Below are 62,857 nucleotides of genomic sequence, written 5' to 3' on the forward strand. Positions count from 1 at the left end.
CAATCTCAAAACGACGTCGTATTGGAAGTGAATACAAATAATTTATCTGCAGTAACTGCACAAATATTTTTCTGACATGCATAATAGATAATAAATATGATAACGCTCTTCTACATTCCCATAAGAAAATTACAATTTTTATATTTTATTCGTTAAAAAGTATCTTTGTACAAATCTAAATTCATTGTCGCTCTTTACTCTTTAGCCACCATTTGACAACATTATTTGGGTTAAACTTGGTTCTGTAATAGGAAAAGCAAAAGTTTTTCATGCTGATACATAATCTTCGTGCTTTCTTTTTCTTTTCTTTTTTAATAAAAATCATGTGGGTCCATCGATTTTATGTGTCAACAGGAAATGTTAGTGTTTTCCTGTAACATAATTCTTGTTTTACCCTTATTTTAATAATAATAAAAAATTGCACTAATATATGCGAGTTTTCAATATTATAATTTATCAAATGTGGGGCCATGTGAGGCCCAACTTATACTCTGTAGAATTCTATAGGCCCAAGTGGATCCAGCCCAAACTTTTTTGGGCTTGGAGATTAAAATAAATATTTTTGACCATTTCCAAATGAATCTGTTTCTCTCTCTGTGTGTTGCCCTGCTTCATAGGCTTCTTTGCAGTCTCAGAAGAAAACAAGTTCATCGAAGTACTTGATTTTGATTTAGGGATTCATTCTCCTCATCACTCGTCATGTACAGAGCAGCAGCTTCATCATTCAGGAGGAATCTCAAGGTCACTACCACTAACAATCCCCCTTTTTCATCTCAACTCTATTATTATTATTTTTGTTATTGTTAATGTTTAGGACCAGAAGGTTTTTTTTTTTTTTTTTTTTTTTTCAATTTTCGGAACCTACCCAGATAACAAAACTCTATTTTGATCGGTAAAAATTTCTTTTTTATTGGTTTTCTAGGAAATCAGATTGGTGGGGTTGGATGTTGAACCTGTTACTTTTGCTTCTTTTATGATTCATTACATGAAATAAAATCCTATGTAACCGGTTATGATGATACCTAGATTGTTTTTCATGTTACAAATTAATATTTTTATTCCTCTTGGATTTTCATTTTATATATATATATATATATATATATATATATATATATATATATATATATATATATATATATATTATTGAGGGTGGACGAGAATTTTAGCTCGTTGTGGTGCTTTTCTGACAAAGCGGTAATTGATGGAATGGAATATTCATTTTGTGTTGAATGTTTCTGTTAGTGTCATGTTGTGTGATTAAACTATGTGATTAGGGTCATGGAGGCAACTTGGGAGCCACTAGGTTTGCGACTTCAACTGCTGTAGCCTCAAGGACTTCCTCTGGTGGTTTGTTTAGCTGGCTTACTGGGGAGAGTTCTAGTTCTCTTCCTCCTCTGGACAAACCACTTGGTGGTATTGCTCTCCCAGATCCATTACCAGATTATGTTGAACCTAGCAAGACCAAGATCACAACTCTTCCCAATGGACTCAAAATAGCATCAGAGACCTCAACAGTACGTGCATGTTTCTAGTTTTCTTTGGGTTGATATGTTAAATGACAATGCTATGTAAGATTTAATAGTGCTTTTGAGGTGTTTAGCTAGCATATTGATTAGTTTTATTTTTTTATTTTCATTTTGGTTGTTAATTAGAACCCTGCAGCCTCAATTGGGTTATATCTTGATTGTGGTTCCATCTATGAGACGCCATTGTCAAGCGGCGCTTCACACTTGCTAGAACGAATGGCTTTCAAGAGCACAACAAACCGTAGTCACTTTCGAATTATAAGGGAAGTTGAAGCAATTGGTGGCAATATAGGAGCCTCAGCCTCCCGGGAGCAGATGGGCTACACATTTGATGCTTTGAAGACCTATGTTCCACAAATGGTTGAATTACTGGTTGATTGTGTAAGAAACCCAGCCTTCTTGGAATGGGAGGTCAATGAAGAGGTATTTATTTTTTAAGATTCTCTTTTCCCAAGGACTGATCTTCTAATTCTTAAGTTAGCATGCTCATACATCATTTTCTGCAGCTAATAGGCAGGTCTTTTATCTTTTTTATGGTCTGCAGTAGGATGGATAAAACAATTACATGACTTCTTTTTTTAGAGAAAAAAAGTTATGGGCCTCGTCTAGTAGGGTAATGCCTGGTTGTTATTAAAAAAATTATGAGAAAATGAAACACGAATGGTGTCTCTTTGTACAGGATATTCCTTTCTTATATGTATGGCAACACTTTAGTAACCTGCAACTAATTAAATGAAAGGGAGAAAAAGCTATTCCTTATTTTTCTTTAGATACATATTTTAGCCTTCTAACTATAGCACAACTCATATGCTGAGTGTGAGATTAAATATTCTTAGCTCAGACTTCCTTTAAGCATTATGTCTATTTTCATTTTTTCTTTTGTGTACTGAGAAGCTGATACAAACTCTGGGAGAACCATGCCACAAAAGCATAAAAGCTAGCCATTGTGTTGGGACCCAAGGCCATATAAACCCCACATCAGAATCTCATACTTCCGATATAGGAGTATGGGACTCAAGTCCATACCTTTCAATTGGATCATAACATTCCACCAAGCTCTGCAGCCCCGATGCCAATGCAGGTTGTTGGAAGGCTTTGATACCATTTGATATGAACCTTGAGAGAACCACACCATAAAAGCTAGCCATTGTGAGGGGAGATCTCGAGACCATATAAACCCTATCTCAGAATCTCATACCTTGCAATTGGATCCTAAAAGAAATACATGAGTTCTGATAAAAGCATGCCATTTGGGCAGTATAGTATTCTTTGTTGATAGCTGTTATCGCAGTCCTTCTAAACTTGTTGAACCATCTATTGGTACAGCTTCGAAAGGTGAAAGCAGAGCTTGGAGAACTCTCAAACAATCCCCAGGGTTTGCTTTTGGAAGCAATTCACTCGGCTGGTTATTCTGGTGCATTGGCTTATCCTCTTTTGGCTCCTGAATCAGCACTGAACAGATTGGATGGCCCTAATTTAGAGCAATTTGTTGCTGTAAGATCTGTTATCCTTTCTGATACTCCATGAATACAACTGGTATTAATTTATGCAACAGTTAAACTTTTGTCTTTCTGCTTTTTTTCTTGCAATCTATTTGAGAATCTAATTGTTGTTGGATGTGAAAAATCAGGAGAATTACACAGCACCTAGAATGGTACTTGCAGCATCTGGGGTTGAGCATGAAGAACTTCTATCTGTTGCTGAGCCACTTCTCTCTGATCTACCAAGTGTTCCCCGTCCCGAAGAACCTAAATCTGTCTATGTTGGGGGTGATTTTCGCCGTCAAGGTGAATCAGGGGTGCGTATAAGTTTTTATACAATACAAACTTTTGTTTGTATCTCTCTTTTCATGTACTCCCTTCAAAAAAACATATATTGTTATTATTTACCTGCTAAGATATGTTGCAAAGGCAGGGTACACATGTTGCTATTGCTTTTGAAGTGCCCGGTGGTTGGCAAAAAGAGAAAGATGCTGTAGTTTTGACTGTTCTACAGGTACCCATTTTGTATTTCTATTCTCTCTGATTTCAATAGATATTGTTCCTTTAGTTTTTGCATCTTTTCTTCTGTTCCACAAAAAAGGAGGAAAGAAATGGTTGAATGGAAGTGATAATTCTGAGTCATGCAGATGCTTATGGGAGGAGGTGGGTCATTCTCAGCAGGGGGCCCCGGTAAAGGGATGCACTCAAGGCTATGTAAGTTTTACCCTATATCTTCCTGTGTACAGTTTAGTTTGGTGGTAAATAAAGTGCTTTATCCTTGCCATTTTGTTTTATCAAGTTTTCCATTTGAGAAGAGTTGTCTTTTTACTTATCTGTCTGATATCTACTTCACTTTCTTCTGTCCTTGTATTAATATACCTTCTCCAATATTTTAACTTGTTTTGCATGTACAATTGAATCCAGATCTTCGTGTGTTGAATGAATATCAACAGATTCAATCTTTTTCTGCATTCAACAGTATCTTCAATAGTACTGGACTGTTTGGCATTTATGCAAGCACTGTAAGGAATACTTTTTGTAGTTTCTGGGCATTCATTTACATGGATAGTATTTTTCTTTTTTAATATAGAAATGGGTTTGCTTTTTTTTTTTTCTCTTCCTTTTCCCTTTTTTGCATATTTTGTTCTTTGAAAGGCTGGGTTAGTATGTCTAGGAGAACATTGATCGGACTGTATAGCTAGTTTGAGGATTCTATATAGCTTGTTAATGACCTTTCAATTGTTACAAATGAATCATGATTGTCATCATTAAACAAACTAGTTATCCTATCTTCTGCTTCCTTTTCTTTTTCCCCTTTGCTTAAGCTGTGCTGTATTTTGTAATATTATCATGGGACTGTACAAGGGAGTTTCCTTTCCAGACTTGAATGGGAATTGGGGAGCTTTGCTGTATTTCTTTTCTTACCCTCTATATAGTATGCATTTGCCCTTTCTGTTTAGGGGAATTTCTTATCCTTTTACCTGTATTTTCCTTCTTTTCTCTCAGAAGTTTTCATTTTCTATCAAAAAAAATTCCCACTTCTAATACTCCCTGTTTACTATGTTTAGCTGAGGTTGACACATTTTCTAATTTGTGGATATAGAGCCCTGATTTTGTGCCAAAAGCTGTGGATATAGCAGCCAAAGAACTATTAGCAATTGCATCGCCTGGACAAGGTTTTATTTGCATCTCTCTTTTGTTTCTGCTGTATATTAGCGAGAATCTTCATTTCTGCCAAATTAAACTAGCGCTGCTTGCAATGACAGTTTCACAGGTACAGCTTGACCGTGCCAAAAAGTCCACCAAGTCTGCAGTTCTAATGAATCTGGAATCTAGAGTATGCCCTCAACTTTTTTATTACATAAACTATGGTGTTTTAATACCGTGAACGTTCTCTTTCATTTAGACTTCCTTGTTTACTCCTCCTTTCAGGGGTACCAACTTTTACAAACTCTATTTGTCCCCCCCTCCCCCCCCCAAAAAAAAAAAACCCCTTTTTCCCGAACGTGTCCACTTCAAACACAAAATTTTTCATGTCTAGCTTAGCAACTGTCTCCTTCCTCACCCGAGCTCTTAAAAGTATGGAATTATGTATCATTGCATGCTTCTGTCCTCTTGTGGGCTTCCATTCTCTTTCTATTTTATCTTCTGTTCTAAAGGGGAAATATGTGATTGGTTAGATTTCATATGATTCTTGTATGGTTAAAAATCATCATTTTTGCAGATGATTGCTTCAGAAGATATAGGAAGGCAGATTTTGACTTACGGAGAAAGGTAAAAAAACCTATCTCAAAAATCTTAAGATTTTTCTTTTGACTTGCATCCTGTTGTTTCTTTTCTTTCCTTTTTTTTTTGGTGGGTAAGATGATACAGTAAGGATAGGTTACCTCCAATATTACCAGTCAGCACACTAGTGAAATGCCTGATCCCATAGGGACAAGGAGCCCCCTACCTACCCTTAACCCCTTAGTAAACATAATCAAGTTGAGATTTGTGAATATTCTATTCACAAGCAGTACACAAAGATTTCGTGATCCGCTGCCGAACTTATTCCAATTCAATAACGGATCTCAATATTATACCTTGAAGAGGACTCGAACCTCCACGCTCTGTAGCACGAGATTTTGAGTCTCGCGTGTCTATCATTTCACCACCAAGGCATTTTGAAAGTGAATCGTATTCTATGAATATGATATCTATCTAATGTGATGTATGGAATATATGACAATAAACATAATCAAGTTGAGATTTGTGAATATTCTATTCACAAGCAGTAGACTGTTTTAAAGCTTGCTGGTTTGTTACTTAATACTTTTAACTCTTGAATGGAAGCGTAATTCTTTGTTTGTAAATTCTAATATAAGAATTTGTCACCCATCTCAGGAAGCCTGTGGAGCAGTTCTTGAAGGATGTGGATGAAATCACTTTAAACGATATCACTAAAATTGCTCAGAAGATCATTTCCTCACCTTTGACTATGGCATCATATGGGGATGGTAATTAATAAATTTTTTCCCTTTAAAGTATTTTCTCTACTGATAATGCTAGCCTTGACCATTGATTAACGAAGCATCATTTCTTTATTTTTTTTTATTTTTTTTATGACAGTTATAAATGTGCCAAGTTATGAATCTGTGAACAGCAAGTTCCATGCAAAATGAAATTGCTTGTTCTCAACCTTTTCATCGTCATAGTTTCTGGATCACACAAATGCCAACTTCCAATTTTCAAGAGCAGTACACCCTCTCAGCAATGCTGAAAATAAATCCCAAGAGAATTTTTTTTGTGCGGATCTGAGGAGCCATTATTAAGGTTCCGTGTTTGTCTTTTTTTATAATGACTTTGCCTAATGTATCAAGGTGCATGGTCCCGTGATAATGAACACGTTAATTTTTTTATTTATGAATTAATTCTCTCTCTTTTCTTAACTTTTAAAAGAGCATAAGAGTGGTGCATTTATATAAAATACAGAAGACATGAACCCTGTTCTTTCGAAAATTAGTACCTTATTTCCATAAATACTAAAAAATTTCGACTAGGCACCTATCCCTCTCATTTTCTCCCTCTTCTCTTGTAAACAAAATGGTGTTTGATCCATTTCATTGAAATGATTATGGTGTGAATTTATATTGAATGAAATTATCATTAGTTGATTTCATAATTTAATATGCTGGAATTAAGGGAAAAGAAAAATAAAATAAAATTTAATACGAGTTAATTTGATTTTAAAATTTCTTTGATCTCAAGTGTTTTCATGTTATCTATGAATGTGTTTTTCAAATATGATATATATAGTCATCTATGCTCTAGGATAGTGATTGTGTGAACATGGTTGGTTTTTTATTTCATTTCCATTTAGCCATTCAACTTATTATTTGACATGTACTAGATATGTGCATTTTTAACAAGACATACGCAATGTTATGTATATTAAATAATGATGTAAGGGCATGTTTGGTATATAGTACAAGATAAGGTTTGGTAGTATAAGATTTGATAGTATAAGGCATGATTGTAATAGAGCTGATTAAATTTTAATACTATCCAGTATTTGGAATGATATTGTATAATAAAATATCATTCAATGTTTGATAATACACTGTGTGATACTAGATAGGTTAAAAATAATTATTTCTGTGAAAAATATTTTTTAATAATGAATTTACATAATTCTTCTAAATATATCAGATGATATTATTTTTTATATAAATATATTGATCAGTGTGTTCAAAAAATATTAATTTTTATAAAAAAAAAACCTCCAATATTTAAAAAAATTATATATTGAAAATTTATTTTTATTTTAATATACTAATATTAAAATAATATATTAATTCTTGAGAATTGCATTAGTTAATACATCAACTCCTTATCAGGCCTTATCCTATCCTCTTAGGACTAATTAAGTTATACATCATTTTAATATATAAAGGAATACTGTTGTATAAGCTTATAATATCAAATTTTATATATCACGCTAAACAGCTGATAAAATTATGAATAACCAAGAATTACTTTGCAAATAGGCACGGTGAAGCACTCAACCCGTGGCAGGGGTAGAAATCAAATCGGTTTCAGTTTCAATTACATCTTAAATTAATGAATTAACTGAACTCGATTTTATTTAAGTTAATGTTTGTTTTAAATTGGTGTGGCTCGATTATTAATATCTGTGGTGAATATTATTTTTCTAAAAATACATAAAAATGTCATTATTCTGCTTTTGGAACAAGGGGAATTAATATTTCTCTTTTTATAAAAGATAATTTTATTTTGGGTTTGTATTTTCTTATGTAGTATGAGGTATCTTCTCTCATGTGGTAGACTCAAAGGCATTGTGGGTCCCACCACAATAAATAGAAAAGAAAAAAAGAAAAGAGAAGATACGCATTTCGATGTATGTGTAGGAAAAAATTCTTTCTCTTACTGCATGAGAGACATTTTTCTTTTTATTTCTTACACAAACATAAAAATACATGATGTCCATTATCCCGTAACCCTTGATTTCAGCTTGATCAATCGCCGGGCTAAAATTTTAAACAGTGTTCTACAATAATGTTAGTGGGCTTACTGATAAGAAAATTGAAAATAATGACCTCCTTCTTCTGTTCATGCATCAGGACAAGGCAAAGTGTACCATAAAGTTTTTACTAAAAGAAAAAAAGTGTACCATAAAGTTGAAAATCGTGACAAAAACGACGTGGCGAAAGGTAGAACAATAATGCTAGTGGGCAGAGAGAGTACTCAAAAAATATCAGAAATTATGAGCGCATTTTCCTCGTGCATGAGCAGTCACTTCAATCGTACTCAATATTATTGACAGAAATCACCAGAGAAGTCTGGAGTGGTGCAGAAGAATAGATATATTTTTATTTATTTCTATTTTTAGAAAGCTTTTATATATATATATATATATATATATATATATATATATATATATATAGGGATTTATACTTCTTATGTAATATAAGAAGAGCCTTCTTATGCTACACTCACATCGTTTTGCGTGTGAATATTTTTAATTTTTTTATTTAACATTTTTCAATGGGACGCACCTGAGTTTGTGTGTGTTGCAAAAATTCTCATCTTATGTCACATAAGAAGTGTAAACCCCATATATATTAATAAGGTTATATTAAAAAAAAAAATTTACAAATTACACTATGTCTGATCGGTAATAATTAACTCAATAATGTCTTACCGATAAGACATAGTGTAATAATATAGTTTGTAAACAAAAAATTTATAAATATAACATTCTTCTATATATATATAAAAAGAGACAGAGAGAAAAGTGTATACCATTTTAAAGATGTAAAATTATTTCATTTTAAGTGAGAGAAAAAGATGGATTATGGAGAGAGAGAGGACAAAAAAAAATGCGGGTCTCATTTCTTTGTGAAAGTGAAATGAGGCAAGTTGTGTCATTTAAAAGGACAAGCACTCAATAATGTCCTTTGACACCGGTGTCAAATTTCTCATCTGAGAGCCGTTAGATTAAAAAAGATCAATGGTGTCACATGCTTACAAATCAGAGTCGTTGATCTTTTTTGATCTAACGGCTCTCAGATGTGGTGTCAAATTTCAAATTTGACACTGGTGTCAAATGATCCTATCATATATATTTAATAATATAATTTAATTTTGGAGAAATGTATATTTATTTATTTTGGAAAAGGTATATTTTGAATATTCAACAAATATTATGGAACTAAATTTAATCATTTAAAAAAAATTTGATCTGTGATCCTTTAAAATTCAAAATAGACTCGTATTAATCATTTTAAAAGAGTAATTTCGATCTTCTTTGAATTTTATAAAGACTACAATTTCGATTAACTGAATCTATTTTGAATTTCAGAAGACCACAAATCAACTTCTTTTCTAAGTGATTAAAATGAGTCTCGTAACCATAATTTTTGTTAAGGACCCACAATTACTTTATTCAATTTATTACCATCGAGAGATTAGAGAATATCTAATTAACAAAAAAATATTTAATAATTAATATATATTTAATCTTGATAATATATTTTACTTTATAAATATAATAAATATTGTATCCACCAAAAAAAATGTGTTGGTAATAATATAAAAAAACATTTTTTATTTATGGGATTGGTGTTTATCATTTTAAATGACATAAGTTATGTCATTTTAGGAGAGAGATAAACACAGAAAAATCGAAATCATAGGAGAGAGAAAGTGGGTGGTTTTTTTTCATTTAAAATGTAAATAATTTTTTTTCTGTGTTTGTCTCTCTCTTAAAAGGACAGAGTATCATGTCATTTAAAATTACAAATACTTTTCCCTTTATTTATTTCAATTTATGTTTCTGATTTATGGGTTATTATTTAAATAGGGGTAACATTATGTGTTCGATTCTTTTCGATATTATTTTTGGGAGGAATTTAAAATTTTAATTATGAGATTCTTTTCAAATCAAATTAGTTAGAAAGTAATGAGAAATAAGGAATCGATTAAATATTAAAAAAAAATACAAATGGCTCATTAATGTATTGTAGATGAGGCCACACTGCATATCTACAACATATATGCGTAGCCTTGGATTTGGGTCCGCTCTTCTTCTGTTACCGTGGTGTTTTCTTTTTTGTCCACGCCACGTTTTCATTCAAATTTGCTCAGAGAAATGTTTACGAGGAAAATAGATAGAGAATCAATTGGAAACGTGGTCGACATTTGTGCCGTATTCTGGTGACCAATTCTTTTCTGACACTTGTCAAGATATTTTGATTGCATCGGATTCTCTGAGATATGCTAGTTCTTAATTACCTAAATGACATTTTCATTATTACGAAAGTGCATTCTATTTGCTTAGTATATGATTATATTCAGATTAATCGTGTATGTCTTTCAAATTCAGAGCATGCATGTAGAATAATCGATCAAAATCAAGATTTGATAGGCGAAAAATTAACAACATCAACGAGATAAAATGTAGTTTGAACATCATCATCATCGAGAGAAAAAGATCCTATATATAAAACTTTAAAAAGTCAATAAATATAAAGTTATATTACATTTATGTAATAGAAAATATATTATATCATGTCGTAGATATAATTATATGATGAACCCTACTAATTATTAAAAAAAAACACAAAAATTAATGGATCAGTAGCAAATGACATTACTCTCGTATAATATAAAAGTAATATAAACCATACAAATGAGCTACCAGTACTTAACGTGGGTCACCCTTTTGCTATATTCTCTACCCTCAGTCCTCAATTTGTAATTTTTTCTACAATACTCTCTTTTTAAGTGAAATTTCAAAACTAACCCCATACTTTTAAGCTTTTACTTTTGAAGGGCCACGAATATAATTTAATTTGTACGATGCGACAGCTCACGCACCAACCTCTTACGTCCACAAGTTTCACGTTTCTTTTTCAAGAGATATTACATGTTTAGACAATATCATTATTTTATATATGTGTTACAGAATAATATAAGTCTTTAAAAAGTCTTTTATCTAATATCTTAAGATTTTAGATTTAAATAATTCTTTATATGGTATTAAATTTTCAGCAACATCAAGGATATATAAGTCATTAAAAAGTCCTCATTTAACACTTTAAGATTTTGGGTTGAAATGATTCTTTACACAAAGTGATCTAAATCGATTCTCTCAAAATTATTTTCTCTATTTTTTGATTCAAACTCGAAATATTTAATTAATACAAAATGATATTATGAGTAAAGTATTTTTTGAATCCTCAAATAAAATTATAGAACCCAATTTAATTCCTTAGAAGAAAAAGCAAATTGACTTATGATCTTTTTAAAATTAAAAATAGTTCAATTAGTCAAAAATGTAATTTCTCTAAAATTGAAAGAAGACTCACGTTAGTTCCTTAAAAATAATAACATAGAATTATTTTGAATTTTAAAAAAATCACGAGTCGATTTTTTTTTTTTTTAAAGATTAAATTGAACCTTGTAATTTTTTTTGTTAAGAAACGAAAAAATATTTTTTTCTAATAATATTTTGACAGTATGCTTGTAAGTAAAAACGTAAAATATACACAATATCATTAAATTCATTTTAAATTTAATTTAAAGAGATGGGGTATTCTGATGTTAATATAACATTAAGAAGTTTGACCCTTTATCTCAACCGTTCGTTTCGGTCCATGTTTATAGTTTATAGTTTATTTCGATCCTATATTAATTTAAAAAAAAAAAAGTGCAAAATTAATTTCGTTGGGCGTCTATTTAAGGAAGCAAACCCCGCTGCAAGAGTATCTTTTGCTAGCTAGAAGCAGTAGTGAATCAATCTAGTGATGAGAATGAAGCTACTTATTTTCTTCCTCGCTGCAATTTTAGCAACTTGCCATGCTGCAAACTTCCGAATTTTCCCTCTCCGATTGAAAACTGCTTTAGGTGAACACTACGCTCCTGAAGTATCGTGCGCAAGTTTTAGGGTTGGTGTGGAAGCACACAACTTCATTGACTGGAAAACTATCCCACTGGAATGTGAAGCAGATGTAGGAAAATACATGCTAAGTGACCAATATAGATCAGATTCCAAAACTGTTAACCGTGAAGGTTATTTTTATGCTAGGGACCTCGAAATCACTCCAAATGACATTTGGATTTTTGACGTAGATGAGACCACACTCTCCAATCTTCCCTATTATGCTGATCACGGATTTGGGTATGTATATATATGCTCTTTTCTTTTCATATATATATATATATGCATACTTGTTTTTCACTTTTTGGTATATGCATACTTATTTATCATCTATGTTCAACTATTTTTGGTATGTAGTCTCAAGCGGGTTAGCAATGTTTTTCAATATTTGAAATCTAACAATGCTATTTATACACTTATTATTGTGCATAATATGCTTGTCTCTCTCTCTCTCTCTGTATTATGGACCTTATACAATGTTGTTCATTATTCATAATGTATTTTATGAAAAGAAATTAACTTTATTTATTTATTTATTTTTTGTTGGTAGGGCGGAAGTATTCAACCATACGGCGTTTGATGAATGGCTCGAACTCGGCATAGCACCAGCACTGCCGGAGACTATTAAGCTGTACAATAAACTGTTGTCACTTGGTGTCAAGATTGTGTTCTTAACTGAAAGATCAGCGCGTCATGAGAAAATAACAGCCGAGAACTTGAAGAAAGTTGGATACTATACATGGGAAAAGTTAATTGTTAGGTAATAATTTTTTAAAAAAAAAACTTTTTTATCCTTATAAGATTATTTATGTACAGATCATACTTTAAGCCCATGAATAACATAACAAGAGCTAGGCATCATGTTTTGAAGGTTCAAATAAAAAAGGTTTCATAATATAAACACATACAATTTTTGGACGCAGGGATGGTACATATCCAACAAAACGTGCATACAAAGCAGAACAGAGGAAGAAGCTGGTGGAAGAAGGATACAGAATCATTGGAAATTCAGGAGACCAGTGGAGCGATCTCCTGGGAAAACACAAAGGAGATAGAAACTTTAAGCTGCCTAATCCAATGTACTACATTGCCTGATCCAATGTACTACGTACACTAGTTAAAGCTCCATAGCCTGTTTTCTTGAATAAGATATGGAGACTCTGAACCTATCGTCACTAGTTATGTTTCTTTAACCGTTGTGGTGTATGTATGAGAAGTAAAGTCACTTAAGAGAAAACACGACGTTGTTTTCTCTTTTTTGGTTTTAATAAATGGTTTATCCTTTCTCCCTTTAGAAATTCGGCCTATTAAGGTTTGTTTACTTGTGTTCTTTTTAAAAGTAAAACAATATTTTTTAAGTAAAAAATGTATAAAAAAATTACGATAATTATATCAGCTTTTCTGAAGAAAAATAATACAACTCCGTAAATGTGCCTTTCCTTTTTGGTTGTTAGAAAAAGGTCCCTTTCCGATAAAATATATTTTAATAAATAAATTATATCTAAAAAACAATTTTTTTTTAATGTAAGTATAAATTTAGGGAAAATATGTTTTTTCATGTTTCATGCAACAACTAAAAAATTGTAACTCAAAAAAAAAAAATAAGATCCCATAAAAGAAAAAAAAAGTAAGTATCACTCATTTTTATATGTTGCATAGTACAAATGAGACATACTTCCCTAAATTTAAACATCCAATTATCCATATCCCTAAGTTTTTTGGTTTTATTTTCTAATAAAAAAATTTAAAATTAATAATGAAATCTTATAAACACACGCAGTAAGAAAACATGTTTGTGCCCAATAGCCCAACCCGAATAACTCGACAATGGGTTTGGCTTTAAAATTTGAAATTGATAATTTTAACCGGACTTAATGCAGTTAAATTTACTCTAGCCCAAAACAAGATGGTCTATAAGCTCAAAATTATCTGAGTTAATTTCATTTTAAAATTAAAACTTAATACGAGATAATTTGATTTTAAAATTTCTTTCATCTCATGTGTGTTCATGTTACCTTTGAGTGGGCTTTTAAATATTATCTATAGAGGAAGGATCCGTTTACCAATTTTTTTTACAAATTACATTAAGTATGACCGGTCATACACTTTTGATTGAAGTATGATCAGTCATACACTCTTGATTGAAGTATGATCGGTCATACTTAGTGTAGTTTGTAAGAATTTGTAAATTTAATTTTTCTCTTTTACATATACAGCCATCTATGCTCTAGGATAGTGATTCTTGAACATATGGTTGGTTTTATATTTCAATTGGAAAGGAAAAATTCTTGGATAGTCATGGTTAACGATTTCACCATTTAGCCATTCAACTTATTATTTGACATGTACTAGATATGTGCATTTTTAACCAGACATACGCAATGTTAAGTATATTAGTTAAGGGTTTGATATTTATCCTTTTAAACCATATAGAATTATGTCATTTTAAGGGAGAGAAAAATACAAACAATAAAAATTATGGAAGAGAATGTGAGTGATTTTTCTTAATTTAAATTTTAAATAAAAAAATATTAATTTATGTATTTCTCTCTCCTAAAATGATATGATTTTATATCCTTTAAAAGGATAAATTTTTTAAATATTTTTTTCATTAATAATGATTTAATTACCTATAATAAATTCTGAATAACCGATAATTACTTTGCAAATTGGAATTATCATGATATGTTGGCTTATATTAATTTCACTCTTCTGGTTCTTATTCCTAAAGTCCAGAACCCTTCCCTGATTACTTAGTTTCATCCGATACCTCTTTGCCCGGTGGTCTACAAAATTATTAGCAAGATCATTGTTAATCGGCTAAAACCAATTATGACTAAAGAGGTGTCTCCAACTCAAACAAGCTTTGTTCCTCATACACATATTCAGGACAATATTATTATTGTTCAAGAGCTTGTTCACTGCATGAGGAAAATGAGGGGGGGGGGAGTTTTTTATGGCGATTAAAGTTGATCTTGAAAAGGCATATGACCGTCTAAATTGGAATTTTATTCGTTTAGGCCTGAAGGAGATTAAGATAACTGGTCATCTTATTAATATAATTATGGCAGTTGTTTCTAGTCCAAAGATCAGTGTAATTTGGAATGGTAGCTTGACAGAGGAATTTCAGCCAAGTAGAGGTATAAGACAAAGGGATCCATTGTCTCCTTAATTGTTTGTCCTAGCTATGGAGAAACTTTCTCATATTATTGATACGGCTGCCAATGGTGGAATGTGGAATCCGATTAGAGTAGGTAAATGTGGTCCAAAAATATCGCATTTGCTATTTGCAGATGATCCGATGTTGTTCTTAGAGGCAAGTGAGCAGCAGATCCATGTTCTTCTTAGATGTCTAAACTTATTCGGTGAAATATCAGGAGAAAAGGTTAGCCAGCAAAAAACAAGTGTTTATTTTTCTAAAAATACTCCCGATGACATTGCAAAAAGAATTACAGAAGTGAGTGGGTTTAAAACAGTTTTTAAAGTGGGAAGGTATTTGGGAGCAATGATAAACCATGATAAAGTAAATAAAAATCTGTTTGCTGGAATTGTTGAAAAGATGAAGGAAAGATTGAATAGTTGGCAGGTTCAACGCCTGTCTCAAGCTGGAAGAATGATCCTTGCTCAATCTGTTTTAGGTACAATACCGTATTATCATATGCAAAGCACTATGCTCCCTAAGAATATTTGTAATGAGATGGAACAGATGATGATGTCCTTTTCTGGAATGATTCAAGTAGGGTAAAACACATGCACCTCATTGGCTGGGATGTTATAACCAAGCCAAAAAGTGCAGGTGGGTTAGGACTTAGGAATCTATCTGTTACGGATGAAACTTTTATTGGAAAATTGATTTGGCCTTTTTAAAGTGCTAAAAGCTAAATATATTCATGTTGAGATTGTTTATGATGGGATCAGTTATAAGAATGGAAATTCACATCTTTGGAAGACTATTTGTGCTGTCTGGAACAAACTTCAACCAAGACTGATTTGGGATGTTGGGGATGGAACATCAATAGCTTTTTGGACAGATAAGTGGGTGAATGGTGAGTGTAATTTAGCCGACAAAGCTATTATTCCTATCCCCCAGGCTGAAATTGGCAGGAAGGCTGTGGAGTATGTCACAGGTGATGGAGAATGGGATTGTGGAAAATTATCCGATTTCCTCGCACAGGAAATTATCCAAATTATTAGAAGTCATACTCCTCCTCATGAATCAAATGGTGCTGATAGAATTGCACGGAAGTTGCCGGGTACTAGTGGGGTTACATTCAAGAATATATATAATGCTTTAATGAACCATATAGAGGAAGGTACTCAAGACAATAAAATATGGTCTATAATTTGGAAGATGAAAGTTCCTAATCAGATCAGCCTGTGTGTGTGGAAGATGACTCATCATACACTTCCAACTAGGAACCTGTTGGCTAAAATAAATATGGCTCCTCCTACCTGCCCTTTGTGTAGCTTAGAAGATGAGACTCTTTTGCATATGGCTAGAGATTGTAGTAATATCAAAAAGCTTTGGCTGGAGTTGCTTTGGCAAGATGAGGAAGATGATTTTTTCTCTGCAAATCTCAACTTTTGGCTTCTGGGGAACTTGAAGAATGACTCCCAAGTACAGTTTAATACTCCTTGGTCTCTGCTTTTTATTGTTACTATTTGGAATGCTTGGTGGTGGAGAAAGGAAATTGTACAGGGAAAGGAATTGAATTACTTTGCATACAAAACTCATTTTATTGAATCGAAAGTAAAGGAGTTCTCTGTTGCTTGGGAGAATCATCATAGTATGATATCTAGGAAATCTTTGCGATTCATTTCTGTCAGATAGGACCCTCCGGAGTTTGGTTGGATAAAAATAAATATCCATGGGGCGGCTATAAGTAATGATGGATGGGCTGCTTGTGGGGCTCTTTTAAGAGATGATTCTGGTGGTTGGTTACATGGTTTGACGTATCATATTGGCCAATGTCCAGCTTTTGTGGTTGAATTATGAGGTGTTTTCAAGGGTCTGCAAGCTACTTGGAATGGGGGTTGGAGACGCTGCATTATACAAAGTGATTCAAGTTCAGTTATCACTTTACTCACCAAAAATGGGAGAACAGCTCGAGAGTCACGACTGGTAGCTCGCATTCGAGCATAGTTACGAAAAGATTGGGATGTTCAACTTATTCATATTTACAAAGAAAATAATAGTTGTGCAAATTGATTATCTAAATAGAGAGTAATTTTAGTTCCCTTCCCTATGGTATTTTTCCATTGTATCTGGCTGATTTTTTTTTGGTTTGTAATTTACGTAAGGTTACTTTGACTTGATTTTTTTTTTTTTTTGAGTGTTTTCCCCCTCTTGTTTATAAAAAAAATTAACTTTAAAATTTAATTATTTAAAAACTTGTTATATATAATTTGAGTAACAATAAGGAGCAGCTAACTCTTCTGAAATTACTTAAATCTCTTATTTTAAAGTAATTTCTTATTGGGTAATAGTTTTTTCATGTAGTAGGAGATAAATATTATCTCCTACAGACTCATATGTGCAGGTGGGGTCCACTTTCAAGAGGAGAGAAAAAAAAAATAAAGTGGGACCCATCTTAAATTTGTGTGTGTAAGAGATAAATTCTACCTTATGTGACATAAGAATAATAAATCCCTTTCTTATTACTAGCGAAAACTTAACAAATATTTATGAGCATGGAAATACAATAGACTCCAAAACAGTTGGCGGAGGATTTTTGTTATGCGAGTCGCTAGAGGACAGGAAATTCAAATGGCTCATTGATGTAGATGAGGACACAATGCGGCAAAGTGTACAATAAAGTTGGTTGGTTGAGACTCGAGAGCGTTCATATAAAATTTCCTGACAAAAACGACGTGGCAAAAGGTTGAACAATAATGCTAGTGGGCAGAGAGAGTACTCAAAAAGTATCTACAATTATGAGCGCATTTTCCTCGTGCACGAGTAGTCAATTCAATCGTACTCAATAATATTGACAGAAATCACCAGATAAGTCTGGAGTGCTGTAGAAGATCAGATATATTTTCATAAGAAATATTAATCTTATTTTACTTAAGAGAATTTCTTTCATGCTCTTACCTCGATTTTTGTATCTTATTTTTTTTTGTTACTGTGATATTCATTTATTTTATCTCTATAACAAAAAGGAGAGTAATAAAGTCCTATTTTTATTTAGAAAAATATTTACCAATGCTCTTGTGATATATTTCAGAATCAATGTTTCTGTGATTTTTTGTTTATCATATATGTTCCTGTAAATTGTAAAAAATAAAAAATCACATATGTTAAAAATATACCTTTTTACAAATTACAGATGCATTGATGAACTTTTCGATTTTATTTATATCTATTTTTTGTAAGTTTTTAAATATATATATGGGTAATAATTTTCTTATGCAGCAGAATATAAGTATTATTTTCTACAGACTCATTTGTGTATATGAGATCCACTTTGAAGGGAAGAAAAAAAAAAGTAAAGTGAGATCCATCTAGAATTTGTGTGTGTAGAAAATAAATTCTATCTTATATAACATAAGACACACGCGCGCGCACACACACACATATATATATATATATATATATATATATATATATATATATATATATATATTTCACAACATAATTTATTTTTACAATAAAGTATCTTTCGTGTTCTTAATAAAAAATACGGAACCAATCTAATTCCTTAAAGAAAATAACTTGTGGTCCCTTTAAAAATCAAATTAGACTCATGTTGGTACTTTTAAGGGATTAACATGGATCTTCTTTGAATTTTATAAAGCTTACGATTTTGATTATCTGTGTCTATTTTAAATTTTAGAAAGATCACAAATTAATTTTTTTCTAAGTGATTAAAAAGTCTCTGTAATTTTTATCGAGAACTCAAAAGAAACTTTACTTATTTTATTAAATAAAATATATAATAATTAATATATTTTAATCTTGATAATATATTATAGTTTAGAAATATAATAAATAATGTGTTATAAAAAATATATAACAAAACATTTTTTATTTATATTAATTTATGTTTCAGATTTACGGGTTATTTTTTAAATCAGAATAACAGCACATGTCGGATTCTTTTTAGTATTATTTAAAAAAAAATTAGTATTTTAATTATACAATAATAAATCGATTGAAATATTTTAAAATAAAATAAAATACAAATGACTCATTGAGGCCAGACTTCATAATCTACAACATATATGCACATAGCCTTGGATTTGGGTCGGTTCTCTTCTTCGGTTACCGTGGTGTTTTCTTTTTCGTCCACGCCACGTTTTCATTCAAATCTGCTCAGAGAAATGTTTATGAGGAAAACAGATAGAGAATCAATTGAAAACATGGTCGCCATTTGTGCCGTATTCTGGTGACCAATTCTTTTCTGACACTTGTCAAGATATTTTGGTTGCATTGGATTCTCTGACTTCGTAATCCACTTGTGTTGATATGCTAGTTCTTAATTACATAAATGAGATTTTCTTTATTTGGGTTATATTTATCTTATATTGCATAAAATAAATAAATTTCTACACACAAAAAATGGAGCTAGGTCTCATATTTATCTTTTCTATCTTTTTTTATAAATGAATCTCACTTATAAATTTATTTCTATAACATGAGACAATTATTTTCCTATCACATAAGATAAATATAAATTATAACCATTTTTATTATGAAAAAAGGTGTTTCATTTTAAAGGACACAAAATTGTATCATTTTAAGTGAGAGAAAAAGATAAATCATGAGAAAGAAAATAGGAGAATTTTTTTTTAAAGATGTGGATCTCACTTCTTTGTGAGAGTGAAAAGATATAAAATTTGTCATTTAAAATAACATCCATTTTCCCCTTTCATGGTTAGGAAAATGCATTCTATTATTTTAGTATATGATTATATTCAGATTAATCGTGTATGTCTTTCAAATTCAGAGCATGCAAGTAGAATAATCGATCAAAATAAAGATTTGATAGTCAAAAATTAACAACATGAACGACATAAAATTTTGAACATATCATCATTGAGAGAAAGATCCTATATATATAACTTTAATAAGTTAATAAATATGGAGTTATATTACTCTCATATAATAAGAATTATATTATTTTATTTTATAAATACAATTATTTGATAAATTCCACAAATTATTAAAAAAAAGACACAAAAATTAATGGATATGTGGCAAATAACATTACTCTTATCCAACATGAAAGTAATAAGCTACCAGTACTGAATGTGGGACACCCTTTTGCTATTTTCTCTACCCTCAGTCCTCCATTTTTATTTTTTATTACAAAATATAAAATTCAAAAGAAATACAATACTCTCTTTTTAAGTGAAATTCCAATGCTAACCCCTTACTTTTAAGCTTTTACTTTTGAAGGACCATAAATATAATTTAATTTGTACAATGCGACAGCTCACGCGCCAACCTCTTACATCCACAAGTTTCACGTTTCTTTTTCAAGAGATATTACATGTTTAGATAATATCATTAATTTATATATGTGTAAGAGAATAATATAAACTATTAAAATAGTCCTCACCTAATACCTTAAGATTTAAGATTCTAGATTTAAATGATTCTTTATATGGTATTAGAACTTCAGTGACCTTAAAGATAATAGAACTGATTAAAAAGACGCTCACAACTTGAGTTCATCTTGTCCGATTCTATCAAAATTATTTTCTCTATTTTTTGATTTAAACTCGAAACATTTAATTAATACAAAATAATATTATGAGTCTAACCCAATGTACTTCATTGCCTGATCCAATGTACTACATTAGTTAAGCTCCATAGCCTGTTTTCTTGAATAAGATATGGAGACTCTGAACCTATCGTCACTAGTTATGTGTCTTTAACCGTTGTGGTGTATGTATGTGAAGTAAAGTCACTTGAGAGAATACACGACGTTGTTTTCTCTTTTTTCGTTTTAATAAATTGTTTATCCTTGTTCCCTTCAGAAATTCGGCCTATTAAGGTTTGTTTACTTGTGTTCTTTTTAAAAGTAAAACAATATTTTTTTAAGTAAACAATGTATAAAAAAATTACGATAAATAGATCAGCATTTCTGAAGAAAAATAATACAACTCCCTTAGGGGACGATTGGTTAAGGAGAAATTTTTTGAATTTTAGGGAAATGTAATTGAAAGGGAAACGGTTCGAAAGTGAGTGTGGTAGGAAAATCGAAAAAATATTGTTTGGTTGGTCAAAATTTTATCCAAAAAATTAGGTAAAATTTTGTAAGTCTATGATTTGTTGAAGGTTAAATATTGATGGGAAAATAAGTTATAATTACCAAAACAACCCTTTTAATAGTTGCAGCTTGAAATCATTGTAAACATTGACAAAACAGTAAAAAAGTAAACCAACTAAAAGGGATTCAATGCTTCACATCTGTTCTCAATCACAGTATATGGACAATGTACCCAACAACACCAAGCACATGGCTCATTACGGGTCTCTTTTCTGGGTTGTTATTGACACAACCCATGGCAACCAAACCACCGCAACTGCTATAAAATCGTGTTCTTTATCTGCACAATCTGTGAATGAAAACACATAACGAAAAACAAACCCAAAAATAATATGATGAGCAAAATAGAACAAAATTAACCTCAGAGACATTAGTTGAAACAAAAAATTCTGAAGGTCAAATCTGAATTTCAAGTCTGAAGAACCTTTTTTCACCTACATCCGTTATGTCAAATTCCATTATAACACCATGGATAAGGGAAAAACACATCTTTGTGGAGAGAAAATAAAGAAAACATATGAAAATCAAAATCTCGTGTTCCCTTTATCTCACCTCCCTCGTACGCAACCTTCATGCTCAGTGATGATTTGGTTTGGGTTTCAAACCAGAGAGAGGAAGATTGTGTTATTTGGCAGGGATATTGAAGATGAGCTATAAATCTGCAAGTAGATTTGGTAGGAGTTTACGAGGGTATGTTTGTCAACATATTTGTTGCTTTTTGTTCCACTTAGCCGGACAACACACAATACCACATGCCAAGTGGTATTGTGTGGCAGTGTATTTTGTTCCATTTAACAAGTGAACATCGATTGCTGGGCAAGTACGTTGGGTGGGAAAATATTGCAATCTCTTCTTCCAAACATGGTAAAACTAGATACCCAATCTCAAATGTCTATCTATCTTCTAAGATACCTCCAACCAAACACTACCTAAAGGTGTCTTTCCTTTTTGGTTGTTGGAAAAAGGTCCCTTTCCGATCAAATATGTTTTAAAAAATAAATTATATCATAAAAGTAATTCTTTTTTAATGTAAGTATAAAGGGTTTTATGAGTATAATGTTACGTGATTCAAGAAAAAAAATTTACACACAACTAATAGATGGGGTCCATGTGTTTTTTTTCTCTTTCATCAATCCACTTTCTCTCTCCTCTCTATTGTAAGTGTAGGAAAGTTTTCTTATATCATGTAACATTATATTCATTAAACAGTTTAAATTTAGGGGGCATTTGGTAGAGGAGAATTTTTTTTTTTTCAAAAATGTTATCAATAAACTGTTTGTTAAGTCAAAATATTATCAGAAATATTGAATAAAAAATATTGATTCTATGTCTGATTGGTTAGGAAATAATAACGGAAAAATGAGATTATTTTACAAAAATAACTCCTTTTTATTTTTACTTTTGCACGATTTACAGTGTGGGGGTTTCGTAGATCCACCTTCGTTGAAACTTTAATTTATAGTTTTCTTCGTTCTCATCCCACTGCATTGAGCTTAAGAATTTATAAAGCAATGAATTTTTTTTTATAAAGATAAGGGTCAATATGGATCTAAAAGGATAACTAAAAAAACGAAAATAATGGAGTTTAGCTTCAAGTATCAAACGGTAAACACAAAACTCACCGGATATTAGCAAATCAGTCGACGGGAAGACAATGTATTGGACCCCTTGAGCACTACTATCTTCCAAGATTAGAGATCAGGTATTCGTGGTGTGCTTGCAATTTTCACGTTGCAACAGAAAGGGTAAAAACGTCCAAAAAAAAGTAAATTTTTCAAGAAATCGGATTCACCAAATATCACCTATTTTGTTGTATTTCTTCATGGTATTTTGACCATTATTTTACACTACAATGAAAATGATGGACAAACTGGAATCATGGAAATTTTTTTGCAAAATCTCAACCAAACGCAAGTTAATTGGAATCCCAAATGAGTTTTTCCAGGATTTTAAAAAATATACTCCTGCCAAACAGCCCCTTAGGAGGCGTTTGGTAAGGGAATTTTTTTTTAATCCAGGAATTAATTATTACCGAAATGTAGTAGAGAATATATTTTACTTGAATATTATTAAAAAGCTGTTTGATAGACCCATATTTTTCTGAAAAAATGAATTTAATTTTACTGAGTTTGTATGTATTTGGTTGGTTATGAAATATTAGTGAGAATGTGAAGTTATTTTACTAAAATAACCTCACCTTTACTTTTTTGATTCAAATTGAAGGTCATTTTTGTTAACATTTTTGCTCTCAATTTTTTCATCCCCAGTCAAGTCAACAAAGCCACCTATTTTGTGGATATCACATTTGTCAAACAGTACATTCTTTATCACGCTTCAATATTTTTCGGAAAACAAAACTGCCCTGGAAAGTTATCAGATTTCAGTTACCAAACGTTGCTAACATATTTCTCCTATCATGCTTTCCTGATCATTCTGAAATAAGTCATGTAACAAACGCCACCTTAGGGAAAATATGTTTTTTCATGTCTCATGCAACAACAAAAAAACATGTAACACAAAAAAATAAATATGGTGTTTAATGATGTTTTTTCACGTGTAACTTACTCATGCCGAACAACAAGGGACAATGGTGTTTAATGATGAGTTCACATTGTCTAACGTTTTATTTGTTCCTCATTTGCGGTGCAATTTGATTTCAGTTTCTCAGTTATTGCAGCAAAGTGATAATAAACTAATATTTACTAATGGACAATGTATTTTACAGGACCAAGCATTGATGAGGCAGACTGGATTGGGTGATGTTCATGCAGGAGTTTATGTGTTTCAACCAAAGCATGCTTCAGTTTCTACTGTGAGGATTCAGGAGTCTGCAGAGTTGTGGCACAAGCGGTTGGGTCATCCATCCTATGAAGTTGTGTCTTTGCTTCCGTTGTTTTCCTATATGTCAGCTAAAATTACAGCAACTAAAACGGTATGTACCATTTGTTGTCATGCCAAGCACACTAGGACTATGTTTCATTCAAGTAATAATCGCAGTAAAGAATGTTTTGATTTAATTCACTGTGATACATGGGCACCCTATCGCTCTTCTTCTTCTTCAGGTGCACATTATTTTTTAACGATTGTTGATGATTTCAGTCGATTTGTTTGGGTATATATGTTAGCTGAAAAGAAGGAAACATGCGATCGTATTCAAAAATTTTTTGCTATGATCAGAACTCAATTTGGAAAAAGGATAAAAAAATTGCGTTCTGATAACGGATCCGATTTTAAATCAAATAAATTGCTGATTTTATATCATGATAATGGGACAATTCATCAAACATCGTGTGTTTATACACCAGAACAAAATGGACGAGTAGAGCAAAAGCATAGACATATTTTAAATGTATCTCGGGCATTATTATTTCAAGCTTGTTTACCCGTCGATTTTTGGGAAGAAAGTGTGCTTGCAGGAGTCCATTTAATTAATAGAACACCATCCAAAATTTTATCTGGTAGTACACCTCACGAAGTTTTATACGGGGAGGCTCCAAATTATGAACACTTGAAGATTTTTGGATGTTTGTGTTATGCTAATGTTAGACCAAAACCTACGGATAAATTTGCTTCTCGCTCTCGCAAGTGCATGTTTATAGGATATCTGGTTACTCAAAAGGGGTGGAAATTATATGATCTGGAAAATAGAGAATTTTTTGTATGCAGGGATGTGAAATTCTATGAAGAAATTTTTCCTTTGGCTTTCTTTTTATCGCATCAACCTGAGTTTTCATCTGCAATCCCTCCTTCCCATGAGACACAAAACATGCTGGTTGATTATCAGGCAGACGACGCTGATCACAATGGTATACTTCGGACGCATGCAGACGCCAATAATACTGGTGCACTTCAGGCACATACAAATGACACTGGACATGCCGCACTTCCAAACCATAACGTTGGTCAAACTGGTGCAATTCGCGAGCAGACAGGCGACGCTGATTGTCTAGCAACTTCTGAATCCGATACAGTTGACAGGGGGAGCAACGATCAGGTGCTTGTATTGCCACCAACAGTAGCAGAACCGCAACCAGTAGCAAGCCGAAACCAGTGATCAAGGAAAACTCCGGCATATCTTCAAGATTATGAATACAATGCTATCGAAACACATAAATCTCTTCCTGCTACCCAAATCAGTCACTATTCAAATGCAAGGTCAGGTATTAAATATCCATTATGTAATTTTCTTAGTTTATCTACATTTTCTCCATCCCATCGTGCATTTGCTGCAGCTCTTGATGCAGGATGTGAGCCTCGTCATTTTAAAGAAGCCATGCAAAATCCACAATGGGTAGAAGCTATGAGAAAAGAAATTAATGCACTAGAAGATAATGGAACAAGGGCAGTCACGGTTTTGCCTTCTAATCGACGAGCATTACCTAGCAAATGGGTTTTCAAAATAAATTATCATTCTGATGGAACCGTGGAAAGATATAAGGCACGGTTAGTTATTGCAGGTAACCATCAGATAGAAGGCAAAGACTTTGGTGAGACATATGCGCCCGTTGCAAAAATGACTAGTGTTAAGACTCTTTTGGCTATTGCAGCAGCCAAGCAGTGGGAATTGCATCAACTGGATATGCATAATGCGTTCTTAAATGGAGAGCTTAATGAAGAGGTGTATATGAAGTTCCCTCCAGGATTTAGCAATGGAACAAAAGATCAAATCCGTCGTTTGAAAAAATCTCTCTACGGATTGAGACAATCTCCAAGAAACTGGTTTAGCAAATTGAGCTCATCACTTATAAAATACGGGTTTCAACAATCTCATGCAGATTATACCTTGTTCACATTCCAAAGAGGTGATATTTTTCTTGCTCTTCTGGCTTATGTTGATGATATAGTGTTGGCAGGAAATAATACTCATGCATGTAATCAAGTCAAGGAATATTTAAACAAGTGTTTTAAAATCAAGAACTTAGGCAAGCTAAATATTTTCTTGGAATTGAGATAGCCCGTAACAAAGAAGGGATATTTTTGTGTCAACAGAAATATGCTCTTGATATTTTACATGAAGCAGATCTTAGTGGAAGCAAACCAACTGTATCTCCTATTGAACAAAATCATAGACTTGGTCGTTCTGATGGCCCAGATATCGAAAATCCTGAGAGATATAGGAGACTGATTGGCAAATTGATTTATTTAAATATTACAAGACCATATTTGAGTTATGCTATACATGTCCTTTCTCAATTTATGCAGCATCCAAAACAAGGTCACTACAATGCGGTCTTACGAGTGTTAAGGTATGTGAAACAAAATCCTGGTCAAGGACTTCTATTAAAAAGCGCATGTGATCTCCGCATTCATGCCTATTGTTATTCCGATTGGGCCTCTTGTCCTCTTACAAGACGATCTGTTACTGGTTATTTTGTTATGTTGGGCACATCACCTATTTCATGGAGAACAAAGAAGCAGGTCACAGTTGCACGTTCTTCTGTTGAAGCTGAGTATAGAGCTATGGCAGCTGCTACAGCAGAGTTAATTTGGTTAAAGGGATTTCTTGCGTCTCTTGGAGTAAATCATTCAACACCCATGCAGTTATTTTGTGATAATACAGCAGCTCTTCATATTGCTGCTAACCCCGTTTTTCATGAGCGAACGAAACACATTGAACTAGACTGCGATTTCGTTCGAGAACACATTCAGGCGAACACCATTGCTACTTCACATGTTCGCTCCTCCGCTCAACTGGCAGATCTTTTTACCAAAGCTTTGGGACAATCTGTATTTCTTGCATTCCTTCCCAAGTTTGGCATTTCATTCTTACATGCTCCAACTTGAGGAGGAGAGTTGGAAGAATATATGCAGTTAGCATGTAAATATATTTTGTTTCCTTGTAATCATAGTAGTTTCCCATTTGATAGCTTGTTAGCATAATTGTTGATATTGTTAGCATGTTGTTAGCCTATTTTCACGTACACCTTTAGGCGATTAGTTAGTTAGTTTCTTTTCAAGTTTTGCTAATTACTTGTATTTATTCTAAACCTATTTAAAGACAATTAATTAATGAAGCAAACCAATCATTTGGTACCATATTGTAGCTATCCCCATTAGTAGCATTCAAAATGCATGGGGTGCACCTCAGCTCCATTATACACCTTATTTTTGGTGTGATCCAGCGCCATTAGCACACCATTTTGAATAAAAAGATTCATAAATAAATTCTAAATACAGTAATGTTAGTGGGCTTACTCTTAACAAAATTGGAAATAATGATCTCCTCCTGTTCATGCACTAGGACATGGCAAAGAGTACAATAAAGTTGTTTGGTAGATAGCATTCTTGAAAATCCTGACAATAAACGACGTGGCAAAATGTAGAACAATAATGCTACTAGGCAGAGAGACTACTCAAAAAAAATCTAAAATAATGAGCGCGTTTTCCTCGTGCATAGGCAGTCAATTCAATCGTACTCAATAATATTGACAGAAATCACCATGTATGTTCACGCTTCACTAGACAAGTCTGGAGTGGTGCAGAGAATTATTTTTTATTTATTTATTTCTATTTTCCGAAAGTTTTTAAATATATACATATGTACATTAGTTTCGATTTTCTCGTTCCATAAAGGGGTGTAAATGGATCAGGCTCAGTCCAGCCTACAGCTCGGTCTACACTGAGTCCAGCCCAGGTCTGATCTTTCAAAAAAGTAGAATAGATTTAGGCTTATAAAAAAGTTTTTCTAATAAATAGGCCATAGGCCAATTTTGTCAAACCCGGCCTACAGTCTTGTATGTAGGCTGGCATATTTAATTTATTAAAAAATAATAATAAAATAATATTTATTTTATGTGGCAAAGACACAAAATACCAAATACCAATATCTCTTACTTTTTGTACTATTTTATTTTATGAAAGGAAAACTTGTCTAATGTCTCCAAATTTTACATGCTGTTGCAGCTTACCTTGCTGGATTATGATGTTACTGATGAATATCTTTCAATAATACTCTTCTTTCCCTTGTCTTGATGGTGGTTTAAAGATTTTTAGATGAATGACATTCTCTTGTAGACTTTATTTCAGCGCATCCAGTAATTGTATTTTTCTTATTTTTTTATTTCTTTGACTCTATTCCTCTATGATATACATTCTAGAGCTGAGGTATTATGTTGACTCTTTCTTATTTGTCGTTTTTTTTCTTATGAGAAGTACTAGTGCATGCATGAATGGAACTTTCTTTGCTCTATACAATTTTTTTTTTGTTTAGTATATATAGTGGAAGGCCTACAAGGCCTATAGGCCATGTTAGACTTTCTTATTTTTGAAAATGGGCCAGACTTAGCCTACAAATATAGCCTTTAATAGGTCAGTAAGCCAGATAAGCTAAAAAATTTTTGACATAGGCTTGAGCCAAGATGGCCAAAGCCCAGCCCAGCCCATTTACACCTCTAGTTCCATATGAAGTAAATATCACATATTGCACAAAAATTGATGAATCATTAATAGGAGAAAATAACTTTTTCAAAATATGAGAAAATATTTTTTTATATATTTTTCATAACAATTTATTTTTCTTACCATATAGAGATAAGAGAATATCTAATTAATAATTAAAATATTTAATAATTATATATATAATGAATAGTGTGTTGGGAACAATTTTTAAAAAATTATTTATATCAATTTATGTTTCTGGTTTTTGGGTTATTTTTTATAATAAAAAAAGATATTTTATTATTTTTTTTATAAATTAAAGTTGATGTGAATTTGATCGATCCCACCAGTTAGAAATTACCAATAAAATTCACACATTAACAGAAAGTTTTAGTAAAAATAATCAATAAAGTTCTCACATTAATAAATGCGATTTAAACTCATGCCCTTGTATAAATAAAAAAAGTTAAGGTTATATCTATTCTTAATTTATTAAAACATAAAAATCGATATAATTTTACATGCTCACTTTAAAAGACTTTTTTTTAATAAGTATTATCAGCACTTTTAAAGCACAATCAATTATATATAATTAACTTTAGAATTTAATTATTTAAAAAATGGTTATATTTAATTTGAGAACAATAAGGAGCAGCTAACTCTTTTTTTGAAATTACTTAAATCTCTTATTTTAAAGTAATTTCTTATTACCAGCGAAAACCTAACAAATATTTATGAGCGTGGAAATACAACAGACTCCAAAACAGTTGCCGAGGATTTTTGTTATGCTAGAGGACATGAAATTGAAATGGCTCATTGATGTAGATGAGGCCACAATGCATAATTTACAACATATATGCATAGCCTTGGATTTTGGTCGGTTCTCTTCTTCTGTTTACGAGGAAAACAGATAGAGAATCAATTGAAAACATGGTCGACATTTGTGCCGTACTCTGGGGACCAATTCTTTTCTGACACGTGTTAAGATATTTTGATTGCATTGGATTCTCTGACTTTTTTCTTTTTCTTTTTTGATAACAGGATTCTCTGACTTCGTAATCCACTTGTGTTGATATGCTAGTTCTTAATTACATAAATGACATTTTCTTTATTAGGAAAATGCATTCTATTATTAGTTTAGTATATGATTATATATATTCAGATTAATCGTATATGTCTTTCAAATTCAGAGCATGCATTTAGAATAATGGATCAAAATCAAGATTTCATAGGCGAAAATTTAACAACATCAACGAACTCAACATATAGTTCAATTAATACTCCAAGATTTGAATATTAATAAATTACATGAAATGTAGTTTGAACATCATCATTATCGAGAGAAAGATCCTATATACAGAACTTTAATAAGTCAATAAAAATGAGATTATATTACTCTATGTAATAGGAGTTATATTGGGCTATTTGACCATTTTGCTCCTCATTAATTAATTAATAATTATTTTGTCCATGACTCGAAATTATCTATCAATCTGCTTCTCTTTAATCGATTACTTTGCATGTTTAATCGACTAAATGGTTGTTGGGAGATTTAATCGACTAAATCTTCCTACTTAATCGATTAAAATCATACTGACATTTTTTTTTTTTTGTCAAATATGGAGATTTAGTCGACTAAATAGGGAGATTTAGTCGACTAAATCTCCCAACAACCATTTTTTGTCTGTTTTGGTCATTTAGTCGATTAAAAATGTAAGGTAGTCGATTAAAGAGGGGCAGATTAATAAATAATTTCGAATCAGAGACAAAATGGTTATTAATTAATTAATAAGGGGCAAAAAGGTGAAAAAGCCAGTTATATTGTTTTATGTTGTACATACAATTATAAGGTAGGTCCTACTAATTATTAAAACGAACACATAAAAATTAGTGGATCTGTATGAAATTGTATTACTCTCGTACAATAAAAAAGTAATATAACCCATAAATATGAGCTACTAATGCATAGAGCCTGTTTGTATTCAATTCTCAAAAAAGTTATTTTTATTTTTTATTTATTTTAAAAGTATTTTTTATAAAAGAAAAAGCTTGGTAGATGTTTAAAAAAAATATTTGATATTTGAAAAAAACTTAGCCTTTGACTTTTACTTTTTTATAAGCTAAAATTTTTAAGGTTCAAAAAAAAATAAATTTTTAACTTTTTTTTATAATTTCTGCTTTTTTTAAAAGCATATATTTAAATAAACTTTTTTTCAAAAAGTGCTTTTGGTTCTTAAACCTTATCTAAATGGACCCGGTCACTCTTTTGCTATTTTTCTCTACCCTAAGTCCTCAATTTGTAATTTTTATTACAAAATATAAAATTCAAAAGAAATACAATACTCTCTTTTTAAGTGAAATTCCAAAGTTAACCTCATACTTTTAATTTGTACGATAGGACAGGTCACGCACCAACAACCTCTTCCATTCACAAGTTTCACGTTTCTTTTTCAAGAGATATTACATGTTTAGACATTTTTTTTTTTTTTAGAAAAATGTCTATCATTTTAAAAGATATAAAATTATATCATTTTAAATAAATAAAAAAGGATAAATTATGAAAGAAAAATTGGGAGAGAAAATTTTAAAGAAGAGTCTCGCTTTTTTGTGAGAGTGAAAAAACACAAAATTTGTCATTTAAAATGACTTATCTTTTTTCCTTTTGTTTTAGGGAAAAATATTTGTTTTCTTAAATGACATAACTTGTGTCATTTCACTCTCACAAAGAGATGGGATTCACACATTTTTTTGTCTACTCTTTTTCTCATAATCTATCTCTTTTTTCACTTAAAATAATATAATCTTACATACTTTAAAATGATACACGTTATTCTTTTTGTTTTAAATATACGTCGAGGATTATACATTACGGGACTATTTCGGTTCAAATATTATTGAGAAAACGATTCTCTCAAATTTACTTTCCCAATTTTTGGGACTTAAACTCAAAAACATATAATTAATAGAAAATAATATTATTTTTAAAGTATGTTTGTAAATACAAATGTAAAATATACACAATATAGATTTCCAAAAAAAAAAATATATATACAATATCATTAAATTCACTTTAAATTTAATTTAAAGAGATGGGATATTCTGATATTAATACAATGTTAATAAGTTTGACACTATATCTCAACGGTTTATTTCGATCCATGTTTATAGTTCATACCTATTTTTTATTTTATTTTTAAAGTCAAATTAATTTCGTTGTCCGTCTATTTAAAGAAGCAAACCCCGTTGCAAGAGTATCTTGTGCTAGATAGAAGCAGTAGTGAATCAATCTAGTGAAGAGAATGAAGCTAGTTATTTTCTTCCTCGCTACAATTTTAGCAACTTGCCATGCTGCAAACTTCCAAACTTTCCCTCTTCGATTGAAAACTGCTTTAGGTGAACACTACGCTCCTGAAGTATCGTGCGCAAGTTGGAGGGTTGGTGTGGAAGCACACAACTTCGTTGACTGGAAAACTATTCCACTAGAATGCGAAGCACATGTAGGAAAATACATGAAAAGTGAACAATATAGATCAGATTCCAAAACTGTTAACCGTGAAGGTTTTTTTTATGCTAGGGACCTCGAAATCACTCCAAATGACGTTTGGATTTTTGACGTAGATGAGACCACACTCTCCAATCTTCCCTATTATGAAGACCACGCATATGGGTACTATTTATATTCTCTTTTCTTTTTAGTCAATAAACTACATAATCACTCTCAGTCTAATAAAAAGGATAAACTTAGCCTTATTATTGTGCATAATTAATATGCTTCTATCTCTCTCTCTCTCTGTCTGTGTGTGTATTAATTATGGACCTTTTACAATCTTGTTCATTATTCTTAATGTATTTTATGAAAAATATTAACTTTATTTTTTCTTTTGTTGGTAGGGCGGAAGTATTCAACCATACGGCGTTTGATGAATGGCTTGAACTCGGCATAGCACCAGCACTGCCGGAGACTATTAAGCTGTACAATAAACTGTTGTCACTTGGCGTCAAGATTGTCTTCTAAACTGAAAGATCAGCGCGTCATGAGAAAGTAACAGCCGAGAACTTGAAGAAAGTTGGATACTACACGTGGGAAAAGTTAATTACCAGGTAATAATAATTTTATAAAAAAAAAAAAAACTTTTTTTTTATCCTTATAAGATTATTTATATACAGATCATACTTTAAGCCAATCAATAAAATAACAAGAGCTAGGCATCATGTTTTGAAGGTTCGAATAAAAAAGGTTTCCTTTATATAAAAACAAATAATTTTTGGACGCAGGGATAATGTGATATATCCAACAAAACGTGCATACAAAACAGAACAGAGAAAGAAGCTGGTGGAAGAAGGATATAGAATCATTGGAAATTCAGGTGACCAATGGAGCGATCTTCTGGGAAAACACAAAGGAGACAGAAACTTTAAGCTGCCTAATCCAATGTACTACATTGCCTGATCCAATGTACTCATTAGTTAGAGCTCCATAGCCTGTTTTCTTGAATAAGACATGGAGACTCTGAACCTATCGTCACTACTTATGTGTCTGTAACGTTGTGGTGTATGTGAAGTAAAGTCACTTAAGAGAATACACGACGTTGTTTTCTCTTTTTTGGTTTTAATAAATTGTTTATCCTTGTTCACTTCAGAAATTCGGCCTATTAAGGTTTGTTTACTTGTGTTCTTTTTAAAAGTAAAACAATATTTTTTGAGGTAAAAAAAGCACAAAAAAAGGGATATGTTTTTCTAATGCAACACACACAAAAATGAGCAGTTTTTTTTTTTTTTTTTAATAGGTCTCACTTATTTTTTTATGTGTTACGTCATGAAACATGAGAAAAATATTTACCATAAAAAAAGTACGATTATTTGATCAGCTTTTCTGAAGAAAAATAATACAACTCGGTAGAGGTGCCTTTCCTTTTTGATTGTTAGAAAAAGGTCCCTTTCCAATAAAATATATTAAAAAATTAAATTTATAAAATTAAATTATATCATAAAAGTAAGGGTTCATTTTTGCTGTAGTTATTGCAGATAATTTATTTGCACAACATTATTTTGTGACAGAGATTATGATGTTTTTGTAATTTTAATTTATTTTAAGATTATTATAATTTTTATAATTATTATATTTTAATATTTTAATACTAAAACGACGTTTTTTTGAAATAAATGCAAATAATTTATTTGTGCAAAAATATTTTTCTCTAAAAGTAATTTCATTCTTATGTAAATAAAAATTTAAGGGAAATATGTTTTTTCATGAGCCTCGTGTAACACAAAAAAAAACGTAACACACAAGAAAATGAATGAGAACAAATAAATAGAAAGAAAAGTAGCTTACCAAAAAAAATGAAAAAAAAGTAAGTCTCGTTCTTTTTAATATATTGCATCGTATAAATGAGACAATGAGTGATTTTTTTTAATTTATATTTTAAATAAAAAATATTAGTTTATGTATTTCTCATTTTTAAAGTGACATAATTTTATATTCTTTAAGAGGATAAATATTTTTTTCCATTAATAATGATTTAATTACCTATAATAAATTATGAATAACCGATAATTACTTTGCAAATAGGAACAGTGAAGCATTCAACCCCGTGGCAAGGGTAGAAATCAAATTGGTTTCAGTTTCAGTTACAACTTAAATTAATAAATTAGCTGAACTCGATTTGATTCAAGTTAATGTTTGTTTAAAATTGGTGTGGCTCGATTAATAATTTTTATTCTGAATATTATTTTTTTTCTAAAATAAAAAAAATGACGTTATTCTCTGCTATTGAAAGAAATCTCTCCTCTTATTTTGGTTCCGAAGGAAGTGGAGGCTACCAGAAAATGTGAATCCTATTATCCTTGTTTCATATTTCGTATCTTTGTTTTTGTATTTGTTAAAGTTATCTGAATCATTTTATTATCCAAGTGACAGCCCAACAACTAAATCGTATGTAATGATATTATTGGGAAAGAGGATATTGGGTAGATAAAATAAGAAAGAATCATATATGAATATATTGAAGCAGAGTAGCAGTGTACTAAAATGGAAATTGGAGAAGACTAAACACTTGGTACGCCTGGGTGTCTTAGAATGCATGGAAGATCCAACTCTTCCTTTAAAATCCATTGGGCACAAGGAGGAAAGGGTCATGTTTTTTTTTTTTTTTTTTTAGTATTCAAAAGTTTTGGCAAGGGAGACACCAGTATGTAACCTGCCAGAGCTAGACCAGTTTAACCTCTATGAGGATTTACGCCAGGAAGAGCGGCAAACTAAACTCGCTTTACAGTTTAACCAACAACAAGGGCCTTTAAAGCGGCCAGAGGGAGTCGAACACACGCCCTTTTGGGGTATGGACCGACTCCTTAGCCACTTGTGCCACACCTTGTTCACCTAGGCTCATGTTTTCTTAAATAATAGAGTAAATATTTTTTTTGGTCCTTAGCAAATTTTACGATGCTCACTTTAGTTCCTAGCAAATAAAAAGGCCCATCATGATCCCTAAAAAATTCAAAATGGATCCATCTTAGTCATTTTGAGAACTAATATAGGCCTTTTTTAAATTTGTGAGGGACCACGATTTCAACTAAATGGGTCATTTTTTAAATTCTTAGGTACCACGATGGGCCTTTTTTAAAGCGGGCATCGTGAAATTTGCTGAGGACTAAAAATGGTATTTACTCAATTTATTTATAAGGGAGGGTTATATTTAAAAACTTTTTGTTTACAAACTCTTACAAACTACACTATATACTCCCGGTAGTACATAATGTAAACAAAAAATTATAAAAATTTTTATAAACGGATCCTTCACCTTTTTTATATATTAGAAAAAGCAACTTTAAAAAATGTTTTTATCACATTTTAAAAATAAAAAAAATTACTTAAAATCACCCATACGATGTACTATTTTATTTAGTAAAGCTCATTTTGGGTACCTAATAAAAATTATGGTTTCCATTTTCATCCCTTAAAAAAAGCCAGCTTTTGACCACTCTACAATTTCAGTTCTTTGAAATTGTAGTCTCTAAAAAATTCAATAAAACTCAATTTAGTCCCTAAAAAAATGATAAATATGGATATTTTTTTGTAAAGGACGAAAGTGGAGACCGTATTTTTTATTAGAGACCTAAAAGAATCTTTACTCTATTTTTTATGTAGAATGACCTTTTACGACAAAGAAACACGGTAATGTTAGTGGGCTTACTTTTAGCGAGTGTCTAGTGGGGCGAATTTTTTTTATTCTTGTAAAACTAAGTAGTCATTCAATTTAATTATGTTTGGTATTAGGTTTATGAAAATTTTGTAGGAAATTTGATTTTTTTTGAATTTTATTTTGTGTATAATTTTTCTTCCAAAATGACATTCAAGAATCTCACCAAAGAGATCACATTCTTGGAATATCAAGCGTTGGAAAAAATTTACATATTTTTGGGAACAAAATTCTGGTATTACCCTATCAAATAATTTTTTGATAATATTTATGAAAAAATGACTTTTCCATCATATTCGTGAAAATTATGATTTTCAGATACCAAAAAAGCCAAATATTATTTTAAATTTTTTTGGAAATAATGACCTCAGTTTTTTTTCATGCACGACGACATGTCAAAGTGTACAATAATGTTGGTATGTAGAGAGTATTCATATAAAATTGAAAATGCTGACAAAAACGATGTGGCAAAAGGTAGAATATAATAATGCTAGTAGGCATAGAGTATTAAAAAAATAGATTGGGATTTTCTCATATAAAAAAAGAAACTAATCTATTACCCGTGCGATGCACGGGAAAATAAAAATTGATTTATCTATCTCCTAAAAGTTAACGCAAATTGTAAGTATATATCTGCATTTTATTTAAATCAACTCTATGGTACCTAACTCAAACTGTTTGTATATATAGAGTTGAGAAATATTTGAGTTAATACGTTTAATATTCTAACAAACATTTCATAGTTGAAGTTAAATATAGTAATTGAAAAGACCATTCATTAGCTTAATTGCATAAGTATTTATTGAGTAATCAATAAGAATTAATTTTTTTCACTTCAAACAAAACTCTACTCCATGTATAAAGTTCTATACTTGTGGACTTAGTGATTACTTTCGGTCCACCAAACTTTGCGAAAGCATATTATTTGATAATTTGATATAAAATGCAAATGCCATTATATTAGTTTGTCCTGTAGTTATTAAAAATTTACGTAGTTTGACTTGGCTTCATTTAGTATTTATCAGAGATGGACTTTCATTTATCATAATATAATTATTCATTTTGTTTAAATGCTTGTTTCTATAATATTTACAGAAGTAGATCCAATGATCTTACAAAGCCGAGTTTGTTAGACAATAAATATAAGAAGAATAAAAACGTGTAGGTAGGCGGGCGAGCGGGCCAGAGGGCTGGGTCGTCACTCCAGGCCGAACCCATTTTACCATCTTTAACTGTGGATATTTTATATCAGCATATCATAGGTTTTTATACTTATCAACAAAAAAGGTTCTTGTAGTTGTGTCTATATTACTATGCATCTATGTTTTCTATAATTGTCTCTAAAATGACTTTTTGAAGTGTGTGTATTTGTAAAATATATATTAGATGACGAGTGACATGCCTCCAACATATATATGATTTTAAACCAAAAAGAGCAAGAATCTTGATCAATCTTGAATGAAAAAGCCTATAATTGCTATTAAATTGATAAATCTTAATCATGTGTCTTGTCACTGATTTTATTATATTTTTGTAGGAAAATGTACAAGGAAAGGGGCCCAATTAATAGCAAAGGGAAGACACAAATCAGAAGCCGCTGCGCTACTAGCGCGGCCCTTGCGCTATCAGCGATAGCATCTTCTTTCATTCGTACTATTAACGCGAGACCCACGCTAGTAGCGCGAAGCTATTGCCTCTAAACAAAATTCCCACGCTATCAGCGCCAATCTGGCGCTAGTAGCGTGGGAAGCACGTGACAGCTTTTAATCTTACATCAGAAGGTATCTTGAGGAGATCGAAAAACGAATATATGATCAAGATTTCAAAACAAGGGAACAGAGTCTATAAAAAGAGACTAAGCACCCTTAGGAAAGCATCTTTGGCTGGAGAGAATTGCGATAATCAAAGAATTGAGAGAATTCTTGGAGGATCACGCTGGAGATAAAGATTCCGAAGAATTTGAAGATTGAAGACAATTGATTTTTCCTCTTCATCTTCTTCTTTTCTATTTATTTTATGAATTCATTTTATTATTTTGATTTGTTAAAGTCAGATATGTCTGTCTAATTCCTTTTTGTAGCTGGGATCACAGACCCAATGTGAATATTTTTTAGTTTTTAAATTGTCTTTATAATTAATCTAGTTTATTCTACCTGTGTTAATTCTTTCATATCCTTTCTAGAATTGATCGCTCTATTATAGGATTTTGAGGGTTTGAGCTCAATATAGGAATATAGGGGTTTTAATCTTGACAATGATAGAATAACAATATGTGCATGATTTAGACATAGGCTTACATAGATTAGAGACTTTAATATTCATTTGCTTCATGCTTGATTCAAGAGGAATTACTAGGACACTAGGATTCTGATTGAGTTAAAGGGTTGAATACACAAAGATGTTAGTGTTCAACTATTTAATAGGAAATAATGAATTGTCTGTGCTAATAAATTAATTGGTTATAAAATTCAGTTTAGAATTATAAGAGAGGATCAGAGGTGAAATGCATCCTGACTGCAGTTTCCTTTACAATTTTAATTACTCATATTTTCTTTGACGTTCTTGATATTTTCTTGAATACTTTTGATTATTATTGTCTTTAAAATCCTGTTAACAAATATTTTTTCAATTAAAATGGGTTTTTCAAATTAAGGGGAATAGTTAAATTAATAATTGGTGCATAAATCCTCGATAGAACGATCTTTACTTATCTCTTTATTACTTGGAACGAATGGTATACTTGATGATTTCGCGTCAAGTTTTTGAAGTGTGTGTATTTGTGAAATATATATTAGATGATGAGTTGACAAATATTTGAGTTAATGATAATTAGATGTCATTTTTCTTATTTAAATTCTTTTGTATTAATGATAATTATTTTTTAAAAAATTAATTTTTTTATTTTTTTATATTAGTTTTACATATATATACATATATATAAAAAAATTATATTAATTTATTTTAAAAAAATACTCGTAGGAATTTTTTTTTCTTTTTGTATTGTTTTTTAAGTTAACCTTTTAATTCAGTTTCTTTTAAAGTATAAATATGCTATTTTTTTCATTTAAATTACAAATTTTCATTATTATTTTTTATCAAATATACATATACTTTTATAATTTTAAATATTTTTTTCGTTTAATTTATAATTTTATATTAAATTCAAAATTATAATATATATATTTTTCCCACTGCATTAAGTTATATCTTGTTGAGTTACATTGATCCCACTGTTTAGCCCATGATCGCACTCCTTTGGTATCCTCATGTTTTTGGATGGTGTCAAGGACCTTGATCATAGTTATTTTGTGTAGCTAAGTTCCAGCATGTGGATTCGAGTTATTTTATGTAATTGAATATTAGGTAATGTGGACTATGTGCGTATATGATGGAAAGACATGGTTGCCTATTTTGCATTTTTTGAAGTTTATTACATATGTACCCTACTTTTACCACATTGGCAATGTATATTGAATTATGCATCATTGTCAAAAAGTCTCATAGAATAAGTTAAGGATACATAACTTGAAAATCGAGTAAAGATAAAAAGTGTCTTGAATTGGTGATAATTGTTATGGATGTAAGAGCATCCTAGTTTGTTAGGCTATGAGTTTCCTTTCCATGTCTATTAGATACCCAGGTAGTGTGCCAAGTATGTGAGGAAAGAGAATTAAAACAGATGGACCATGCTGAAATCAAGGCTTTGCTTGCTGGCGCACACATTTTATTGAGGAGGCCAGGGAACAAATTAAAAACGAAATAGAAGATGAATTGAAGCAGGGGACTGCATTCTGAAGTGCTCGCTTCGGGAAGCTGTTGAGCGAGCAAGCTCGCTTCGCTTTAGCGAGATGTGTTGCGAGGAAACATAGCACTTGGGATGTAGCTATTGCATAAGGAATTAATTTGTTTGATGTAGTCCTTATTTCAACAAGCAGTATAGTGTATTGGAGCAAATTGCTTGCTGAGGAGCTTGCTTGAGCGAGCTGCCCAGTTTGCTGAAAATTGAAATTAGTGATATGGGGTGAATGAGAACCTCGTAGTTGTGTCTAATAGCACCAGTATGATATGACTAAGCTAGAATTAATTATTCTGCAGTATCACTGTGTTGCAATTACAGTTTTATTTTTATTTGAATATGATAATTATTTTAAATGGAACGTATAACTTTTCAAAAGAAAAAATTTAGCCATATTTTTAATTGAATTGATGTGACTGTAACTGTGCTTAATATTACACGTAATGAAAACACATTGGTATGTAACAGTGTGTCACATTTATAGTATCAGAACAGTTTTTTATGGACACCTGTGACTAGTTTAATTATGTGAGTTTCTTTAGGAATTCATTTTGATTATTGCATGTGTAATCCCTGAGTGTAAGCCTGATTAACTCATTTCTTTGTGTAATATGTGTAGTACAGGACGAGAGCCCGATGCAACTCTAAGATTAACACTTTGTCATTATTTTTGGAATTCATTGTGATTACTGTTGGGCTTCCTCCTTCAATGCTAAACCCAAGCCCATTTGAGGGGTTTCCTAAAAACCCTAACCCTAATTTCCACCTCCTCTATATATACTCATTGTTGTGGGTGGAGGCTAGGTTAGATTTGAGAGGTCAAATTTGAGAGAACAAATTTGAGAGAATTATTTGATTGTTTGAGTAAAGCTTTATGCTTTGCATTTGAGAGATCTCTAGAGAGAGTTTGAGTGAAACATCTCTAGGGTAGTTTGATTATCACCATTGTTGGAGAGGTTGAGTTAACAACCACATTGGTGTATTTGATTCGTTGTAACCATTATTTTCATAGTGGATTTCTGATCTGGACTAGGTCCCGTGGGTTTTTACTTCTTAATTCAAGAAGGTTTTCCCACATTAAAACTGGTTGTGTTCTTCTTCTCTCTCTCTTCTATTTTGATTTTTTCATTTTTGATTGTTCCGCTGCGCTGCCCGACCTGGTGAAGTTCAGGCCGAGGTATTGCCGAGATCCGAGATCAGGATCTTGTTGATTGACTTCCGCACAAAAGGCCCCTGAGCTGAGCTTGAGGGAACCGAGTTTTCCCAACACTGGTATCAGAGCTCGAGTTCGACGGGTTCTGAGGGAGACGAGATGGAGACCAGTGGCATAACTCATGATGGAGATATGTTTAAGTTAACCGCAGATAATTTCACATATTGGAGTCCGATGATGGAAGATCATCTCTACTGCAAAGATTTGCATGAGCCCATTATCCTTGATGAGAGACCGGCAGGCAAGACAGATAAGGAGTGGGAGATCCTGAGTCGGAAGGCGGTAGCCACGATCAGGAAATATATTGATAAAAGCCTCTTTGAGCACGTGTCCGAATTCACGAACGCGTATGAGTTGTGGACGAAATTAGAGTCCATGATTCAGAAGAAGACTCCCAGGAACAAAGCACACCTGGTTCGCCGACTTGTTAAGCTTGAATACAAGGACGGTATGAGCATGATTGAACACCTGAACACATACAAAGGTATTGTGAATCAGCTGTCAAAGGCTGATATGAAAATTGATGAAAAACTGCAGGCATTGCTGCTGTTGAGCTCGCTGCCAGAAAGCTGGGATACTCTGGTGGTGACCCTGAATAACTCGACTCCAGATGGAAAATTGAAGATGGATGTCGTGACAGACAGCCTCCTGGGCGAAGAATCCAGGAGAAGAGAACGAGGTACTTCGAGTACGTCTGAGGCCAACGTTGCTCAGAACAAAGGGAAATCTGACTCCCGCGGTAGAAGCAAAAGCCGAGGTAGAGGTCGTGACAGACGAGACAAGTCCAGAGGTCGGTCAAAGCCGAAATATGAGTTGAAGTGCTTTTACTGTGGAAAGACAGGCCATAAGAAGCCAGACTGCTGGACCCTACAGAATGATGAGAAGAACGGCTCTTTGAAGCCGGATCAGATTATTCCCAAGAAAAGGGAAGACAAGAGCACCACTGCGGTGGCTGCCAACCCTGATGCCGATATATTCCTCCTTGGTGAGGATAATTATTTGAATGTTGCATATGATGACTGCACCTGGATTGTTGACTCTGGTGCCTCCTTCCACGTTACTCCACACAAAGGTTTTTTCTCCTCTTATCGAGGTGGTGATTTTGGAGTCGTGAAGATGGGAAATCAAGTGACCAGCAAGATTGTTGGTGTCGGTGATGTAACTCTGACCACAGATGTCGGATGCCGACTTGTGTTGAAGGATGTGAGGCATGTTCCTGACATGCGTTTGAATCTAATCTCGGTAGGCAAACTTAATGATGCCGGGTTAGTGAACTACTTCGGTAGTGTGAGATGGAAGCTGGCCAAGGGAAACTTGGTTGTGGCCCGAGGTAAGAAGGAAGGCTCCTTGTACGTGATGCAAGGAAAGATCAATGGCGGAGAAGCCAATTCTGTCCGAGATGAACCTAGCTTGGAGCTATGGCACAAGCGCCTCGGCCACATGAGCGAGAAAGGGCTCCAGATCCTGAACAAGAAAGGATTACTGACCGGGTTGAAAGGCCAAGCGTTGGAGAGTTGCACGCATTGCCTAGCTGGAAAGCAGCACCGGGTTTCCTTTGTGAGACCGGATCAACCAAGAAGACGAAGGAATATTCTTGAACTCGTCCATACTGATGTTTACTCCATGTCGGAGAAATCTCTTGGAAGAGCTCAGTACTTTGTTTCATTTATTGATGACCATTCCCGCAAAGTGTGAGTATATTTGTTGAAGACTAAAGACCAGGTACTCCAATCCTTTAAAGAATTCCATGCGATGGTTGAAAGGGAGACTGGCAAGAAATTAAAGGTGGTCCGATCTGACAATGGTGGTGAGTATCGCGGCCCTTTTGATGGATACTGCAGAGCGGCCGGGATTCGACTTGAGAAGACGCCCCCCAAGACTCCACAGTTAAATGGACTGGCTGAGAGGATGAACAGAACAATTGAAGAGAAGGTACGAAGCATGATATCCAATGCCGGGTTACCAAAATCATTCTGGGGAGAAGCCGTCAAAACTGTTGTTGACTTGATCAACCTCTCACCATCACGGCCACTTGAAGGAGAAATTCCAGAAGAAGTCTGGACAGGTCGGAAAATGGCCTACAATCAACTGAAAGTGTTTGGATGCCGAGCTTTCGTGCATATCCCTAAAGATGAAAGGGCCAAACTTGATGCAAAGACTAAAGAATGCATTTATCTTGGTTCGCCGAGATGTGAGTTCGGGTTCCGACTTTGGGATCCAATCAATAAGAAGATCGTGAGAAGTCGAGATGTGATCTTTCATGAGCATGAGAACATTCATGATATCTCGAAGCACAAAGTCCGGGTTACTGTCAGACGAGAAGAACCCATCCCTCCTGTCCGAGCTGAAGCAGGGGGAGAAAATCAAGAAAACGAAGAAATTGATGATCAGCAACAAGCTGAAGATGACCAAGACACTGAGGTTCGAGTTGATGATGAGATCCGGGATGAAAATGATGAACCGGGTTCTCAAGCTGAAGAACAGCCGAGATATCCAACTCGAGAAAGAAGACCCTCTACAAGGTACCCATCTGATGAGTACACCGTTGTTGCTGAAGATGGTGAGCCTCAGTGTTATGATGAGGCTGTAACGAGCTCAGAGAAAGAAGAATGGAAAAAGGCAATGCAAGACGAGATGAAGTCTCTGCACGAGAATCAGACTTATGAGCTGACTGAGTTGCCAAAAGGAAGACGAGCTTTGAAGAATAAATGGGTCTACAAGATTAAGAATGAGGAGAATGGGCAAAAGCCGAGATACAAAGCCCGGATTGTAGTGAAAGGCTGCAATCAGAAGAAATGAGTTGATTTTGAGGAGATTTTTTCTCCTGTGGTGAAAATGACCTTGGTCCGAACCGTGTTAGCCATGGCAGCTTCAATGGACCTCGAGGTAGAACAAATGGACGTGAAGACGACATTTCTTCACGGTGACTTAGAAGAAGAAATATATATGGAGCAACCAGAAGGATTCCAAGCTCCAGACCAAGAAGACTTGGTATGTCGGTTGAAGAAGAGCCTCTATGGCTTGAAGCAAGCACCTCGGCAGTGGTACAAGAAGTTTGAATCATTCATGACTGATCATAAGTTTGAGAAGACTGAAGCCGACCACTGCGTATTTGTGAAGAGGTATGAGGCAGGAGATTTTTTGATTTTGTTGTTATATGTTGACGACATGCTTATTGTAGGGAAAGACAAATCGAGGATAGTCGCCCTGAAAAAGGCATTGAGCTCGTCCTTCGCAATGAAGGACTTCGGCCCTGCAAAGCAGATTCTCGGAATCAAGATCATCCGAGATAGACAGAAGAAGCTACTGTGGCTAAGTCAAGAGAAGTACATTGAGAAGATATTGAAGAGATTCAGCATGAACAAAGCCAAAACAGTGAGCACCCCCCTTGCCGGACACATAAAGCTGAACCAGAAGCAATGTCCGAGATCTGATGAAGACAAAGATGAGATGATGAAGGTCCTGTACCAATCCGCCGTCAGAAGCTTGATGTATGCAATGGTTTGCACTAGACCCGACTTGGCGTATGCTGTTGGAATGGTAAGCCGGTATTTGTCAAACCCCGGCAAAGAGCACTGGGAAGCAGTGAAGTGGATCTTCAAGTACCTCTGAGGTACGACAGACTTATGTCTCCGATTTGGAGAAGGCAAAGCCGAGTTACAAGGCTACTCAGATTCTGATTTAGGGGGAGACGCCGACTCGAGGAAGTCGACTACAGGATATTTGATGAGATTTGTCGGAGCAGCTGTCTCCTGGCAATCAAGACTTCAGAAATGTGTTGCACTATCTACAACTGAGGCTGAGTACATTGCCGCTACTGAGGCAAGCAAAGAGATGCTGTGGATGAAGAAGTTTCTCATGGAACTCGGCCATGATCAAGACAAGTACGAGCTGGGTTGTGACAATCAAAGCGCAATCCATCTTGCGAAGAATTCGACCTATCACTCCCGCACTAAGCATATTGACGTGAGGTATCACTGGATCCGGGATGTGGTGGAAGGTGGAGAGCTCGAACTCGTCAAGGTGCACACTGACCAAAATTGGTCCGACATGATGACGAAGCCGGTTCCAACAGGAAAATTTGAAGACTGCTGTGAAGGAGCCGGGTTGATGCTGAAGCCGACGCATTGAAGTCGGAGGGGGAGATTTGTTGGGCTTCCTCCTTCAATGCTAAGCCCAAGCCCATTTGAGGGGTTTCCTAAAAACCCTAACCCTAATTTCCACCTCCTCTATATATACTCATTGTTGTGGGTGGAGGCTAGGTTAGATTTGAGAGGTCAAATTTGAGAGAACAAATTTGAGAGAATTATTTGATTGTTTGAGTAAAGCTTTATGCTTTGCATTTGAGAGATCTCTAGAAAGAATTTGAGTGAAACATCTCTAGGGTAGTTTGATTATCACCATTGTTGGAGAGGTTGAGTTAACCACCACATTGGTGTATTTGATTCGTTGTAACCATTATTTTCATAGTGGATTTCTGATCTGAACTAGGTCCCGTGGGTTTTTACTTCTTAATTCAAGAAAGTTTTCTCACGTTAAAACTGGTTGTGTTCTTCTTCTCTCTCTCCTATTTTGATTTTTTCATTTTTGACTGTTCCGCTGCGCTGCCCGACCTGGTGAAGTTCAGGCCGAGGTATTGCCGAGATCCGAGATCAGGATCTTGTTGATTGACTTCCGCACAAAAGGCCACTGAGCTGAGCTTGAGGGAACCGAGTTTTCCCAACAATTACTACATTGTGATCTTAGAGTGTGTGCCTGATCAACTCAAGTAATTATTTTCTACATACATATAAAAGTATGTAGTGCCCATGTGATCTTTTCTCTGTCTTCTCTTCGTATGGCCTCACCTAAATGTCTCATATTTTTATATGTGTATAACACAAAAAATATTAATCCCTTTAAAACAAACCACTGCTACGCTCCCCTTGTTATTTTGGTTTCGAAGGAAGTGGAGGCTACTGAATCCTATTATCCTTGTTTGGTATTTCGTATATTTGTTTTTGTATTTGTTAAAGCAATCTCAATCATATTCTCCAAGTGACAGGCCAACAACTAAATCGTATATATTTTTTTTAAAAGCGTATTTAAAAAATAGTAATCAAAATGAAATAGTATAGTCATTCTAAGAGGGCGTTTGATAGAGGAAAAAAAAATTTTATCCAAGAATCTCAATTTTTAAAAATATGATTTTTGTATTTAGTTTCCGATAATATTCGAAAATTAAAGATTTAGAAAAATTCAGTTTCTCGAGATTCTCTAGAATTTTCGTATACCAAACGCTCCCTAAAGTAAAAATATTAGGCCCAATCTCAGCAAATAACTAAGGGAATATATGATCTGTATTCTAGGGATTTTTTTAAGGAAAAAAATATTTTTCAATAAAATAAATATAATTTTTTTTATTAAAATTTGATAAATTTTTTAAATAAAATTCGAAGATAGGTATTTTTAATATTTTCTTATATATTAGAAAAAGCAACTTCAAAATATGTTTTAAAAAGTTAATCATAAAATCACTTTTTTTTACAAAAAAAAAGTTACTTAAACTCACCCATATTATGTATTATTTTTTAATGTAGAATTTTGTCTTTAATGGCAAAGTTTTTGGGAAATTTTTTTTTAAATATTACTCTTTTATTAGAAAACATGAAAATGTTGTATTTTGAAATTATTTACAAATCAAGCACAATAGGAAATTGAATAGTACCTCATTTGAATTTAAAATAAAACACATTACGGGGTTGGGTCAGTGCTTATCTCATCTCACTCTTTCTCTCTTGTCTCTCTTTCAATCTCTCTCCTGTCTCTCTTTTTTTTTTTTAGGAAGTGTAAGAGGTTTCTTGTATATCCGTTAGTCGCATTCAAAATGGGGTGCACCTCAGCTCCATAGTACACCTTATTTTAGGTGTGATCCAGCGCCATTAGTACTCCATTTTGAACAAAAAGATTCATAAAAAAATTCTAAATACAGTAATGTTACTCTTAACAAATTTGGAAATATTGACCTCCTTCTGTTCATGCACAAGGACATGGCAAAGGCCAAAGAGTACAATAAAGTTGTTTGGTAGAGAGCATTAATATAAAATTGAAAATCCTGACAATAAACGACGTGGCAAAATGTAGAACAATAATGCTAGTAAGCAGAGAGAGTACTCAAAAAATATCTAAAATAATGAGCGCGTTTTTCTCGTGCATGAGCAGTCAATTCAATCGTACTCCATAATATTGACAGAAATCACCATGTCATGTTCACGCTTCACCAGACAAGTCTCGAGTGGTGCGGAGAATAGATATATTTCTTATTTATTTCTATTTTCCGAAAGTTTTTAAATATATACACATTGGGACCCGCATGTTTTGAAAAAAAAAAAAAAATTACGATACACAAAATGAATCTTTATAACATAACACAATCATTATTTTCTACAACATAACTTTTATAAAACCCATACATATTTACATTAGTTTCGATTTTCTCGTTGGATATGAAGTAAATATCTCATATTATACAAAAATTGATGGATCACTAATAGAACAAAACAACGAGAAAATTTTTTTTTATATATTTCATAACAATTTATTTTTATTACCATCTAGAGATAAGAGAATATCTAATTAATAATTAAAATATTTAATAATTAATATATATATATATATATATATATATAAAATCTTGACAATATATTTTACTTATATATATATATATATATATATATATATATATATATATGTAATGAATAGTGTGTTGGGAACAATTAAAAAAATAAATTTATATCAATTTATGTTTCTGATTTATGGGTTATTTTTTATAATAAAAAAATATTATTATTTTTTTATAAATTAAAGTTGATGTGAAGTTAAACGATCTCATCAGGTTTAGAACACACCGTCTCATTGAAAATGTATATTAAAAATTACCAATAAAATTCTCACATTAACAAAAAGTTTTAGAAGAAATCATCAATAAAGTTCTCAAATTAATAATGCGATTTAAACTCATGCCCTTGTGTAAATAAAAAAAAGTAAGGTTATATCTATTCTTAATTTATCAAAATATCAAAATAGATATAATTTTACATGCTCACTTTAAAAGAGTTTTTTTAATAAGTTTTATCAGCACTTTTAAAGCACAATCAATTATATATAATTAAATTTAAAATTTAATTATTTAAAAATGGTTATATTTAATTTGAATAACAATAAGGAGCAGCTAACTCTTTTGAAATTACTTAAATATCTTATTTTAAAGTAATTTCTTATTACTAGCGAAAACTTAACAAATATTTATGAATTTGGAAATACAATCGACTCCAAAACAGTTGCGGAGGATTTTTGTTATGCTAGAGGACAGGAAATTCAAATCGCCCATTGATGTAAATGAGGCCACAACGCATAATTTGCAACATATATGCATATAGGATATAGCCTTGGATTTGGGTCGGTTCTCTTCTTTTTTGTCCACGCCACGTTTTTAGGAACAGTGACTATTTTACTTTGCCCAAAAAAATTATCAGGTCAACATGCCAAAATGCCACATGATATATTTTACTACATTGTGTAGCGAAATATTTGTGCAAATAATTCGCTACATAGTATAACGAAATATGCCACGTCAGAACCAAGAATGTCATGAGTCAAAATTGTAGAAATTCACTACCCTATGTATCGAATTTCTTCAATTTTGACACATGGCATTTTGGTTATGAACAGTCTGATGTGGCCTATTTCGCTACATTGTGTAGCGAATTATTTGCACACATATTTTGCTATACAGTGTAACGAAATATGCCACATAAAATTTTGACAAAATTTACTATTGATATGAAAGTCTGGTAATTTTTTTGACCAAAATTAGCACTTTGTTCATTGTTCCACGTTTTCATTCAAATCTGCTCAGAGAAATGTTTACGAGGAAAACAGATAGAGAATCAATTGGAAACATTTGTGTCGTATTCGGGGGAACAATTCTTTTGTGACACTTGTCAGGATATTTTGATTGCATTGGATTCTCTGACATCGTAATCCACTTGTGTTGAAATGCTAGTTTTTTTTTTTTGAAACTAACTTATATGCTAGTTTTTTTTTTTTTAAACTAACTTATATGCTAGTTCTTAATTACATAAATGACATTTTTATTATCCAAAAAAATGTGTCATTTTAAACGAGAGACTCACAAATTTAAAACTTTTTTCACTCATTTTTTTATAATTTATCTCTTTCCTTTATTTAAAATAACATAATTTTATGTCTTTTAAGATGATACATACTTTTCTTTTTATTGTTAGGAAAATGCATTCTATTAGTTTAGTATATGATTATATTCAGATTAATCGTGTATGTCTTTCAAATTTGGATCCAGATCCTCTCATGTGAAAATTCACATGAACATGTCATGTAGGAGAATCATAACCATACAAAGGTGGATCAATGGTAATAAAGGAGGAGAGAGAAAAAATGTTAAAATAGATAATTACGAAATCATAACCGTTGATTTACCTTTGAATAGTTGTGATCTTCCACATGACCATATCATGTGTTTTTCCCACATGAGAGGATCAATTTCCTTCAAATTTAGAGCATGCATGTAGAATAATCGATCAAAATCAAGATTTGATAGGCGAAAAATTAACAACATTGACGAGATAAAATGTTGTTTGAACATCATCATCGAGAGAAAGATCCTATATATAAAAATTTAATAAGTCAATAAATATGGAGTTATATTACTCTAATGTAATAGAAAATATATCATTTCATATCATAGATACAATTAAATGGTAGGAAAAGTGTGTATATTTTAAAGGATATAAATTGTTGTCATTTTAAGTGAGAGAAAGAGATAGATAAAGGAGGAGAGAGAGTCGACAGAAAAATATAAAAGTATGAGTCTCACTTTTTTGTAAGAGTGAAAGGATATAAGTTGTGTCATTTAAAAGGAAAAATAATTTTCCTTTAAATGATAAACCCTACTAATTATTAAAATAATAATAATGGATATGTAGCAAATGACATTACTCTCATATAATATAAAAGTAATTGAGTAAAGTCATTTTTGAATTCTTAACAAAAAGTACGGTCTTCATTTTAGTTCCTTACAAAAAAAAATTAGTTGCTTGGTTTTTATGAAATTTAAAGTGGACTCATTTTAGTTCTTATAAAGGATTAATACAAGTCTTTTTTATATTTTTAAGGGATAATAATTTCAACTTAATAAGTATATTTTGAATTTCTTATAGATTTCGGACCTAATTTTTTTTAAAAGGAATTAAAATGAGGATATAGGAAAAAAAAAGTTTTAGTCAAAGTAATATAAACCATACAATTGAGCTACCCGTACTTAACGTGGGCCACCGTTTTGCTATTTTCTCTACCCTCAGTCCTCAATTTGTAATTTTTTTACAATACTCTCTTTTTAAGTGAAATTCCAAAGCTAACCCCATACTTTTAAGCTTTTACTTTTGAAGTACCATAAATATAATTTAATTTGTACAATACGACAGCTCACGCAACAACCTCTGACATTCACAAGTTTCACGTTTCTTTTTTCAAGGGATATTATGCGTTCACATAATATTATTATTTTATCAAAAAAATTATATTTACAAATTTTTTATTTATAAATTATATTATGTGTTTTTAGAAGTGCATTATATTATATTATGTATTTTTGAAAATATTTAGTGTAATTTGTCAAAATTTGCAAAAAAAAATTTATAAATAGATTCTTTTCCTTATTTTATATATCAAGGGTCATCAAGACTATGAGTAAAGTATTTTTTTGAATCCTCCAATAAAATTAGGGAGTGTTTGGTAGTCGTTATTTTTTCAGGATTCCTTGGAAACTGAATTTTTAAAAATTTTTAATTTACAGATATTATCGTAAATGAATGTTTTTATCATATTTTTTATAATTGAGAGTCTCGGATAAAAATTTTTTCCTCCTCTACCCAAACGTCCCCTTAAGAGACCCATTTTAATTCCTTAGAAAAAAAAAATTGACTTATGGTCTTTTTAAAATTAAACATATTCCAATTAGTCAAAATCACGATTCCTCTAAAATTGAAAGAAAACTCACGTTAGTTTCATAAAATAATTAACATAAGACTATTTTGAATTTTAGAGAAATCACAAGTTGATTTTTTTGTTTTAAGAAATTAAATTAAACTCTCTTTTTTATTGAGGACTCTGGATAGTCATCGATTATCGGATTATTTTGCTTAATGATTCTCTCAAAATTATTTTATCTATATTTGGGATTTAAACTTGAAATATTTAACAAATACAAAATATATTATGAGTAAAGTATTTTTTAAATCTTCAACAGAAATTATGGGATTCATTTAATTCCTTAAAAAAAAAAGACTTGTGATCATTTTGAGATTAAATATATATTCAATTAATTCAAATTGTGATTCTTCTAAAATTGAAAGAAAACTCACGTTAGTGCTCAAAAGGACTAACATTGGTCTATTTTAAATTTTAAAGAGACTATGAGTTGATTTTTTCTCCTAAAAGATTAAATTAGGCCTCATAATCTTGATAATATATTTTACTTTATAAATATAATAAATATTGTGTTGGAAAAAATTTAAAATAACATTTTTTTATTTATATCAATTTATGTTTCTGATTTATGGGTTATTTTTTAGAATAGAGGTGAGAGTATATTTTTGATCCTTTTCAATATCATTTTTGAAAAAAATTAAAATATTAATTTTGATATCCGTGTTAAGTCTAATTAATCTCAAACTGATTAAAATATGGGTTTTATAAGAGTTATGTTGTAGGAAAAATGATCGTGTAATGTTATAGAGATTCATTTTACGTGCTTTAGTTTTTTATTTATTTTTTGTTTTAAAAATTGTGAGCCCCACAAAACGTTGTGAGTGTAGAGAAGTTTGTTGTGTTATGTTAAACGATAAAATGAAAATCCTTAAAATATCTATATAAGAAACAGGAAATACAAATGGCTCATTGATGTATATGAGGCCAGAATGCATAATTTACATTCTACAACATATATGCATAGCTTTGGATTTGGGTCGGTTCTCTTCTTATGTTACCGTAGAAAAAAATTTTGGTGCTACTGTTGTGTCAATATTCAGTACATTTCATTAATAAAAGCATTACATATTATAGGAGAGAAAAAAAATTTAGTAAAGAAAAAAAAACTTTAATTAATATGTAATGCTCTCAGTAATAAAATGTACTGAATCAATTATGCAAGAATAGCACCAAAAATATTTATTCGTTACGTGTTTTCTTTTTTTTCCATGCCACGTTTTCATTCAAATCTGCTCAGAGAAATGTTTACGAGGAAAACAGATAGAGAATCAATTGGAAACGCGGTCGACATTGGTTCCGTATTCTGGGGACCAATTTTTTTCTGACACTTGTCAAGATATTTTGATTGCATCGGATTCTCTGAGATATGCTAGTTCTTAATTACCTAAATGACATTTTCATTATTACGAAAGTGCATTCTATTTGTTTAGTATATGATTATATTCAGATTAATCGTGTATGTCTTTAAAATTCAGAGCATGCATGTAGAATAATCGATCAAAATCAAGATTTGATAGGCGAAAAATTAACTACATCAACGAGATAAAATGTAGTTTGAACATCATCATCGAGAGAGAAAGATCCTCTACTGTTAGAATCTATAAGCTCACTATGTTTTCTTAAGGGATGAAGTTATTGTATGAGTGATACCCTTAACACAGGTAGAGACCAAGCTAAGAGACACTATTCCAAGTATGAAGCTAACAATCAACAATGGGGTTAGGTGTGTGTATGTGTGACTCAATATAAAAGGGCAGCATAAGGGGGCGTTTGGTTGAAGAGATTTTTTTTGAATACTAGGGAAATGTAATTGATAGAGAAATGGTTGGAAAGTGAGTTTGGTAGGAAAATGTAAAAAAAGTTGTTTGGTTAGAAAAAAATTTACTAGACAAATTAGGTAAGATTTATAAAGTCTATGTTTGGTTTGAGGTAAAATTTGGATGGGTAAATAATATGAAATTACAAATTTAACCCCAATACAAATATCTATTATGAGTACAAGTGGCCACTGATCGTGCCATTTGTCATCCAACAAATATTTCCATCATCTATATTACTGTTTCGTCATCCTCTACTTGCTAAATGGCTAGAACTATTTTTGTCATCATCTACCATCCTCATCTTCTTTACAACCATTGTTTTTGTCCCGCACTACTTTAAAAAATATGCAATTCAAAGGTTGCATAAACTGTATAACAGTTATAGATATATTCATCATGTAGATGTGGGGAAGGAAACTGAAGGTGATTGTTGTGCAGTGTGTCTACACCAATTTCTCTTTCAGGCTTCCTCTGCAACGTGTGGGAGAAAGCTTCCAATTTCTCTTTCAGATCAAGAGGGTATAATGGTATGGAAGAAATTATGAAAAAATGATTTAGCTGGCTATCCTCATAAAACCACCATCAACATGTCTTTCTAAACAGTGAAAAAAGCTAGCATTCAAGACCAAATTGAAAATGCTATGCAAATAGGATGACTGGCGAATTGAAGTGAATCTGTTGAACCAAACAAGTGCTTTGGGGATTGCTTGTTTCCTTTGCATAGGGAAATTTGTAAAAACCCTCAATCAAACACCACCTAACAATACATAAGATACCCCTTGGTGTGTCCCTGGGGGCTTATTTATAGGGGAAGGTGATGTGAACCTTGTGTGGGTTGGTGAGGAGAGGGTCAACCCTCCTTAGGATATGTTAAGGGTGGCAGACGCTGCTGGATGTGGCAGGCGCTGCTATGATAGCAGCGATGCGCCCACTGTGCCTGGCGATGTCAGCTTGCGACAAAGGGCAGTTTCCTCTTATGGTATCTGGATGCTCACCTTTGGGGGTTGGGGTCCTAAGAGGCTAAGACAGGATATTTTGGTGTTTTCTCTAGGAAGTGTCGTTGCGTTCAGTGTTTTAAAACCCCACCCCACCCCCCGGGTTGACCCGGGTCAACCTTGACCCCTCCCCTCTGAGGGTTGGAGTCACAAGTTGGACCCTATATGCATATCGACCCCTCCGACCCCTAAAACCCGACCGTGTTTCAGTGACTCCTGGGTCAGAGAGGTCAAAGGGGATCACTGCATATTTTTTTTTTTTTTTAAATTCCACGAAACAACATCGTTTTATTAAAAAATAAAATAAAAATGCTTGTAAAGCTAAAAATCTAATCGTTTTCTTCTCTCCTAGTGACCTAGACGTCTTCAATCTTCACTTCGCTGCCATGAATCTTCTAGAAAAGGTAAGAATTTTATCTATTCAAATGAAAACCTTACGATCGTCGATGGAAAATAAAAACTCATTCTTACTTCCTTTAAATTTTCCTTTGTTAGGGATCTTTTCAAAAGAGACAGAATCGGGTCAGCGTAGTGACCCAATTTGAATATGAGTTTTGTACTTTTGTATCTTGATACTTTAATTAGGTTGTGTAATATTGACTTGTGGTTGTAATTGGTGAATTATGTTAAGTATATTTTGAATTTTTGATGATTGTTGGTTTGTTTTTTAATATTTTCATATAAGATATATATATATTTATATTTTTTTAATATATAAAACCGGGTCAGCGTAGTGACCCCCCGGTTGAACCCGTGACCCCATGACCTCTGATCTCGGCCGGGTCGATGACCGGACCGGGTATTTAAACACTGGTTGCGTAGCGGGTTGGGGGCTGACATTTGGTAGGGCTGACGTGGATAGGGGGTTGAGATTGGATTTAGACCTTTGGACTGCTGTATTGTTGGGCCATCTGGAACATATCCTATATAAAAAACTTTAATAAGTCAATAAATGTGGAGTTATATTACTCTCATTTAATAGAAAATATATTATTTCATTTGGTAGATACAATTATATGATAAACTCTACTAATTATTAAAAAAAACACAAAAATTAATGGATCCGTAGCAAATGACATTACTCTCGTATAATTTAAAAGTAATATAAACCATACAAATGAGCTACCAGTACTTAACGTGGGCCACCCTTTTGCTATTTTCTCTACCCTCAGTCCTCAATTTGTAACTTTTTCTACAATACTCTCTTTTTAAGTGAAATTCCAAAGCTAACCCCGTACTTTTAAGGTTTTATATACTTTTGAAGGGCCATAAATATAAGAGTTTTATAAGAATTATCTTGTAGGAAAAATGATTATGTAATGTTATAGAGATTCGTTTTGCGTGCCGTAATTTTTTTTTTTTTTTGTGAACCCCACTAAATATAGTGTGTGTAGAAAAGTTTATTGTGTCATGTTAAATGACAAATGCAAACCCTGAATATAATTTACTTTGTACAATGCGACAGCTCACGCACCAACCTCTTACATCCACAAGTTTCACGTTTCTTTTTCAAGAGATATTACATGTTTAGATAATATCATTATTTTATATATTAATTTTTTTTTTAAAAGTGCAAATTAATTTCGTTGTCCGTCTATTTAAAGAAGCAAACCCCGTTGCAAGAGTATCTTGTGCTAGATAGAAGCAGTAGTGAATCAATCTAGTGAAGAGAATGAAGCTAGTTATTTTCTTCCTCGCTACAATTTTAGCAACTTGCCATGCTGCAAACTTCCAAACTTTCCCTCTTCGATTGAAAACTGCTTTAGGTGAACACTACGCTCCTGAAGTATCGTGCGCAAGTTGGAGGGTTGGTGTGGAAGCACACAACTTCGTTGACTGGAAAACTATTCCACTAGAATGCGAAGCACATGTAGGAAAATACATGAAAAGTGAACAATATAGATCAGATTCCAAAACTGTTAACCGTGAAGGTTTTTTTTACGCTAGGGACCTCGAAATCACTTCAAATGACATTTGGATTTTTGACGTAGATGAGACTACACTCTCCAATCTTCCCTATTATGAAGACCACGGATATGGGTACTATTTATATGCTCTTTCCTTTCATATATGCATACTTGTTTTTCACTTTTAGGTATATGCATACTTATTTATCATCTATGTTCAACTATTTTTGGTATATAGTCTCGAGCGGGTTAGCAATGTTTTTCAATATTTGAAATCTAACAATGCTATTTATACACATTTATCAATATGTGAGAAATATCAGCGGTCTAAATATAAATTAATGGTAATAAAAATATATATTAAGTTGAAAATAAATTTAATGAGTATTATATAAGTGGAACAACATAAATTTAATTTGCTGTGGTACAAATTTTTGTGCTTAAAATGCTTGTATCTCTCTCTCTGTGTTTTAATTATGGACCTTTTACAATCTTGTTCATTATTCTTTATTTATTTTACGTAAAAATTTAATTTAATATTTTTTTTGGTGGTAGGGCGGAAGTATTCAACCATACGGCGTTTGATGAATGGCTTGAACTCGGCATAGCACCAGCACTGCCGGAGACTATTAAGCTGTATAATAAACTGTTGTCACTTGGCGTCAAGATTGTGTTCTTAACTGAAAGATCAGCGCGTCATGAGAAAATAACAGCCGAGAACTTGAAGAAAGTTGGATACTATACATGGGAAAAGTTAATTGTCAGGTAATAAATTTTTTAATTTTTTTTTTATCGTTATAAGATTATTTATATACAGATCATACTTTAAGCCCTTCAATAAAATAACAATAGCTAGGCATCATATTTATTAAAAATAATAATAATCTAACTAAGAAGATTACTCTAAAGATCTATTACCTTTGGTAAAGGTCAAATTTTTTTAAAAATATAATTTTTACAGTTTATGATATTATTCAAAAATTTAAAATTTTAAAAACTTATTTTCTCAGAAATCCTTAAAAATAGCGCTTATCAAACGTCTCCTAAATCACTTAAGTTTAACGTCAACAAATATCTTACGATGAACTAATTAGCCCACTTAAGCGTGAAAAAAAATTAGCATTTATCTTTTCATACTATTTAAAAAAAAATAAAACTCAGTATACGGGGGAGAGTTGTTAATTATTTTTAAAAAATTTAAAATAGTATTTCCACAATTATTGTTAATTAGAAAACTCATAATAAAGTAAAGATTTATAAAAATTCCATATTAATAATTTAACTACTTCATATTGCATTAAAAAAATGTAGAATTATCAAAATGGTTTGTATCAATGATATAATTAATAATTTATATCACATCATCTAAAATTTCATAATAACTTATTAAATGTCGTTAAATTGATGATACATATGTAATAACTAAAAAATGATTAAAAACATATTTTAAACTAAACTAATATGATTAAAAACATTAAGGTTTGGATTCTAATTTCAAAAAATTCTACGATCATGGTTTTAGCAAAAATTATTGAGGCCGTACAAAAATTAAATCCGCTCTGTTATTGGTGTGATTGACGAGACACGATGGGACAAAAGGCTTGAATGAGATAGGACATATGTTTTGAAGGTTCAAATAAAAAAGTTTTCCTTATATAAAAACAAGAATTATATTTAGGAAAATATTACTCTCCTTTTACATGAGGTAACTTATCTCATTTTCTCTCACTTCGATTTTTGCATCGCACTTTTTTTTTTTCTTGTAATGGTGGGACCCATTCATTTTCTCTCTACCACATAAGATAACTATCTTATGTGGAAGGAGATTAATAAAACCCTTATATTTATCTCTTTTAATATGGGTTAAATCAAATTTCTAGGAGGATTCCACTTTTATTTTTTATTTTTTTAATTATTTATGAGTCTCTCTTATAATTATGTGTCACTAACATGAGATAATCTATCTCCATCTCCGTCAACACGAAAAAAACATGTCTCATAACAACAAATAATTATTTTGACGCAGAGATAATGGTATATATCCAACAAAACGTGCATACAAAACAGAGCAGAGAAAGAAGCTGGTGGAAGAAGGATATAGAATCATTGGAAATTCAGGAGACCAATGGAGCGATCTCCTGGGAAAACACAAAGGAGACAGAAACTTTAAGCTGCCTAATCCAATGTACTACATTGCCTGACTGATCCAATGTACTACGTACACTAGTTAAAGCTCCATAGCCTGTTTTCTTAAATAAGATATGGAGACTCTGAACCTATCGTCACTAGTTATGTTTCTTTAACCGTTGTGGTGTATGTTTGTGAAGTCAAGTCACTTAAAAGAGATTACACGACGTTGTTTTCTCTTTTGTGATTTTAATGAATTGTCTGTCCTTGTTCACTTCAGAAATTTCGCCTATTAAAGTTTTTTTATTGGGATACAAATTTTTTATTTATAAATTCTTATAAATTAATTATTTATTACGTTGGTACATACTTATTATCCGTGGTATGTAATGTAATTTATAAATAAAAAATTTGTAAATATAATTTATCTGTTGTTTATTTGTTTTTTGTTTATGTTTAAAAGTAAAACTATTTTTTAAATAAAAAATGTATAAAAAGAATTAGGAAATTTAACTTAGCATTTCTGAAGAAAAATAATACAACTCAGTAAAACTGCCCTACCTTTTTGTGGTTAGAAAAAGGTCCCTTTCCAATAAAATTTATTCAAAAATTAAATTTGTAAAAATAAATTATATCATAAAAGTAATTCTTCTTTAAAGTTAGTATAAATTTACGGGGAATATATTTTTGATGTTAAATGAGATAATATGTGTCATATAACACATAGAAAAGTGAATTACATTGTATCATATAACAAAAAAAATAGAAAAATAAGATCCACTAAAAAGTGAGAAAAATAAAAAAATTGGTTTCTTATGTTGCATAGATAAAATTGTCTTATGTTATCAAAAAAAAAAAAAAAATTTGTCTTGAGCTAGAGTGATTTTTGTAAATTTAAGCATTCAATTATCCATATCCATATGTTTTTTATTTTTATTTTCTAAAAGAAAATACTAAAATTAATAATGAAATCTTATAAACACACGAGTGATAAAACATGTTTTAGCCCAATAGCCAAACCCGAATAACTCGACAATGAGTTGGGCTTTAAAATTTGAAATGGATAATTTTAACCCGACTTAATTCAGTTAAATTTAGTCTAGCCCAAAACAAGATAGTCTATAGGCTCAAAATTAGCTGAGTTAATTTGATTTTAATATTTCTTTGATCTCAATTGTGTTCATTTTATCTATGAGTGGGTTTTTTAAATATTATATATATAGCCATTTATGCTCTATGATAGTGATGTTCGTGTTAGTAATATGCTTGTGTGAACATGGTCGGTTTTTCAATTCATTTAGAAAGGAAAAATTCTTGGATAGTCATGTAATCGATTTCACCACTTAGCCATTCAACTTATTATTTGACATGTACTAGATATGTGCATTTTTAACAAGACATACGCAATGTTATGTATATTGAATAATGATTTAAGTACCTATGATAAATTATAATAAGAGAGAATTACTTTGCAAATAGGAAAGTGATGCATTCAACCAGTGGCAAGGGTAGAAATTAAATCGGTTTCAGTTTCAACTTAAATTAATAAATTAGCTGAACTCAATTTGATTCAAGTTAATGTTTTTTTAAATTTGGCGTGGCTCGATTATTAATTTTTATTGTGAATATTATTTCTTTCTAAAATAAAAAAAATGACGTTATTCTCTGCTTTTGAAACAAATCTCTCCTGTCCTCTTATTTTGGTTCCGAAGGAAGTGGAGGCTACCAGAAAATGTGAATCCTATTATCCTTGTTTCATATTTCGCATCTTTGTTTTTGTATTTGTTAAAGCTATTTGAATCATATTGTCCAAGTGACAGCCCAACAACTAAATCGTATATAATTGTTTTTTTTTTATAGTAATCTTAAAAAATAGTAATCAGAATGAAATAGTATATTCAAATAAATAAGGGGATATAGATCTGTATTCTTGTGTTTTTTTAATTAAAAATTGGAATAAAAATATATTTAAATTTTTTTAGTTAAATAAAATTATAAGATAGGTATTTTTAATATTTTCTTATATATTAGAAAAAGCAACTTTCTTTTTGGTAATCAGAAAAAGCAATTTTAAAAAATGGTTCCTTTCACTTTTAAAAAAAAAAAAAGAAATTAGTTTAAGTCCCCCATACGATGTATTATTTTTTAGGATTTTATATGTCCTTTGAAAGAACACAAGTTTTGTTCTTTTAACAATTTTAATTATGCATTTTTGAAAATATATAGTTATAATATTAAAGTTATATTTTTTATTTCTTCAAAAATTGTTTGCTAATGTAGAAATTAACAAAATATAATTTTAATATTATTATACATTTTTAAAAATACATAATTAAAAATTGTTAAAATGATATAAGTTTGTGTAAAAACATTATTTTTTCCCTTTTTTTTATGTAGAATTTGGTTCTTTGTGGCAAAGTTCACGGTAATGCTAGTCACTATTTTTTAAGAAAATTGAAAAATAATGACCTCGTTTTGGTCATGCACGAGGACATGACAAGAGAAAGTGTACAATAATGCTGTTTGGCAGCGAGACTTCACGTAAAATTGAAAATCCTGAGAAAAACGAAGTGACAAAAGGTACAATAATAATAATTCTAGTTGTCAGAGAGAGTACTAAAAAAAATCTAAAATAATGAGCGCGTTTTGCTCGCATGAGCTGTCAATATAAAAATCACCACGTTATGCTCATGCTTCACCACACAAGTCTGGAGTGTGGTGCAGAGCACATAATTTATATTTTTTATTTATTTCTATTTTTCGAATTTTAAATATATATATATATATATATATATATATATATATATATATATCATATAATTTGTTTATTACTATCGAGAGATCAGAGAATATCTAATTAATAAATAAAACATTTTGATAATTTAATGTATAGAGTAAATATCTTTTTTGGTCTTTAGCAAATTTCACGATACCCGTTTTAATCCTTAGCAAATAAAAAAGTTATTCATGGTCCCTAAAAAATTCAAAATGAACACATTTAGTTAAAATTGTAGTCCCTCATAAATTTAAAAAAGACTCTCATTAATCCCTCGAAATATTAAGTCAGACCCAATCCACATCAGGCTATATATATAACTCTTCTTAGTTCTGAGATGCTATATAATTTAAATATGGATTATGTTTATCTCATTTTATATGAGACAATCAACTCTCCTACACTCACAAAAAGAAGTTAGGTCCCACCACTCTTTTCTCTCTCTCCTCTTACCTGTGGGTCTCATTTATACTTTTATTTCTACAACATAAGGTAATTTTTTTCCTACAACATAAGAAAAATATATCTCTTTAAATATATTATGACATGAACTAACTAAAATTAAAAAAAATAAATACACGTACAATTTCTTAGTTTGTGTTCAAATTGGAGCTTGACTCTGTCACTGTCCACGGTCTCTGAATTTTTTTGATAAAAATCATTAATAAAGTTCGCCCATTAACAATTGGGATCCAAACTCATGTCTTCGCCGAAATAAAAAATTAAGATTATATCTATTTTTAATTTATTAAAATCTAAAAATAGGTATTATTTTACATGCTCACTTTAAAAGAGGTTTTTTAATAAGTATTATAGCACTTTTAAAGCACAATCAGTTATATATATATATATATAATTGTTTTTAAATTTAATTATTTAAAAACTGGTTATATTTAATTTGAGTACCAGAGCAGCTAACTCCTTTGAAATAACTTAAATCTTTTATTTTAAAGTAATTTCTTATTATTAGTGTAACATCCCGGACGCTAACGAGTGTGGAGAGTGATTTGCGAAAAGGTATGGACAAAGAGCGGCTCCTGACGACTTTCAGCGGGGTTACATGAATGAATCAAATTAACACGGGATTTCAAAAACTGTGCTTGTATGAGACTGCACAATTTGGGATAGCTTATAAGAATTAATTGGTATTACCTATACTAACAAGATACATCTACTTTTCGATAGCTCAGAACAGAAGAACTCCATAATTAAGCGTGTTTGACTTGCAATAATTCTAAAATAGGTGACTTTTTAAAAAGTTGTGCGAGTGAGAAAATAAAACACAGTTAAAAGTTTCATGTTAAAATATAGAGATAATTTTGATTCTTTAAGCGGAGAGACGATACAAGTAGCGCAAAGTTAACAAATATTGATGACTATGGTAATATAATAGTCTCCAAAACAGTTAGGGAGGATTTTTGTTATGCTAGACAGGTCCACAGGAACTCAGGAAGTACAAATGGCTCATTGATGTAGATGAGGCCACATCGCATAATCTACAACGTATATGCTTATCCCTTGATTTGGGTTGGTTCTCTTCTTCTGTTATTGTGTCGTTTCCTTTTTTTTCATTCAAATCTGCTCATAGAAATGTGCATGATGATAATGGATAGAGAATCAATTGGAACACGTGGTAGAAAATTAGGCCGTATTATGGGAGCGAATATTTGGGGCACGGTGTGCTCCCGTGAGACCGATAGAGAGAAAGAAAAAAGAAAGAGAGTGAAAGAGACAACGGAATTAATTTTCGTATTATGGGGACCAATACTTATCTGATATCTGACACTTGCCATGATTTTTTTGATTGATAGCATCAGATTGTCTGGCTTCGTAGGGGTTATATTCTAGTTCTTAATTACGAGAAAATTTTAAGGAAGGTCCTTTTTTTCAAAATGAAAAAAAATATGATTTCATTTAATTCCTCTTTTTTCTCATAATTTTTTTCAATCCCTCTTATTTTTAATTTTTAATAGAAAGCATAGTATTTCGGAGCGCAAAAAAGCTCTCCTTAATTACATAAATGACATTTTCATTTATTATGAAACTGTACTCTAACAGTTTATTATATGAGAATAGATTATTTTATCTATTTTTTTTTGCTTATCAGTTTCCAAAATTATTAAATCATAACTTTAATAGGAGAGAGAAATAATAAACGTAATTTAGATTTTTAATATAACTATATTGGAAAGTAATAAATAAAGGTAGGTAGAAAAAAAATTAAATAGAATAATCTATCCATATTATATATGATATTCAGATTAATCCTTTTTGTCCAAATTCCGAGTATGCGTGTAGAATCATGGATCAAAATCACGAAAGGGTAGTGCTTCCACCAACAGTTGATTCGGGTTGA

The 62,857-nt window shown here is 31.8% G+C and overlaps 3 protein-coding genes and 1 pseudogene across 3 annotated transcripts; all 4 read left to right on the forward strand.

Annotated features, from left to right (window-relative positions):
* Window positions 1–602: 602 nt before the first annotated feature.
* On the forward strand, window positions 603–6,543 carry LOC133296809 (mitochondrial-processing peptidase subunit alpha-like). Its single transcript, XM_061495863.1, has 13 exons — window positions 603–741; window positions 1,275–1,514; window positions 1,653–1,949; window positions 2,853–3,020; window positions 3,157–3,324; window positions 3,441–3,521; window positions 3,655–3,721; window positions 3,932–4,029; window positions 4,611–4,683; window positions 4,774–4,844; window positions 5,232–5,281; window positions 5,891–6,003; window positions 6,116–6,543. Exons 1-13 carry the CDS (start codon window positions 700–702, stop codon window positions 6,166–6,168), a joined length of 1,521 nt encoding a protein of 506 aa, XP_061351847.1. The 5' UTR covers window positions 603–699; the 3' UTR covers window positions 6,169–6,543.
* Window positions 6,544–11,793: 5,250 nt separating this feature from the next.
* LOC133296811 (stem 28 kDa glycoprotein-like) lies at window positions 11,794–13,244 on the forward strand. The gene is made up of 3 exons (XM_061495868.1): window positions 11,794–12,188; window positions 12,499–12,708; window positions 12,872–13,244. Exons 1-3 carry the CDS (start codon window positions 11,815–11,817, stop codon window positions 13,041–13,043), a joined length of 756 nt encoding a protein of 251 aa, XP_061351852.1. The 5' UTR covers window positions 11,794–11,814; the 3' UTR covers window positions 13,044–13,244.
* Window positions 13,245–31,873: 18,629 nt separating this feature from the next.
* On the forward strand, window positions 31,874–33,053 carry LOC133296812 (stem 28 kDa glycoprotein-like; annotated as a pseudogene).
* A 22,281-nt stretch (window positions 33,054–55,334) lies between these two features.
* Window positions 55,335–58,024, forward strand: LOC133296815 (stem 28 kDa glycoprotein-like). The gene is made up of 3 exons (XM_061495871.1): window positions 55,335–55,731; window positions 56,154–56,363; window positions 57,625–58,024. The coding sequence occupies exons 1-3, from the start codon at window positions 55,364–55,366 to the stop codon at window positions 57,797–57,799; spliced, it is 753 nt and encodes a 250-aa protein (XP_061351855.1). The 5' UTR covers window positions 55,335–55,363; the 3' UTR covers window positions 57,800–58,024.
* The last annotated feature ends 4,833 nt before the right edge of the window (window positions 58,025–62,857 follow it).

Source organism: Gastrolobium bilobum, unplaced genomic scaffold (genome assembly GCF_033153095.1).
Source record: "Gastrolobium bilobum isolate Gb01-03AN ecotype WA unplaced genomic scaffold, APGP_CSIRO_Gbil_v1 utg112701, whole genome shotgun sequence".
Lineage (NCBI taxonomy): Eukaryota > Viridiplantae > Streptophyta > Magnoliopsida > Fabales > Fabaceae > Gastrolobium > Gastrolobium bilobum.

What these genes read in the sequence shown, in the direction of transcription:
- LOC133296809 (XM_061495863.1), top strand. Translation starts at nt 700, where the DNA reads ATGTACAGAGCAGCAGCTTCATCATTCAGGAGGAATCTCAAG. An exon ending in CATTCAGGAGGAATCTCAAG is followed by an intron (nt 742 to 1,274) that starts GTCACTACCACT and finishes CTATGTGATTAG; the next exon opens with GGTCATGGAGGCAACTTGGG. An exon ending in TTGGCATTTATGCAAGCACT is followed by an intron (nt 4,030 to 4,610) that starts GTAAGGAATACT and finishes TTGTGGATATAG; the next exon opens with AGCCCTGATTTTGTGCCAAA.
- LOC133296811 (XM_061495868.1), top strand. Translation starts at nt 11,815, where the DNA reads ATGAGAATGAAGCTACTTATTTTCTTCCTCGCTGCAATTTTAGCAACT. An exon ending in TATGCTGATCACGGATTTGG is followed by an intron (nt 12,189 to 12,498) that starts GTATGTATATAT and finishes TTTTGTTGGTAG; the next exon opens with GGCGGAAGTATTCAACCATA. An exon ending in TGGGAAAAGTTAATTGTTAG is followed by an intron (nt 12,709 to 12,871) that starts GTAATAATTTTT and finishes TTTTGGACGCAG; the next exon opens with GGATGGTACATATCCAACAA.
- LOC133296815 (XM_061495871.1), top strand. Translation starts at nt 55,364, where the DNA reads ATGAAGCTAGTTATTTTCTTCCTCGCTACAATTTTAGCAACTTGCCAT. An exon ending in TATGAAGACCACGGATATGG is followed by an intron (nt 55,732 to 56,153) that starts GTACTATTTATA and finishes TTTTGGTGGTAG; the next exon opens with GGCGGAAGTATTCAACCATA. An exon ending in TGGGAAAAGTTAATTGTCAG is followed by an intron (nt 56,364 to 57,624) that starts GTAATAAATTTT and finishes ATTTTGACGCAG; the next exon opens with AGATAATGGTATATATCCAA.